The 72,089-nt window shown below is 45.2% G+C and overlaps 1 protein-coding gene across 3 annotated transcripts; it reads left to right on the top strand.

Annotated features, from left to right (window-relative positions):
• The first annotated feature begins 24,064 nt into the window (after positions 1-24,064).
• Positions 24,065-44,377, top strand: LOC123163124 (ubiquitin-like-specific protease 1D). 3 transcript variants are annotated; one of them, XM_044580885.1, is made up of 14 exons: positions 24,065-24,505; positions 26,057-26,108; positions 26,857-26,933; positions 27,098-27,333; positions 28,187-28,235; positions 33,098-33,168; positions 33,317-33,346; positions 33,432-33,527; positions 33,610-33,709; positions 35,248-35,342; positions 36,721-36,843; positions 37,232-37,346; positions 43,225-43,332; positions 43,452-44,377. In XM_044580885.1, the coding sequence occupies exons 1-14, from the start codon at positions 24,080-24,082 to the stop codon at positions 44,094-44,096; spliced, it is 2,223 nt and encodes a 740-aa protein (XP_044436820.1). In that variant the 5' UTR covers positions 24,065-24,079; the 3' UTR covers positions 44,097-44,377. The 3 variants fall into 3 exon arrangements, with proteins under 3 accessions (XP_044436820.1, XP_044436821.1, XP_044436822.1); XM_044580886.1 differs by lacking the exon at positions 26,857-26,933 and having other exon boundaries at positions 27,102-27,333; XM_044580887.1 differs by lacking the exons at positions 43,225-43,332; positions 43,452-44,377 and adding an exon at positions 37,435-37,927.
• The last annotated feature ends 27,712 nt before the right edge of the window (positions 44,378-72,089 follow it).

The raw sequence follows: 72,089 nt of genomic DNA on the forward strand, positions 1-72,089 counted from the left end.
TCAGCGAGACATCTCCTCCTTCTTGATCCAACAAGGGGGAAGGAGAGGTTGATGAAGATCCAGCAGCACGATGGCGTGGTGGTGGATGCAGCAGTGATCTCGGCAGGGCTTCGCCAAGGGTCTGCGAGAGGGAGAGGTGTAGCAAGGGGGAAGGGAGGCACCAAGTGCAAGGGTGCGGCTGCCCTCCCTCCCCCCTCTTTATATAGGGCCCCTAGGGGGGCCGCCGGCCCTAGGAGATGGGATCTCCTAGGGGGGGCAGCGGCCAAGGGGGTGCCTTGCCCCCCAAGGCAAGTGGAGGCGCCCTCCACCCTAGGGTTTCCAACCCTAGGCGCAGGGGGGGCAAGGGGGGCGCACCAGCCCACCAGGGGCTGGTTCCCCTCCCACTTTAGCCCATGGGGCCCTCCGGGATAGGTGGCCCCACCCGGTGGACCCCCGGGACCCTTCCGGTGGTCCCGGTACAATAACGGTAACCCCCGAAACTTTCCCGATGGCCGAAACTTCACTTCCTATATATAATTCTTTACCTCCGGACCATTCCGAAACTCCTCATGACATCCGGGATCTCATCCGGGACTCCGAACAACTTTCGGTTTACTGCATACTCATATCTCTACAACCCTAGCGTCACAGAACCTTAAGTGTGTAGACCCTACGGGTTCGGGAGACATGCAGACATGACCGAGACGCCTCTCCGGTCAATAACCAACAGCGGGATCTGGATACCCATGTTGGCTCCCACATGCTCCTCAATGATATCATCGGATGAACCACGATGTCGAGGATTCAATCAACCCTGTATACAATTCCCTTTGTCAATCGGTACGTTACATGCCCGAGACTCGATCGTCGGTATCCCAATACCTCGTTTAATCTCGTTACCGGCAAGTCACTTTACTCGTACCGTAATGCATGATCCCGTGAACAGACACTTGGTCACATTGAGCTCATTATGATGATGCATTACCGAGTGGGCCCAGAGATACCTCTCCATCATACGGAGTGACAAATCCCAGTCTCGATTCGTGCCAACCCAACACACTTTCAGAGATACCCGTAGTGCACCTTTATAGTCACCCAGTTACGTTGTGATGTTTGGCATACCCAAAGAACTCCTACGGTATCCGGGAGTTGCACAATCTCATGGTCTAAGGAAATGATACTTGACATTTGGAAAATCTCTAGCTAAACAAACTACATGATCTTTGAGCTATGCTTAGGTTTAGGTCTTGTCCATCACATCATTCTCCTAATGATGTGATCCCGTTATCAATGACATCCAATGTCCGTAGTCAGGAAACCATGACTATATGTTGATCAATGAGCTAGTCAACTAGAGGCTCACTAGGGACATGTTGTGGTCTATATATTCACACATGTATTATGATTTCCGAATAATACAATTATAGCACGAATAACAGACAATTATCATGAATAAAGAAATATAATAATAACCATTTTATTATTGCCTCTGGGGCATATTTTCAACAGTCTCCCACTTGCACCAGAGTTCAATAATCTAGTTACTTGTGATGAATCGAACACCCATGGAATTCTGGTGTTGATCATGTTTTGCCCTAGGGAGAGGTTTAGTCAACGGCTCTGCTACATTCAGGTCTGTATGTACTTTACAAATATCTATGTCTCCATCTTCATGGCCGGCCCTGGGGCATGGGCGACGGGGCAACGGCTCAGGGCCCAGGCGAGGGGGGCACATGATGGAGTATATACATATACTATAGCCCAGCAAAAACAAGTAAAAAATTACAAAAGAATTAAAAAAATAGGATGGGCTAGGCGGCCCAGATATAGCTAGCTAGTGATAGCTGATGGATACACGAAGGCGAAGCGGCGCCGTGACTCACGGTCGTTTCTACGTTTTCTTCGTAGATTCGTCGCCCTCGCCCGCCCGTCGGCCTTCTCGCTCGCTCGGCGCCTTGTCCCTTGGCCCTTGCCGCGTCGCCCTCGCCTCGCCGGCTCGCCGTCGCCACCACACAGCAGTCCGACAGACAGGCGGTAGCCCGGCTATCCGGCATCCGACATCCAGCACCGCGGCAATACGGCAATACCTATACAGGTACGCATCCGACTCGAAGTCAAGAAGTACGCATCCATGTTCCTGTCCATCCCCAAACCTTAATTTGACAATCTCAGTAGTTTATTTATTCTTTATTTAGTATGTACGTATTCTAATTCAATCTATAATTTTTTTGTCATTCTATGTAACATGTCTAGGGTTCCAATCATCCGATCTATAAATTCCTTCGCATCAAGAAATGCCCGAAGAAACTTTTTTTGAAGCACTGAAGTATTATTGTTGTCGATGGAGTCAGTCTAATTTCGTTCTTATTTGAGGTAATCATGTCATGTTAGTTTTATTTTGCGATCTTTTTAGTACCATTGTTTTTTATGGAGTCGGTTCGAATTTGGTTATTATTGTTCTCCATGGAGTCATTTGAATTATTATAGTCATATTTTAAACTAAAGATGTGCGATTGAAAGTTACTTTTAATAAGTTATATATATAACACACGCATACATATATATTGTCTTAGGACTTAGGACATAGGGGCCCATGTCGTCGAGTTCGCCTAGGGCCTCCCGAAACACAGGGCCGGCCCTGTCCATCTTGAACATTTTCACGTATGGAGTTGAAGCGACGCTTGATGTGCCTGGTCTTCTTGTGAAACCTGGGCTCCTTGGCAAGTGCAATAGCTCCAGTGTTGTCCCAGAAGAGTTTGATCGGCCCCGACGCATTGGGTATGACTCCTAGGTCGGTGATGAACTCCTTCACCCAGATTGCTTCATGCGCTGCCTCCGAGGCTGCCATGTACTCTGCTTCACATGTAGATCCCGCCATGACGCTTTGCTTGCAACTGCACCAGCTTACTGCCCCACCATTCAAAATATACACATATCCGGTTTGTGACTTAGAGTCATCCAGATTTGTGTCGAAGCTAGCATCGACATAACCCTTTACGACGAGCTCTTCGTCACCTCCATAAACGGGAAACATATCATTAGTCCTTTTCAGGTACTTTATGATGTTCTTGACCGTTGTCCAGTGTTCCTTGCCGGGATTACTTTGGTACCTTCCTACCAAACTTATGACAAGGTTTACATCAGGTCTGGTACACAGCATGGCATACATAATAGACCCTATGGATGAGGCATAGGGGATGACACTCATCTCTTCTTTATCTTCTGTCGTGGTTGGGCATTGAGCCGAGCTCAATCTCACACCTTGCAATACAGGCAAGAACCCTTTCTTGGACTGATCCATATTGAACTTCTTCAATATCTTATCAAGGTATGTGCTTTGTGAAAGACCTATGAGGCGTCTCGATCTATCCCTATAGATCTTGATGCCTAGTATGTAAGCAGCTTATCCAAGGTCCTTCATTGAAAAACACTTATTCAAGTAGGCCTTAATGTTGTCCAAAAGTTCTATATCATTTCCCATCAAAAGTATGTCATCTACATATAATATGAGAAATGCTACAGAGCTCCCACTCACTTTCTTGTAAACGCAGGCTTCTCCATAAGTCTGCATAAACCCAAATGCTTTGATCATCCCATCAAAGCGAATGTTCCAACTTCGAGATGCTTGCACCAGCCCATAAATGGATCGCTGGAGCTTGCATACCTTGTTAGCATTCTCAGGGTCGACAAAACCTTCCGGCTGTATCATTTACAGTTCTTCCTTAAGATAACCGTTAAGGAATGCCGTTTTGACATCCATCTGCCATATCTCATAATCATAGTATGCGGCAATTGCTAACATGATTCAGACGGACTTCAACTTCGCTACGGGAGAGAAAGTCTCATCGTAGTCAACCCCTTGAACTTGCCGATAACCCTTAGCGACAAGTCGAGCTTTATAGATGGTGACATTACCATCCGCGTCCGTCTTCTTCTTAAAGATCCATTTGTTTTCTATCGCTCGCCGATCATCGGGCAAGTCTGTCAAAGTCCATACTTTGTTTTCATACATGGATTCTATCTCGGATTGCATGGCTTCAAGCCATTTGTTGTAATCTGGGCCCGCCATCGCTTCCTCATAGTTCGAAGGTTCACCATTGTCTAACAACATGATTTCCAGGACAGGGTTGCCATACCACTCTGGTGTGGAACGTGTCCTTGTGGACCTACGAAGTTCAGTAGCAACTTGATCCGAAGTACCTTGATCATCATCATTAATTTCCTCTCTAGTCGGTGTAGGCACCACAGGAACATCTTCCTGAGCTGCGCTACTTACCGGTTCAAGAGGTAGTACTTCATTAAGTTCCACTTTCCTCCCACTTACTTCTCTTGAGAGAAACTCTTTCTCCAGAAAGGACCCGTTCTTGGCAACAAAGATCTTGCCTTTGGATCTAAGGTAGAAGGTATACCCAATTGTTTCCTTAGGGTATCCTATGAAGACGCATTTTTCCGACTTGGGTTTGAGCTTTTCAGGTTGAAGTTTCTTGACATAAGCATCGCATCCCCAAACTTTCAGAAACGATAGCTTAGGTTTCTTCCCAAACCATAATTCATACGGTGTCGTCTCAACGGATTTAGACGGTGCGTACCAAATTCGTGACTTAAATATTCACCTCCACGATCTGATCGTAAGAACTTTATTTTTCGGTCAAGTTGATTCTCTACCTCATTCTGAAATTCCTTGAACTTTTCAAAGGTCTCAGACTTGTGTTTCATCAAGTAGACATACCCATATATACTCAAGTCATCAGTGAGAGTGAGAACATAACGATATCCTCTGCGAGCCTCAACGCTCATTGGACCACACACATCAGTATGTATGATTTTCAGTAAGTTGGTTGCTCACTCCATTGTTCCGGAGAACGGAGTCTTGATCATTTTGCCCATGAGGCATGGCTCTGTCACGCCCAATATGCGACCCTATCCAAAAGGAACTCGAAGGTCCCACCAAGGATAGACCCGCATATTGAAATGCTTTTGCAAGGTGGATATCATTACATCAACACTACATAATATATGGGGATACATACATAAGGCATACAATGCCACACGAATACAACATCACAATACATAAGAGCAACATCCGACTACGGATGAAACATAAACAGAAACTCAAACGACATCCACCCTGCTAGCCCAGGCTGCCGACCTGGAACCTATCCCCTGATCGAAGAAGAAGCAGAAGAAGAACTCAATGCAAGCAAGCATCGCTCTCGCATCATGATCATCGCAAAACCTGTACCTGCAACTGTTGTTGTAGTAAGCTGTGAGCCATGAGGACTCAGCAATCCCATTACCATGGGTATCAAGACTGGCAAAGCTTAAAGGGAAAGGAAGGGGTAAAGTGGTGAGGCTGCAGCAGCGACTAAGCATATATGGTGGCTAACATATGCAAATAAGAGCGAGAAGAGAGCAAAAGGAATGATCATGAAGCTAGCAATGATCAAGAAGTGATCCTGAACTCCTACTTACGTCAAACATAACCCAGAAACCGTGTTCACTTCCCGGACTCCGCCGAGAAGAGACCATCACAGCTACACACGCGGTTGATGCGTTTTAATTCGGATCTGGTGTCAAGTTATCTACAACCGGACATTAACAAATTCCCATCTGCCTATAACCGCAGGCACGGCTTTCGAAAGATTATACCCTGCAGGGGTGTCCCAACTTAGCCCATGACAAGCTCTCGCGATCAACGAAGGAATAGACCTTCTCCCAGGAAGACCCGATCAGACTCGGAATCCCGGTTTACAAGACATTTCGACAATGGTAAAACAAGACCAACAAAGCCACCCGATGCGCTGACAATCCTGATAGGAGCTGCACATATCTCGTTCTCAGGGCAACACCGGATAAGTCAAGCTACGAGTAAAACCAGCCCTCGAGTTGCCCCGAGGTGGCCCCGCAGGCTGCTCGGTTCGGACCAACACTTAGACAAGCACTGGCCTGGGGGGGCTAAAATAAAGATGACCCTCGGGTTGGCCGACCCAAGGGAAAGGTATAGGTGGTGGTGAGGCAAATGGTAAAACCAAGGTTGGGCCTTGCTGGAGGAGTTTTATTCAAAGCGAACTGTCAAGGGGGTCCCATAAATCACCCGACCGCGTAAGGAACGCAAAATTCGCGAACATAACACCGGTATGACGGAAACTAGGGCGGCAAGAGTGGAACAAAACACTAGGCATAAGGCCGAGTCTTCCACCCTTTACCAAGTATATAGATGCATTAATAATATAAGAGATATTGTGATATCCCAACCAAAATCCTGTCCACCATGGAGCAATCTTCAACTTCACCTGCAACTAGCAACGCTATAAGAGGGGCTGAGCAAAGCGGTAACATAGCCAAACAATGGTTTGCATAGGAAATGTGTCAAAGGTTAGAGGTTCATGGCAATATGGGAGGCTTGATAAACAGGTGATAGGTAGTGCAGCATAGCGATAGAACGAAACAACTGGCATAGCAATGATAGTAGTGAGATCCAGGGTAGCGGTCATCTTGCCTGAAATCCCGCTAGGAAGAAGAACGAGTCTATGAAGAAGACGAACGGACGTAGTCGAACGAATCCTCACAATTGCAACATTCCCGGAACTAAGAAGCAACACCGGAAAGAAACAAACAACATGGTAAATGCACAAGCATAAACATGGCATGATGCACAAACAAGTATGATGCATGTCCGGTTTAATGAGGCATGGCATGGCAAAGTGAAACAAACAATACTACAAGTTAAATGGAGATCAATATGCAACGAGTTGCATATTGACGAAACACGACATCAATTATTTAGTTCTCTCTCGGTTTTGTACCCAACAATATTAAATGTTATTAAACATGGCAAGGGGTGAAGCATATGAAAAACTACCTATCTAGACAAGTTTAAATGAGGCCGGAAACAACAAACAACAATTCCGGAAAATCCCCATATGCAGATTATGGATTTGGTACTGTTCTGCCCTAATCACAATTTTAATGTTGTTAAACAACAAAACAAAGTGCACCATGTTAAACTAGGCATTTTTCCACCCCATTTACATATAAAGTTTATTAAAAACCGAGTTACGGTTAATTAGTTATGAAATAAATCATTTTAACATGGCATTAAGCAAAATTAATGCAAACAACAATTTAAACATTTTAAACATGGATGAAAATGGCATATTATTAATCTACACAAAATTCTAAGCAATTTACATGTTTAAACATTTTAATCCGATGCACGGTTTGTGAGATATTAAATGCATGAATATTGAGGGGTTTTCTGCAAATCTGTTAATCACTGGATAAATGACAAAAACGCAGCAGCAGGAAAAAAATACTATATGGGCCAAATCTGGCTACACTACTAGGCTAATAGAGAGGAGGGGCCGTGGGGAGCTCACCCATGGGCCTTTGAGGCCGAATCGGTGGAGGAAGAAGCTGGGCCGCAGGGGCTGCAGCTGGGGAGGCCCACGCGGGTGCGGTGCACGCTGGGCCTGGAGGAGGGGCGCGCTGGGCCTGGAGGAGGGGCACGCTGGCCCAGGCACGACGCAGCGTGGCCTTGGCGCGGTCAACGGCGAGGAAGGGAGACTGGATCGGGGCGATGCAGGGCGCAACGGCGGAGGGGCCATCTCCGGCGAGGGCAGGCACGGGAAGGCCGGGACGGGGCCGCAGGTGGTCGGATCCGGTGGTCCTCAACCGAATCAGGTGAAGAGGAGGCCGGGGCGGCGATCTACACGGCGGCGAGGCTCGGCTCCGACGGCGGCGCTTGGCATCCCAGGCGGCGGCGGTGCCCTGCGAGGGAGAGAGAGAAGATGAGAGGACGAGGAGGAAGAAGGACAGGAAGGAGAGGGAAGGAGGAGATGGGGCGCAGGGCGCTCGCCGGCGAGGACGGCGACCATCGGCGACGACGACGCGGGACGCCGGCACGGCGGGGCTCTGGATCGGGAGCTCCTCTCCCGATCTGGAGCTTGGGGTGCAGGGGCGGCACGGTCCGGGCCCCGATGGGCTCGGCGGGCCCCAGATGGGCCTGCCAGGGCCGCGACGGCTGGAGGCGGGCAGGGGGGTACGCTGGGGGCGCGTGGTGCCTCCTGGGAGGCTACAGACGACGACTCGGGTGGCGGCTGGCCTATAGGGCAGTGCCAAGTGGCGGAGGGGGCTTGGGGCGCGCCGGATTCGGAGGAGAAGGTGGAAGGACGCGGCGGCTGATGATTGGGGAGGCACGGAAATCAAGGAGGGAGGTTAGGGTGACAAAAATGGCAAGGGGGGCTGCTATTTATAGAAGGAGGGGGTTAGGGTTGGGGTTAGGAGGGGTTTCCGGACCCTCGGATCGCGATCGTGCGCTCCGGACAGAGAGGAGGACTAGGTGTCTGCAGGTGGGCTGTGTAGAATGCCTCGAGCTGAGAAGAGAGAGAAACAGAGCGACCCGGTGGCAGCTTCCGGATACCGAAAACGTCCGACGCTAGACCGGCTATAGTGCGGCTGTAACTTTAACGGTTGGGGTATCAAACGGACTCCGAATGCGACGAAACTTGACAGGCGGCCTGTCTACACTATAATAAGACCACACGACAAGTTGCAACCCATTCCGAGAACATTTTTATGCCACTTATAAAATAATATTTCGGAGGTGCCGCGGGCGCGTGCGAGTGTGGTCGGGCTTAGAACAGACAACGGAGAGAACTGGCGGAACACGAATGGATGCAAGTTTTTGAAAAACATGCGGATGAAATGCAGATGATGACATGAGACGAGATGCATAAGAAGAACAAAATGCAAGACAACAGACAAAAACCCAACCACGGAGGAAATAATAAATCACATAGCCGGAAATGGCAATAGTCGGAGTTACGAATATGGAAAGTTGTATCCGGGGCGTTACAACACTCCACCACTACGAGAGGATCTCGTCCCGAGATCTAGGATGGCACCGGAGGGAAAAGGAAGAGGAAGATAAGCGGTAAAACTAAGTTGCTTCTTCGACCAATGAGTGAAACCACGAACCTTGAGAGGTTGAGCAATTAGAGATGAACGAGATTGCAAACAATCCGTTAGAAAAGATGAACAAGGAACATTACGATAACTTGAAGGTTGCAAAGACATGAATCAAGAGTTTAATTGACAAGATAGGGTTCAAAACCACTCCTGTTACAACAAGATGAGAGAGGAAGAATTCGGGCAGCACTCCGGTTGAACATGGAAGGAATAGAACATGAACTTGGCAAAATGAAAGCACTTGGATGAGACTCCGGTTAAAAGAAGAATGATAGACACAACACTCCGGTTAAGTGGATAAGCATGGAAAAGAACATGATCTTGACAAAACAAGATGATGAGTGAAGAGAACAACATCACAATGCCTTCGGAAGAAAGAATAGAAGCTAGATTGTTGGGATAAAGAGACGGAGAAGAAAATGACAACTTGTGCCACAAATGAGCTTGGAAAGCACCCTTCCAAGATGGTTACAACGGGGTTGTTGGAAAACCCACAATAAAAAGAATAAGCTTGTAGTGGGCTTATGGAAACATCGCAAGACTATGAGATGACATTCTGCCACTAACGAAAAACAATTGCTTGTTTGAGATCAAAGAAGAGATGTAAACTTCTTTTGCCGTGAGGATAGGAGAAAACTCGGATCAATGATAAGCACCACAAATAGCAACATCCCTTAAGGAAAGGCTTTAGGTGAAATCTGACACAGGATAACTCCAAGGAAGAAAATGATGGGTTTAAAATACCTCATTCTTGACAACATGTGAATCATCAAACACGAACTCGAATTGTCAAGAATGACATAACACCACCTCAAAAGATAAGGTAGAAAGAATTGCACTTCAGAATGCAAGATGAAGAATACTTGAGCTCCTCAAAACAAAACATGTGTTGAGCACCATGTTTATTTTAGAGTAAAGCTTAGCAGATCATAACTTCGAGAGAAAACTTGAAGAACAATTGAAAAATGAATAGAATCCTTGACGAACCACCATGTAGATCTTCCATGAAGAACTCCGGTAATAAAAGGATGATAAAAGAAAGAGAATTTGAAAACACAAGGTGAAGCCTTGCAATGATTTAGATGGAGCTTCGCGATGAGATAATGCGGAAAACTTGGAACTCCGGAAAAGAAAAGATGAAGCATCTCGAACCGAGAAATGTGACATGATGAACAACTCTGGGAAGAAGAAACTAGATCACTCGGATGAAACAATAATAAGAATTACGGTATGCGTATCCTTCACCAATTTAAATTGATGACAAACAACAGATTTGGCATACTACTTATTCTCGTAAAAAGGATCAAGATAGATATGGCGCAAACTTGTGAAGGTCTTCAAGGAACCACCGGTAGGATTTGGAAACAACGAATATTTGATATGATAACGGAGGAAGAGAAATCTTGAACAAACCGCCGTAAGAATTGAAAATGAACGTATCAAAGGCACAATTCACCAGGAAGAATTGGAAAAACGAATGAATATACTTGAGGGGATTTAGATACAAGTGAACGAAGAGATCATGAGCTTATTAGAGAATACTTGAATGATGCACCGGTTAGATTTGGATAACAAGAGCTAAAGGCTGGAATGAATGATTCTGAGATGATGTGCTCCGGGGAATCAAACTGAAAAGACTCTTGAATAGATCCGGATTGGTGAAAAGAATTCTCACAATCGAAAATAATTATGAGAGGATGACATCAAGCTAGAATCACGAATCTTTGAGAGAAACGGATAAGATTTAGAGTAAAACTCTTCTTCGGTCTTCAAAATCCGATAATGACGACAAAGAACACCACCATGAATTGTTGAGATACTCCGGGAGAATTAAAAGAGGAAAGGTTGAGCCAAAGATAAAAAGAATTTGAAAACGACCTTGGAGAAGGCATGTGACTGATGAAAATTCATTCTTACGTCAAACTTTGAAAAGAATTAGGAATGGCTCCGGGAAAATTAGAAGAGTCAGGTAAGATCCTGGGAAAAGACCTGTGGGTTAGGGCCCACTCAAAAGAAACACCATTGAAATAATTTTGAAGAGAGATTGCACCGGTTGAATTAAATGACTTGAATGGAAACACGAATATTCCGAGATATCTTCAGCACTCCGGATATGAACTGGGAGAGGTGAATAAATAAGAGGTGCACCGACATGGAAAATCATTTGAAACGAGGAAAGGGATATGATCAACACCGAAAGCTTGAAATGGATCCACCGGAGAAGAAAAAGAGACGAAGAATAATGAACTTGAAGCTCCGTTAGTATCTTCGTGAGAATCACCGGATAAGAACATTGACGGAAGAAAAATGGAGAGACTTCACATGAATAAATGGATACTTGATTAAGAAATCTGAGTCCTTGAAGAAAAAGGGTGGGAGGGCGGGAAAACAAAGGCAACTTGAGGACGGATGAAACGAACAATGTTGGGAAACTGAGAGATGATCTTGCGAATGTTGAAATGATCGGATCCACTTGAAAAGAAGCACACCAGTTGGAAAGAATTGACATGACAATCTCGATGATCAAAAGGATTAGCACTCCCATAGAAATATGAGAACACCATTTAAGAAAGGTATGGATTCAACATTTGACTCGAAGCAACTCGAATACCACAAATAAAACAAAACAAAGGATTGGCTTGCAAAATAAGCCGGAAACAAACATATGATAGGTCCCATATCGTATCATGTGTCTGTTGGAAAGATAAAACTAGAGCTACTTGAATTCCCACCTATAAAACTCCCGAAACTTTCTAGTTATGCAATCTGGTGTTGGGGATACAGGGGAACCAATATATCTCACCCAAACTAACAATACCTACATCCAGCTGTATCCATCCGTCAACACATAACCAAGAAACCTTCGGAAATCGTGTACCTCAACCTTCGAAAAGCATCTGTTATACGAGTTATGGCAATACTCCCGAACTCCCCAGTATTGGGTGATGTCGAGGTTATCTCACCAACAACTGCATAAAAGAGATTTTCGATGTCGGCAAAACTCAGGTATTCCAGAACTGCAACGATAAAATTGTGACGACAACACCTCGGAGCTCAACTCCCCGGGTCAAAGCCACATAAATAGACAGGAGACACCAAGAACAATGTTCTCGTCACAAAACCATCGAAACGATTCCAAGATACCCGCGTGATCCTAAATTTTTTTAGTGAAATTTGAGAAGAGGACAGTCAAAACATCTACGTTAGGAGACCTCACCAGAGCGACGAAGGGACTGAGGAGTAAAAGGAATCCTACTCGCCGATATATATAATCCTAAGACTCAAAATAGTTTTCTTCTAGACTCAACAATGGCCAACAATCAAGGGGGCTCCTATGGTCGGTCGAGGCTCTGATTACCAACTTGTCATGCCCAATATGCGACCCTATCCAAAAGGAACTCGAAGGTCCCACCAAGGATAGACCCGCATATTGAAACGCTTTTGCAAGGTGGATATCATTACATCAACATTACATAATATATGGGGATACATACATAAGGCATACAATGCCACACGAATACAACATCACAATACATAAGAGCAACATCCGACTACGGATGAAACATAAACAGAAACTCAAACGACATCCACCCTGCTAGCCCAGGATGCCGACCTGGAACCTATCCCCTGATCAAAGAAGAAGCAGAAGAAGAACTCAACGCAAGCAAGCATCGCTCTCGCGTCATGATCATCGCAAAACATGTACCTGCAACTGTTATTGTAGTAATCTGTGAGCCACGAGGACTCAGCAATCCCATTACCATGGGTATCAAGACTAGCAAAGCTTAAAGGGAAAGGAAGGGGTAAAGTGGTGAAGCTGCAGCAGCGACTAAGCATATATGGTGGCTAACATACGCAAATAAGAGCGAGAAGAGAGCAAAAGGAACGGTCGTGAAGCTAGCAATGATCAAGAAGTGATCCTGAACTCCTACTTATGTCAAACATAACCCAGAAACCGTGTTCACTTCCCGGACTCCGGGGAGAAGAGACCATCACGGCTACACATGCGGTTGATGCGTTTTAATTCGGATCTGGTGTCAAGTTATCTACAACCGGACATTAACAAATTACCATCTGCCTATAACCACAGGCACGGCTTTCGAAAGATTATACCCTGCAGGGGTGTCCCAACTTAGCCCATGACAAGCTCTCGCGATCAACGAAGGAATAGACCTTCTCCCAGGAAGACCCGATCAGACTCGGAATCCCGGTTTACAAGACATTTCGACAATGGTAAAACAAGACCAGCAAAGCCGCCCGATGTGCCGACAATCCCGATAGGAGCTGCACATATCTTGTTCTCAGGGCAACACCAGATAAGTCAAGCTACGAGTAAAACCAGCCCTCGAGTTGCCCCGAGGTGGCCCCGCAGGCTGCTCGGTTCAGACCAACACTTAGACAAGCACTGGCCTGGGGGGGCTAAAATAAAGATGACCCTCGGGTTGGCCGACCCAAGGGAAAGGTATAGGTGGTGGTGAGGCAAATGGTAAAACCAAGGTTGGGCCTTGCTGGAGGAGTTTTATTCAAAGCGAACTGTCAAGGGGGTCCCATAAATCACCCGACCGCGTAAGGAACGCAAAATCCGGGTACATAACACCGGTATGACGGAAACTAGGGCGGCAAGAGTGGAACAAAACACTAGGCATAAGGCCGAGTCTTCCACCCTTTACCAAGTATATATATGCATTAATAATACAAGAGATATTGTGATATCCCAACCAAAATCCTGTCCACCATGGAGCAATCTTCAACTTCACCTGCAACTAGCAACGCTATAAGAGGGGTTGAGCAAAGCGGTAACATAGCCAAACAATGGTTTGCATAGGAAATGTGTCAAAGGTTAGAGGTTCATGGCAATATGGGAGGCTTGATAAACAGGTGATAGGTAGCGCAGCATAGCGATAGAACGAAGCAACTGGCATAGCAATGATAGTAGTGAGATCCAGGGTAGCGATCATCTTGCCTGAAATCCTGCTAGGAAGAAGAACGAGTCCATGAAGAAGACGAACGGACGTAGTCGAACGAATCCTCACAATCGCAACATTACCGGAACTAAGAAGCAACACCGAAAAGAAACAAACAACATGGTAAATGCACAAGCATAAACATGGCATGATGCACAAACAAGTATGATGCATGTCCGGTTTAATGAGGCATGGCATGGCAAAGTGCAACAAACAATACTACAAGTTAAGTGGAGATCAATATGCAACGAGTTGCATATTGACGAAACACGACATCAATTATTTAGTTCTCTCTCGCTTTTGTACCCAACAATATTAAATGTTATTAAACATGGCAAGGGGTGAAGCATATGAAAACTACCTATCTAGACAAGTTTAAATGAGGTCGGAAACAACAAACAACAATTCCGGAAAATCCCCATATGCAGATTATGGATTTGGTACTGTTCTGCCCTAATCACAATTTTAATGTTGTTAAACAGCAAAACAAAGTGCACCATGTTAAACTAGGCATTTTTCCACCCCATTTACATATAAAGTTTATTAAAAACCGAGTTACGGTTAATTAGTTATGAAATAAATCATTTTAACATGGCATTAAGCAAAATTAATGCAAACAGCAATTTAAAAATTTTAAACATGGATGAAAATGGCATATTATTAATCTACACAAAATTCTAAGCAATTTACATGTTTAAACCATTTTAATCCGATGCACGGTTTTTGAGATATTAAATGCATGAATATTGAGGGGTTTTCTGCAAATCTGTTAATCACTGGATAAATGACAAAAACGCAGCAGCAGGAAAAAAATACTATATGGGCCAAATCTGGCTACACTACTGGGCTAATAGAGAGGAGGGGCCGTGGGGAGCTCACCCATGGGCCTTTGAGGCCGAATCGGTGGAGGAAGAAGTTGGGTCGCATGGGCTGCAACTGGGGAGGCCCACGCGGGTGCGGTGCGCGCTGGGCCTGGAGGAGGGGCGCGCTGGGCCTGGAGGCCGCTGGCCCAGGCGCGACGCGGCGTGGCCTTGGCGCGGTCAACGGCGAGGAGGGGAGACCGGATCGGGGCGATGCAGGGCGCGGCGGCGGAGGGGCCATCTCCGGCGAGGGCAGGCGCGGGGAGGCCGGGACGGGGCCGCAGGTGGTCGGATCTGGTGGTCCTCGACCGGATCAGGTGAAGAGGAGGCCGGGGCGGCGATCTACACGGCGGCGAGGCTCGGCTCCGGCGGCGGCGCTTGGCATCCCGGGCGGCGGCGGTGCCCTGCGAGGGAGAGATAGAAGATGAGAGGGCGAGGAGGAAAAAGGACAGGAAGGAGAGGGAAGGAGGAGATGGGGCGCGGGGCGCTCGCCGGCGAGGACGGCGACCATCGGCGATGACGACGCGGGACGCCGGCACGGCGGGGCTCTGGATCGGGAGCTCCTCTCCCGATCTGGAGCTTGGGGCGCAGGGGTGGCGCGGTCCGGGCCCCAATGGGCTCGGCGAGCCCCAGATGGGCCTGCCAGGGCTGCGACGACTGGAGGCGGGCAGGGGGGTGCGCTGGGGGCGCGTGGCGCCTCCTGGGAGGCTGCAGACGGCGGCTCGGGTGGCGGCTGGCCTATAGGGCAGTGCCAAGTGGCGGAGGGGGCTTGGGGCGCGCCGGATTCGGAGGAGAAGGTGGAAGGACGCGGCGGCTGATGATTGGGGAGGCACGGAAATCGAGGAGGGAGGTTAGGGTGACAAAAATGGCAAGGGGGGCTGCTATTTATAGAAGGAGGGGGTTAGGAGGGGTTTCCGGACCCTCGGATCACGATCGTGCGCTCCGGACAGAGAAGGGGACTAGGTGGCTGCAGGTGGGTTGTGTAGAATGCCTCGAGCTGAGAAGAGAGAGAAACGGAGCGACCCGATGGCAGCTTCCGGATATTGAAAACGTCCGACGCTAGACCGGCTATAGTGCGGCTGTAACTTTAACGGTTGGGCTATCAAACGGACTCCGAATGCGACGAAACTTGACAGGCGGCCTGTCTACACTATAATAAGGTGCCGCGGGCGCGTGCGAGTGTGGTCGGGCTCAGAACAGACAACGGAGAGAACCGGCGGAACACGAACGGATGCAAGTTTTTGAAAAACATGCGGATGAAATGCAGATGATGACATGAGACGAGATGCATAACAAGAACAAAATGCAAGACAACAGACAAAAACCCAACCACGGAGGAAATAATAAATCACATAGCCGGAAATGGCAAGAGTCGGAGTTACGAATATGGAAAGTTGTATCCAGGGCGTTACAGGCTCGCATGTGTCAAATGATTCATAATCGAGAGACTCGAAAAGTCCATCAGCATGGAGCTTCTTCATGTGCTTGACACTAATGTGACCAAGGCGACAGTGCCACAAGTATGTGGGACTATCGTTATCAACTTTACATCTTTTGGTATTCATACTATGAATATGTGTAACATCACGTTCGAGATTCATTAAGAATAAACCATTGACCATCGGGGCATGACCATAGAAGAACCATTATTCTCGGATTTAAATGAGTAGCCATCTCGTATTAAACGAGATCCAGATACAATGTTCATGCTCAAAGCTGGCACTAAATAACAATTATTGAGGTTTAAAACTAATCCCTAGGTAAATGTAGAGGTAGCGTGCCAACGGCGATCACATCGACTCTGGAACCATTCCCGACGCGCATCGTCACCTCGTCCTTCGCCAGTCTCCGCTTATTCCGCAGCTCCTACTTTGAGTTACAAATATGAGCAACGACACCGGTATCAAATACCCAGGAGCTACTACGAGCACTGGTAAGGTACACATCAATTACATGTATATCACATATACCTTTAGTGTTGCCGGCCTTCTTGTCCGCTAAGTATTTGGGGCAGTTCCGCTTCCAGTGACCCTTCCCTTTGCAATAAAAACACTTAGTCTCAGGCTTGGGTCCATTCTTTGACTTCTTCCCGGCAGCTGGCTTATCGGGCACGGCAACTTCCTTGCCGTCCTTCTTGAAGTTCTTCTTACCCTTGCCTTTCTTGAACTTAGTGGTTTTATTCACCATCAACACTTGATGTTCCTTTTTGATCTCTGCCTCTGCTGATTTCAGCATTGAATATACTTCAGGAATGGTCTTTTCCATCCCCTGCATATTGAAGTTCATCACAAAGCTCTTGTAGCTCAGTGGAAGAGACTGAAGGATTCTGTCAATAACCGCGTCATCCGGGAGATTAACTCCCAGCTGAGTCAAGCGGTTGTGCAACCTAGACATTTTGAGTATGTGCTCACAGACAGAACTATTTTCCTCCATCTTACAGCTGAAGAACTTGTCGGAGACTTCATATCTCTCGACCCGGGCATGAGCTTGGAAAACCATTTTCAGCTCTTCGAACATCTCATATGCCCCGTGTTGCTCAAAACGATTTTGGAGCCCCGGTTCTAAGCTGTAAAGCATGCCGCACTGAACGAGGGAGTAATCATCAGCACGAGACTGCCAAGCGTTCATGACATCTTGGTTCTCTGGGATGGGAGCTTCACCTAGCGGTGCTTCTAAGACATAATCTTTCTTTGCAGCTATGAGGATGATCCTCAGGTTCCGAACCCAGTCCGTATAGTTGCTGCCATCATCTTTCAGCTTGGTTTTCTCTAGGAACGCGTTGAAGTTGAGGTGGACATGAACGTTGGCCATTTGATCTACAAGACATATTTGCAAAGGTTTTCAGACTAAGTTCATGATAATTAAGTTCATCTAATCAAATTATTTAATGAACTCCCACTCAGATTAGACATCCCTCTGGTCATCTAAGTGATACATGATCCGAGTCAACTAGGCCGTGTCCGATCATCACGTGAGACGGACTAGTCATCATCGGTGAACATCTCCATGTTGATCGTATCTTCCATACGACTCATGTTCGACCTTTCGGTCTCTTGTGTTCCGAGGCCATGTCTGTACATGCTAGGCTCGTCAAGTTAACCTAAGTGTTTTGCATGTGTAAATCTGTCTTACACCCGTTGTATGTGAACGTTAGAATCTATCACACCCGATCATAGCGTGGTGCTTCGAAACGACGAACTTTCGCAACGGTGCACAATTAGGGGGAACACTTTCTTGAAATTATTATGAGGGATCATCTTATTTACTACCGTCGTTCTAAGTAAACAAGATGCATAAACATAATAAACATCACATGCAATTAAATAGTGACATGATATGGCCAATATCATATAGCTCCTTTGATCTCCATCTTCGGGGCTCCATGATCATCTTTGTCACCGGCATGACACCATGATCTCCATCATCATGATCTCCATCATCGTGTCTCCATGAAGTTGCTCGCCAACTATTACTTCTACTACTATGGGTAACGGTTTAGCAATAAAGTAAAGTAATTACATGGCGTTAAATCATTGACACGCAGGTCATACAATAATTAAGACAACTCCTATGGCTCCTGCCGGTTGTCATACTCATCGACATGCAAGTCGTGATTCCTATTACAAGAACATGATCTCATACATCACAATATATCATTCATCATTCATCACAACTTTTGGCCATATCACGTCACAAATCATATGCTGCAAAAACAAGTTAGACGTCCTCTAATTGTTGTTGCATGTTTTACGTGGCTGCAATAGGTTTCTAGCAAGAACGTTTTCTTACCTATGTAAAAGCCAGAACGTGATTTGTCAACTTCTATTTATCCTTCATAAGGACCCTTTTCGTCGAATCCGCTCCAACTAAAGTGGGAGAGACAGACACCCGCTAGCCACCTTATGCAACTAGTGCATGTCAGTCGGTGGAACCTGTCTCACGTAAGTGTACGTGTAAGGTCGGTCCGGGCCGCTTGATCCCACAATACCGCTGAAGCAAAATAAGACTAGTAGTGGCAAGAAAGTTGAAAACATCTACGCCCACAACAAAATTGTGTTCTACTCGTGCAAAGAGAACTACGCATAGACCTAGCTCATGATGCCACTGTTGGGGAACGTTGTAGAAAATAAAAATTTTCCTACGGTTTCACCAAGATCAATCTATGAGTTCATCTAGCAACGAGAGAGAGGAGTGCATCTACATACCCTTGTAGATCGAGCGGAAGCGTTCAAGAGAACGGGGTTGAGGGAGTCGTACTCGTTGTGATCCAAATCACCAGAGATCCTAGCGCCGAACGGACGGCACCTCCGCGTTCAACACACGTACGGTCAGTGAGACGTCTCCTCCTTCTTGATACAGCAAGGGGGAAGGAGAGGTTGATGAAGATCCAGTAGCATGAAGGCGTGGTGGTGGATCCAAAACTTCACTTCCTATATATAATTCTTTACCTCCGAACCATTCCGGAACTCCTCGTGACGTCCTGGATCTCATTCGGGACTCCGAACAACTTTCGGTTTACTGCATACTCATATCTCTACAACCCTAGCGTCACCGAACCTTAAGTGTGTAGACCCTACGGGTTCGGGAGACATGCAGACATGACCGAGACGCCTCTCCAGTCAATAACCAACAGTGGGATCTGGATACCCATGTTGGCTCCCACATGCTCCTCGACGATCTCATCGGATGAACCACGATGTCGAGGATTCAATCAACCCTGTATACAATTCCCTTTGTCATTCGGTATGTTACATGCCCGAGAGTCGATCGTCGGTATCCCAATACCTCGTTTAATCTCGTTACCAGCAAGTCATTTTACTCGTACCGTAATGCATGATCCCGTGACCAGACACTTGGTCACATTGAGCTCATTATGATGATGCATTACCGAGTGGGCCCGGAGATACCTCTCCGTCATACGAAGTGACAAATCCCAGTCTCGATTCGTGCCAACCCAACAGACACTTTCGGAGATACCCGTAGTGCACCTTTATAGTCACCCAGTTACGTTGTGACGTTTGGCACACCCAAAGCACTCCTACGGTATCCGGGAGTTGCACAATCTCATGGTCTAAGGAAATGATACTTGACATTTGGAAAAGCTCTAGCTAAACGAACTACACGATCTTTGAGCTATGCTTAGGTTTGGGTCTTGTCCATCACATCATTCTCCTAATGATGTGATCCCGTTATCAATGACATCCAATGTCCATAGTCAGGAAACCATGACTATCTATTGATCAACGAGCTAGTCAACTAGAGGCTCACTAGGGACATGTTGTGGTCTATGTATTCACACGTGTATTATGATTTCCAAATAATACAATTATAGCATGAATAACAGACAATTATCATGAACGAAGAAATATAATAATAACCATTTTATTATTGCCTCTAGGGCATATTTCCAACACTTAGACCCTTCTTATCCCACTATGTTGAGGTCTATTTCGATGACATCTTGATCTACAACAAGGATGAGGATGAACACTTTGATCACATTCAGAAGGTGCTAGAAGTACTAAGGGAAAATGAGCTCTATGTCAACTTGAAGAAATGTGTTTTCCTGCAAACACAACTTCTTTTCCCAAGATTCGTCATAACATCTGACGACATTCATGTTGATGATTCTAAGGTTGAAGCAATCCGAGAATGGCCAACTCCTAAGACCATTTCTGAGGTAAGAAGCTTTCATGGCCTTGCAACTTTCTATAGGCGATTTGTTAAGAATTTCAGCACTATCATGGCACCAATTACCGAGTGTTTGAAGAAAGGAAAGTTCCAATGGGCAGAAGCAGCTAAAGCTAGCTTCAATGAGATTAAACAAAAGCTATCACAAGCTCCTGTCTTGGTACTACTTGATTTCAACAAGACTTTTGAGTTGGAGTGTGATGCAAGTGGGGTAGGCATTGGAGCTGTCCTATCTCAAGAAAGGAAGCCCATTGCTTTCTTTAGTGAGAAGTTAAGTGAAGCTAGACAGAAATGGAGTACCTATCAGCAAGAACTATACGCCGTTTTTAGAGCGTTCAAAACTTGGGAAGTCTATTTGCTGCCTAAAGAGTTCATTGTTTATAGCGACCATCAATCCTTGAAGCATTTTAGAAATCAAAATCATGTTGACCGCATGCTAGCAAGATGGGCAACATATCTGGAGAGGTTCAACTATCTCATCGTGCATAAATCTGGAATAACTAACAGAGTGGTCGATGCTTTGAGTCGTCGTGCATGCCTCTTGACTTCTTTTGAAGCTGAACTTCCAGGCATGGATCAAATAAAGGAGTTGTATGAGGGTGACGAAGACTTTGGCCATGTTTGGTAAAGCATGCAAGCGGACAACCATTAGGTGATGACTATTTCATGCAAGATGGACATCTCTTTGAAAATGATCATTTGTGCAAAGTTCTCTACGTGACATGCTGGTTAGAGAGCTCCATTCAAGTGATCTTAGTGGCCATGTTGGATGGGACAAGACTATCGCTAACCTAGAAGCTCGCTACTTTTGGCCACAACTAAAGAGAGATGCTGGAAAGTTCGTTCAATGGTGCCCCGTATGTCAGACCTGCAAAGGCCAAGTCCAGAACACAGGGTTATACATGCCTTTGCCTGTTCCTGTTGCTCCATGGGAGGACATTTCTATGGACTTTGTCTTGGGCTTGCCAAGAACAAGACGAGGAAGTGATGTTGTATTTGTGGTCGTGGATAGATTCTCTATGATGGCTCATTTCATCCCATGCCACAAGACAAGGGATGCTCATTATGTGGCAAACCTATTCTTTCGAGAAGTGGTCAGACTTCATGGAGTTCCAAGGTCCATTGTCTCAGACCCTGATAGCAAGTTCCTTGCTGCAATTTGGCTCACTTTGTGAAAGCAATTCAACACTGAATTGAAATTTTCTAGCACTGCTCATCCACAAACAGATAGACAAACGGAAGTGGTGAACAAGTTTTTGGGTAATCTGATCAGTTGCATTTGTGGAGAAAGAAAGGGGCAATGGGATTTGGCTTTATCTCTCGCAGAGTTCTCCTACAATAACTCCAAGCATTGATCCACAGGAAGGAGCCCTTTTTCCATTGTCTACACTAAAGTTCCAACACATGTGGTGGACCTGGTGAAGCTGCCATCAAGGGGAAGCTCAAAATCAGCATTGTCCTTTCCTGATAATTACACCGAGTTATTTGAAGAGATTCGCGGCGCTTTGGAAGCACAAAATCAGAAATATAAACAACTTGTTGATTGCAAAAAGAGGCCAAAATCATTCCAAGTCGGTGATAAGGTGATGGTTTACCTCCGAAAAGAGAGGCTTCCTTTAGGTGTTAAAGGGAAACTTAGGCAACGAAGGTATGTGCCCTTCTCTATCGCGAGGAAGATAAATGATAATGCTTATGTGATATATCTTCCAAGCGATATGGGTATCTCCAACACTTTCAATGTTGCGAACTTGACTCTCTACCATCTAGAAGAAGCACTCTATGAAGATAACTCGAGGGCGAGTTCCAAACAACCAGTGGAGAATGATGAGGAACAAAAGATGGGGAACATGAAAATATAATCATATGTCAAATCTGTTTGGCTACTTCTAGATACTTCTGTTGTGGTCTAGTATTTCTTTTCTTTTCTTTATCCTACCTACTGTTTTCTAGAGTCTTCTAGTTGTGAGTAGCTATGAGTAGAAGGGTGAACCTTAAATAATGTTTCTAGAGTATTCCAGCTATAAGTAGAAGTATGTGAAGGCTTCCTAAAGCCCTATAAATAGAGGTCTCGCCTCTACTTTGGACCCAGACTATGTACCCCTACCTATAATAGAACTTGTTGTTCTTATCTAAGATCTTGGAGTAGATCTTGTGCCCTAGGAGTTCTGGATTGAACTCTTGCTGCCCTATCAGTCTACATTCGCCTCTAGAGCGATATCTAGCGCAACATGTTGAAGCTGTTCCTTCAACACTTGTGCTGTACACATTGTAGCAGCAAGGTGGAGTTGCTCCTCCACGACCCTTGTGCTGCTTTAGTTCCTACCAATGTCCAACCCAAAAATAAAAGGCATAATGTCCACACCCCACTCAAACACAAGCACAAATTGTTTTGGCCCATAGCATAAGAATACAAAAAGCACATGGCCATACATGTATATATCCGACCCTAGAACAGAAGAAGAGTGAAAATAAGGAGGAGAAGGGTTGAACCACTGATCCATGAATGGAGACGCAAAAGGGAAGGAGGCACCAGTGACAATGGACGAATCTGCAAGAAAAGAAAGACAAAAAATCAGAGGTGAGCAACAGACAGTGGCAAGCCCCAGGGCAGTAGACGTTCTCGTCGGCAGTGACAGCGGCAGCCACTGAGGCGGACGCGAGGGAGGGCGCTCATCCTCCTGCTCGGCCTCACGAGCTTCCTGTGCTCCTCCTACCGAGTGCCAAGGGGGCGGGAAGGAGATGATGGCGGCGTGAGGTCGAGGATGGGGGCCGGGGCGAGCACCAGCGACAGCGGCGACACGCTGACGCTCATCCTCCTGCCCAATCCCGATGGGGAGGAGGAGGGAGGTGACCCACGAGCTGGGCGACGCGAGCTCCTGGTAGTCGGGCTGTCCAGCGTCCACCACGGCCCCTCCTGCCGGCGACGGAGGCGGTGCGCCACCCAGAGCAGCGGGAGGAAGACCGCCAGGAACCACACGCCACCAATCTCGGGCCGAGCTCCGGGAGGCGAAGGAGATGACGCGGCGGGGCAGGGAGGCCGGCGTGGGTTAGGGTTTGGAGGGAGAGAGGCACGGGGGAGGCGCGAGTGTGGGAGGGAGGAGGCGGCTAGGTCATCCCACGGCAGCAACACTCTTTTTATACCCTAGTACGCGAAACGACCAAAATGCCCTCGGCGGGGTAGCGAAATTACAGGCGGTGGCACGACCGAGGTGAAACTGTTCACTGCTGAGGGGGCTCAGTTTTGATCCGGTGGCCCAGATCGTCCGGGAGCTCGATCCGACAGCCAAGAACGCATCACGAAAATGATCGGACGGCCAGAAGTTGCTAAACTCTGTGAGTGCTCGACGGGTGCTTCGTTTCTTCTTTCTCGATTTGTTCACTTATTTGAGTTCATATATGTAGTCCATATTAAAATATTTAAAATACCTTATAATGTTTCTATTCGGCGTTTTTACATTCCAGCGCATCAAAAAGCCATTATTGGGATATACTCCCTCCGTTCCTAAATATTTATCTTTCTAGAGATTTCAACAAATATTTAGGAACGGAGGGCATATATGCTATATGCTCCGATACCCTCCTCCGTTTATTTTTGCGAGAAGACCCTCCTCTGATATGCCAGAGGCCCCAGCTGTCACCATCGTCGACTTCTCCTCCGCCGCCTCCTCTTTCTCTTCCCCAACCCCAACTTCCCCTCGACCCCGTCCCCTCGGCGAGCCGCGCCGCGCCGCGGTGAATGCGATGGCCACGGCTTCGTCGGAGCCGCTCCCCAGCGGCGAGGAGGGGGACGAGGATGCGGGGGTGAGGATCGGTGACGAGCTTCGCGGCATGTCGGACCAGGCGCTGAAGGAGAGGTTCAAACGCCTACAGGACGGCCTCAACAAATTCCCCGGCATCCTCCCGGACGGTGGGAAGAAGTACTGCCGCTCGCTCCGCGCCGTCCGCGGCGAGCTCGACCGCCGCACTCGCTTGGCCTCGGACTCGGCCTCTCTCCGGCCACGGCCGCGGCCACCGCGTCCGCAAGGCCGCCTAGGCGAGCCGGTAAAACTATCTTCCAGTTCTGTATTTATTATCTTGGTGTGCGGCAGCGTGGATTAATTTTTTGATCTTTGCCTTGGTTCCTCCGAATTTGGGATTTGGGATGGGTCTGCCTTGGGGTAGATTGGAGAGGCAGGTAAAGCCTTAGGGTTCTCAAACTTCCGTTCCATAAAATGCCTGCAAGCCATATGCATTTGTGCTTTTTTCTATGGAACGGTAGGGGCACTGCCAAATTCTGTAAGCAGGAGAAAAAGCACAGCCAAAACCTACTAGCCATGGTCACCAAAGGGCCACCCTGCCATGGCAAAGCACCAGGTCGTAGTATCTTCCTACTTGGCATAGGAAACAACTTGCATCGAGCCATAAGCAGAGTTAAAAACTTCGAGCATTCCTTTCCTTCCAAATGTTTCAAAGGGTGAAAGTTTGATTCCATCTAAAGCTATTTGCTCCTTCTCAGTAACATATGCATGGGCCTTGTCCCACCAATCCTGAATGTGGTGGTTCCGCGGCTCTGGCGCGAGCAAGTCTGATCTCTAGCGGAAAGTCCAATAGAGAGGGCACCTAATGGCCAAAGCATATCACCATGACTCATTGAGAGCCGCATAAGGTGACCAACCTTAAGTAAACAGCTGATCAGAGGTGAAGATTTGCTTCTGGAAGGGAAGCCAAGTGATAAATCTGCACTTATGTTTTGACTTTTGCGTCAGCCCTCCAAACCGCATCGTGGTTGATGGGAGTTGAAGGACCCTTCGAACTTCACCCTATATGCTGAGCGAGAGGAGTAAACCCCATCAGCCGTCCACCTCCCAAGTGATTTTGCGCGGGAAAACGGAGCGGGCAACGACATGGAAAAGATTGGAGATACACGAATTTGTGCACCTGCTCCGCATGCTGAAGCGGCGGTATGCTGCTGTGTTCACCAGTGGTAGAATTCCATGTTATCATCTTGCTTGTGTATGGCGGTAGTTATTGAAAACAGAAAGGTTTTTTTCATCTCTGTGGACAATGATATTCCTGTATTTTCTACCTGAAATCGAAATTAAAACCTCTCCTACCATCCGTTTTCTCTTGCTTTTTACCACAGACAGCGTTAATCTTTTAATCTGTTACTTTGGTGACAAAATAGCAGCAGCTTTCCATCTTTCTTTCGATATGTTTAAACTTTCCTTTGAGTCAATCAGCGAATCATGGCCTGTGTCTGATTAAGGAGAATCTGTAAAAAATTAACAAGAATTGCCTCATGTGATATGTAAAGTGGGCTAACCATAGGGCGGTGTATTTGTGTTCTTTTCTATTTAATCCATATTTTTAATTTTAATGCATTTGAAAGTTGGTTTTTGTGATATGCCAACCAAATAAAATCTCCACAAGTATAGAAGTGATATTCTTCTTCGGCTATGGTGGTTGCTGGCTTGCCAGTGACCACTGGAGTCGTTGGATGGACCTTTGCGTGGTCGATTGGCCGTCGCCACCTTGCTATGGTTGTGAATATGTACAGTAAGCGTTCTGAGCTGTATAGCACTCTAAGCCTAATCATGGAATGCTCCCTTGCAGGATGGCAATAGAGGCGAACGGATGATCCAGTCAAGTTATGCAGAACCGTCTGGTATGTGATTGATTTACTGTTTTGACAATGTATCATATTTGAAACTTTCTGCACACTACCATCTCATGGAAAATCCATTTTTGGAATACTTGTTTTCATCACATCAATTTTTGTAGTTGGGTAATAATTCTGAATAACTAGATATTGTGGACCTAAAATCCCTGCCTGCTTATCTTTTTTAGATGCTCCATCTAATATTATTGCTTACTGCAGTGCTGCAATGTTATTTTACCATGTTGGTATAACGTCTTTTGGGTCTTTCTCTTTTGTCCTTTTAAGAAAATTGCCAGTTCCGTGCTGTACTTAATAAACCATCTAGTACAACCTAAACCATTTGCCATATTGATCAAATGCACATGAATAATGATCTACGTTAGTCACTTCAGTGCCATGCAATTTTGTATTTGCTATTGAAATTGATGAAATCAATAAATACTTTGGGTAAAGAAAATGTACCCAAAGCTGGAGCTACTATTGTCAAATTGTGTTGTGCCCGCAGCTATATCAAAAACCGAAATGAATGCCTTTTGAATTTACTCAGACTTTATATTGGTTTCACTATGTATAATTAGGCAAGCCACTGTCCGACTCGATTAAAAGATTGAACACCAGAAGGTCTGACTAGTCGTCGTATCACATTTCCTAATAAACTCATAACATGTTGACCATTTTTCCAACATAAATTTCTGTTATACTCGTTATTAATTAATTTGCTATTCAAAATTTTAATTTTCTTTACGACTTGTAGGTTTGTCTAGTAAATGCAATGAAAATCATGGAGTAACCAAATCTGATTTCCTTTCCGCATTTGAGGTGGATGATGAGGTAATTAATGTGTTGCATGGTAATTAATGAGTTCCATGGGTTAGGCTTGCCTCGTATAATCCTTCCCCACACCTCACCTGGTGTGGGAGCTCCTAGCACGGGGCCTGTCCTATGGCACTTAAATCTGTGTATTTTGTGCAAGTGTTGAATTTTCTGTACGTTAGGCAGGCATCGATGTGGAGATAACAAGTGTATGCCCTGGCAAGACTAAAACGCCAGTAAAAAATAAAGGGAAGTCGTATGAAGTGAGTGAATCTTGCAAAACCAATGCACAACCAACGCCTCCCAAAGTATTATGTATCGACAACTCAATCGACGTGGAAAATATGTCTTCTGACGATGACTGCAAGGATAATGGCGATATTAGGATACGTGAAAATGCTTCCACACCTCGGAAAAGGTTAGTATGTATACGCTCTTCTGTTTCATTGTGTTAACCTGCAGTCCATTTGTTTTAATTGGTAATGATATGTTGTTAACTAACTTTAAATAGACATGGCTTGCTGCACATGGTGCATAAACCTATCAAAATTCTTATTCTTCATACGGTACAGTGATAGCTTCCATGGTAGATGTAAAAGGTTCTGTTAGGTAACTTACTACTTTTAGTAAATACCAAACACACCGACTTGAAGATACCTCTACCAGGAAATACAAAATTTATGATTTGAACTACAAGGGCTCTCGGTGTAGTTTTTAGGAGTACAGAGGAGTCAAACTTATTTAATGTTTGACTTACAATACACCTGCCCATGGAAAGCTAGGTAGTGTGTGCTTAAGTGGTCATGCTATTGGTTCAAGGAAGGCAGATTATTGCTCTCTTGTGCTCAACTTTGTTATTGTTTTCTAATCAATCAATTCATTGTTTGAATGTTGTTTTGTCCATCATTATCAAATTCAAATACAATACATATATTACTCAAAAGTACAAGGTCAAACTGACATGTAATGAAAAGGGACACACAGCAAATTAACAAGAGAACATGCGATTCTTCAAATAATCTGATTTAACTTCTGCAAGGATATTTCCAGTATTCATCAGTCACGTCCCTATGCATTCCCCAGTTACTTAACCTGTTGTGTAACATATCTGACTGTGATCATACCCCTGTCCTTGTCCAATTGTACCTTGCTGATCAATTGGTAGAATGCTGTATATATACCACATCTCATGCATGCATGGTTGTGCTAATTTTTATTATCTATTATGTGAAATTTTCATTGTACTGAATCATGCAACCTACCTCTTCCAGGAAAGGAGATGACTCAGTAAACTTCTCAATGCGATTGAGACCAAGAAAGGTTTGTAAATACTTTTGGCCTGGCGCAGTGGTGAAGTCCTCCCCACTTGTGCCAAGAGGTCCTGGGTTCGAACCAGCCTCTCTGCATTGCACTTTGCAGGGGTAAGACTAGGTTCCTATAATCCCTCCCCAGACCCCACCTTGTGTGGGAGCTTCTATGCACTGGGTCTGTCCTTTTTTATGACTTCTACCATCATGGCCGCCAGTGTGCTCTTTTATGATGATTATTATTGAAGTATTATTATGATTGACAGAGCCCCAGCTGTTCATGATTTTGGCAGTAGATACTAGAAAAGGGGTTTTGTTTTAAAATGACTCTCATACTGGTTAATAATACGGAAATATTACTAGAACTTAATTTTGAAGAAAATCATTGAGTGTAATGATAGCGTCACCTTTTTTCTCATGGGCCAACATTGGACCTTCAACCTGTGGCCCTCTACAGACATTTATAAGTAGCATAACATCAACATGTGACCTTTCTATTGTTGTGATGGGGTTGAGTCTCGTTGTATTAAGCACTTTAAACCGACAACCATGTTGTTGAGGTTCAGCTGCATATTATCCTCTAGTCCAATGCAAATATGCAATGTCAGTTCCAAGAGCATGCTGGTCAAACTGTCGGCATGACCATTAGTTTATATACTTCCCCCATTCCCAAATACATTGTCATGGTCTTCGCGATACAGCTTTGGCTGTCCAATCATAGTACTCAAGTGTATGGAAGTATCTTTCTGTGACGATTCTATACTATTTCTGGACAATGTATGTACTTTTGGCAATGGTTTCTAAAGCAATATTTATTTGTGAATGGAGGTAGTAGTTTGACCAGTAAAAAATTACGTAGTCATACTTGCGCACAAAATTACGTAAACATAGGACAAAATTGACTGCTGTGTGCTACCTATGTAAACACCGCATAGTGCTAATTTCCTTCCATGTCGTTATCAAAAATATGTTCACCGGTTTGAATCTTAGTGTTGCATAGTGGTGTCAAATGGCTGCCTTCATCAGTTCTGCCACATTTTTCTTCTGTACCATGTGGCTCAGTATAGGCGTTGTGTTGTCATATTATCCAGTTTTTCGTTGCAACTTGCTTAGTCTCCGTTCCTGGGTGACGTTCAGGTGCGTAAGTGCCGATGGAGATTTTTTTTTCAAAGTTTATGCTACTTAATCCAAATGAGTGACACCTCCATTAACGCGGTGCACACTTAAAAATTTTTGGTAGAGAATTCAACTGTAGTTGTAGGGTGGCAAATGTATCGGGTCATAATTACAAGCTTTGTGGTTTGTCTGGATCTGGGCCACAGTTTCTCTGGTCGTGATGCACCACTTCATAAAAATAAAATTTGTTTGAGGCTATACATCTTCAGTTATTGAAACCGTAATGGGGTTTGCGAAATTATTACTTCTGATTCTCTAGAGATCATATGTAGTGGAAAGGACAGACACAATACAGGTTAAAGCACGATAATGCAAACACATGCTCAAGTAGCCACTCAGGATCTTAATTCTTAAGATGAACAAAAAAGTATAAAGACAAAAAAGAGAAGATGTCCATGGCCACTTTGTGACATTTAATTCGGGAGCAAATATAGGATAGGAGTGGGAAGACCTGACATCTGAATGTATTTTACCAGATTGCGCCTGTACATAGTTAGCTTGTAAGATTAAAATAAGATAATTACTTGGTGCACTGTACTACATCTATAATCTTTTCGAAAGAAGTTCAATTTTCCAAGGACAAAGCGAATTGGTGAGAGAGTTGCAGTATGCAGTTCTAAGAGCAATTCCAACGCGCCGACCCAAACGGACGCGCGTTTTATCCCCGCTTTTTGTCCGCTTGGGTCGGCTGCTCGCTTGTCGTCCGCCCCTTCTGCGTTTGGGTCGGCCGTGCGCCCAACACGTGGATGCATTTTCGTCCTCGTGCTGCCGTGTTTTTTTGCAAACATATGGAAATTTGACCCTAGTTTACATAATTCAAATAAAATATGAATATCTCAACCAAATAAAAAATTAACCGTCTCAAATACATTAAAAAAAAGATAGTGGATACATCTATTGGTTGCCAACGTGAGCCCAGATATGGTCAACCAAATCATCTTGCAGCTGAATGTGAGTTTCCCAATCACGCATTTGATGATGAAATTCGGTGAACCGTGCAAACGTTGCCGCTCCTCCATGCTCAGGCACAACATTGTCATCCTGAAATTGAAACCCTTGGTCATAGATACGTTCCGGGCGCTCATCCTCTACGATCATATTGTGCATGATCACACAAGTAGTCATCACCTCCCACAACTTTTTGGTGCTCCATGTTCTAGCAGGCTACCAAATGATGCCGCATTGAGATTGCAGAACACCAAAGGCACGCTCGACATCATTCCTAGCACTCTCTTCCTCTTCTCTCCTATAGGGTTGGGGATTGTCTTCACAAGAGTAGTCCACTGAGGATATATACCGCTCAGGCGTCAGCTAGGTAGTATCCTTTATTGTAGTTGTGGCCATTGATCTGAGCATTGACCTCCGGGCTGTTGCCTTCTGCAAGCCTTGCAAACACCAGAGAGCGTTGAAGCATGTTGATATCGTTGTGAGATCCGGCCATGCCGAAGAAAGAGTGCCAAATCCAGAGATCTTGTGAAGCCACGGCCTCGAATATGATGGTGCAAGCTTTAACATGGCCCCTATACTGCCCCTGCCAAGCAGAAGAGCAGTTCTTCCACTCCAAGTGCATACAATCTATGCTACCAAGCATCCCCGGAAATCCCCGCTTCAGGCAGGGCCGGGCGTGGGGCAAGGTGGCATTGTTTTTAAGGCGGTAAGGCGAGGCGAGGCGCTGGGGGGGCGCCTCACTGCCTACGCGCTAAGGCATAAGGCGAGGCGACGCCTTAGAGAGTTCTATGCAACAGAATTAAGTAGAATTTGGTAGGCATTAGGCAACTAGGCATACAGCCATACACAGCTTGCTGCTGCCTGCTGTCTTGGAGAGGTGCTGCTTGCTTGCTGTCCTGGAGGAGGGAGAACTGCAGGAGAGGAGGGGGAGGAGGAACTGCAGGAGAGGAGGGGGATGGGGATCTGCCGGAGAGGAGGGGGGAAGCTGCTGTAGAGGAGGGGAGAAGCTCAGATCCAGCCTGAGGTGGGGGTGGGGGGAAACTGAAACTGGTTACAGCTCTCTCTCTCTCCCTGCTAGTAACTGTTGGCTCCCGCCCTTTTCTTCCCTCCCAGATCTCTGTTTCCCGCCTGAACCTCCCAGCCCTGTCTAAGGCATCCTCATTTGCCTAAGGCAGGCAGAGTGGCGCCTAGGCGGACGCCTTGGACGCCTTATGGACTATGGCGGACGCCTTAGACACACAGGTAAGGCAAGGCCGACGCCTTGAAAACAATGCGAGGTGGTGCTGGCAGCGACGTCGGGGATGCTGCGGCGGCGGTGGGGCGAGGCGGTTGCGGCGGCGGTGGGGCGAGGCGGTTGCGGCGGCGGTGGGGCGAGGCAGTTGCGGCGGCGACGTTGGAAGGTGGCGTGCTGCGGGGCAGGTATGTGGGTGCGGACAGCTGGCCTGGGCACTGGAACTGGGCGGCGGCAGCGACGGGTGGGGCGGCCGGGTGTGCTGGCTGTTGATGGGAGGAAGATGTAATGTTCAATTTGTCACCATTGGCGGGCCGGGAAAGGAGTAGGCGGGCGTCGCGCCCATCCGTTTCATGCCCGTGCCGATGCAAATGAGGTCGCGTGGCGGACAAAAAGCGGACGCGCGTCCGTTTGGGTCGGCGCGTTGGGCCGACTTTTGTGTCCGTTTCGACCCAAACGGACACGCGCGGACGAAATGGGTCGCCGCGTTGGAGTTGCTCTAAGCGTAAGCTGGATTTTGTTGCACGATTGCAGATGGTGTACTACACTCATCTCGTACATTCATGAATTTTTCCGAAGGTTCTAGAGGCAGTACAGTGTGCAATGTCTACATGTAAATGTTGGGACAACAGGCATGGACCATGGCACAAGATTAAGCCGAGGGGATTAGATGAAGAAAACCGTCACCAGACGGCGGCCATCTCCATTTGATGCCGCCAGTAGAAAAAAAAATACTGATCTACAGGCACAGATCACCTTTATCAAAGAAAATAAATAAAAATATGGAGAGAAATCATCTCTGAAAATTAACCTGGTAGCTTTCTTGCGGCCCTCTGAAAGAAAAATGAAAAAAGGGAGCTGCAAGAAGAAACTAGATGAATTAGATACCGATCCTAGCATGTGAGCTATTGTCTCCTACTATTGCTGACAAGACGCAGGGAAAGCTGTGTGTCATAGGGCCATGCCTAATAAAAAAAAAACTTCTGGAGTGATGGTAGTATCTGGTATGCGTAGTAACTAGGAGGAACTAGGAAGTCATAATTTTGAACCATGATGTGTGTGGCAGTTGTTAATGAGAGGATCATAATTTTTTGGGGGAGTGCCAGAAAAAAGAAAGAAAGACTGACTGTTTTCAGTACTAGCAAAGGATTAGGATAGGTCTTCAGTTAGATGTTAGGTCTGCTATCCTGCAATTACAACAACTTTCTTTTTGGCAGTAGTGATCACAACAACCTAATACTCCCTCCGTTCCAAATTACTCGTCGTGGTTTTAGTTCAAATTGAACTAAAACCACGACAAGTAATTTGGAACGGAGGGAGTACAATTTAAGTGCTTTTACTTCTCTTTTTGGGGTTATTGATTATTTTCTTAGTGAATCATACTGTAACCAGCTAACCATTAGTAAATATCTGTCCGTGTCAGCTTCTAGAAAGAGTAAGCTAAGCAAGTTATGATTTGCTTGCAACCATGATGAGGTAACTCTTCTGACTAGTTTGGTCTGATTTTTGCACCGGTTCAGGCTCAAGAGGTGGTTCTACTCGATGCAGATGCACACCATTCGGAATCTGCAGAGAAGCCAACCACTAAATGGTAACAATTTGTCAATTTCCCATGTGTGCTCCGATATTGGGGACAGCACAATTTGTGTGGTCAACCTGTGACTCGCATATGAAATATAATAATATTATGTATGTTTAAAGTTTTTGAGATTATTAACTTAATTCTGATACTTCATTAGGGATGCAATGAAGATATATTATCCTTCAAGGTTAGCATTTGAATTTTTTTAAACCCACCGAGCTTAATGTTTTTGTGCATAGTTGATGATTATTTTCTTTTTGCCTTGCCGGCAGCGAACACTCAAATTCTATTGAGCTTTCTCATGATGATACAAAATGCCTTGAGCCTGAATCGTTACTTTCCTCAACTATAATGAACTTCTACATTATGTAAGTATCGTTCTTTAGTTTCTAGATTCCTCATTCATTTCCTTTCTCGTAACAGTTGAAGTCATAACTATACATCTTGTAGGTACCTGCAAGGGCCAATGTCATCGATTAGCACACAAAGAGGCAAGTATCACATTTTTAATACATACTTCTTCAAGAAACTTGAAGCCCTGAAATCAAAGGTAACTCTGCAGTAAATTTCTAAATTGTATTGTCTTTACTGGCTCAGTATTCTATACTTTGATTGCTACAGTTGCTGTGTTCTATTCTAGTACATAACTGTCACGACCTAGGTTACGATGGGGTAGGCCATGGCTAGCGTGACAATAACCCATACTGGGTTTCCAAGCTGAGTACCTAGAAGGCTAGATATGCTTGATGCTTCTCTTGGACAAGTGTGATTATGTTGTAGAATAAGAACTAATTTTCTTATGGAAATGGCAGACTGCTGTGCATTCGATCAAGGAAATAATGCTTCTCATCCGTACAGTGCCACACAAAAGATCCATTTTTTTCCCATTCTTATTCACTGCCCATTTAGGCACAGGAAAGGCTGTGATGTTAAGAATATGAAAAATCTGTCTTATTTTAAGGCTTATTGAGTATTAGGTTCTTTTTTGCCCCTTGTCCGAGTGCAGCATGTCATGAACAGAGCTTTTTGGACTGTACTGCCTGTGCAAATATATATACAACTGTACAAGAATGAAAGCACATACATAAACCTCAGACCAAGAAGTGTAGAGTGAGGGAGGGGGGTGGGGGGGGGGGGTGAGCAGCAGCAGCAGCAGCTATCATGTGCACACATCAGCAGTACCACAAATCAGAACACATCGCTCTCCTAACGGCACAGCAGCAAGGAAACAGTCTCGGGCATCCTCTTCTCAACCAAACAGCAAACCAGCGACATGCAAATAGTCAACATCATGGCCTCATGGGTAGTCCCAAGGAAACAGGAGCGCATCCAGAAAGCGGCCCAGACCAGCATGCGAACAGCATCGACCAAAGATGTGGCTCGTTGGCAGGGCTGATGAAAAAAGGAACTGGCGGCAGCAATAAGCATATCTAATTAAACAGCCAATTGGTCTTATTATCTAAACCAATAAACTGCAAGCTGAAAGTGTTTTTTTTTTTGTGTGGGTGAAGCTGAAAGTTAACAATGCCATTTTATCTGACTGAACACCATCGACCAGAGACGTGGCTCGTTTGCAGTGGCTGATGGAAACAGGAACTGGTGGTGCTAAGAAACATATCTAATTAAACAACCAGTTGGTCTTATTATCTAAATTAGTAAACTGCAAGCTGAAAGTTAACAGTGCCATTTTATCTGACTGGATGGTTGCTTAGGCTTTTGCATAGCATATGGCCATAAGCCGCATGTCGTACCAGCATGAGTAGCAACTTGGTAGATTTAGGAAAACTAGTGTGACCTGGTTGGTGCTTAAATTTACAAGGCATGTATCCACACAACGGAAGGTACATAAATTTTTTACAAGGCATGTACCTACACAGCGGAAGGTACATGAAATGTAAAAAGGGTAAAAAAATTACATTTGCATTTAGGTTTTACTATTAATCTTTTATCTGTTGGGTAAATACACTGAGGATGTGCGTTCGTGTAAGTGCCTTTTTCATAGTAAATTGAAGATTTCTTGTTTATGTCAGCTATAAACATGTGGTCATGTCTTATATATTCAACCCCTTTTGCTTTCTTATTGTGAAGGTAGACAAGCCTTCTTATTTCTTAAACCTGAGAAGATGGTGGAAAGGCATAGATATATTTCAAAAGCCATATATATTATTTCCTGTGCATGCAGAGTAAGCAATTTTGTCGTCTCTTTTCCTAAGATACATTACTTTATATTGATATTGCTATTTACTTGTAGGGTTATACATGTTTTATAGAACTTCACCTCATGTGTATTTTTGATAAAATGCAATTGGGTTTGAAGGTGGAAATTTACATGTCTATAGAACATTGTATGTATTGTATCTTTTGAGATTCTTATAACTTTCTACCATGGTTTCCATGGATTTTTTTTACCGTAAGGATGATTTCTACGGATATTTCGTTGTATCACAGCAACCGTCACTACCAGTTAGCATTTTGAAAATACGTTCCTGGCTGGTGATTCTATGTCCATGGCAAACCATGATATTATTTCCCAGAGATTCTGATTTGCCATGCCTAGGACAGTCATTCCGAGGCAGAGCTATAAAAGCTGATAAAATCTGGTTCCTGTATAACAAACCAAATGCTGGATATGGTGTATTGGCAGATTTGACAATGGGTTAATGTCAGTTTTAGCTTATACCATAATTAGCTACTCCTTCTGATTCGAATTAATTGTCGCAGCTTTAGTACAACTTTGTACTAAAGTTGTACTAAAGCTGTGACAGTTAATATGGATCGGAGGGAGTATTACATATTGTGCTCTGAGATTGAGCAATTCTGCAAGATTACTGGTGATATTTACCAAGTCATATCTTTATGAGGAAATCGGGGAGCTGGCTTGTTTCAGTTTCTAGCAAAATTGTGGGGACTACTTGAACCCTGGTCATAATGACATAGATGCTATTGTGTTTGTTTTCTAGTATAAAAACGAGGTCAACAGGGGGAGGAGCCCCTGCGCCTTTTTAATTAAGAAAAGGGTGCGAAACATACATTCGAACTCAATGGGTTCGAACCCGCGCCGGCGTGGAGACCGCTGCGCTCCAACCACTGGGCCAAGAGCTCATCCATGCTTTTTAGTTTCAGTTGATACTTGCAGACTTAAGAGTGGATGTTTATAGAGAATAAGGTGCGCATGTATTTCAAAATTAAACTTTGACCATAAACTAGACCAACCAAACGTGAGTGTATACAAAAATTATCTCGTTGAATTCGTATTCGAAAGAAGTTTTCAGTGATATAATTTTTATGTCACAACAGAATATATTATTAGTCTGCTTTATGGTCAAAGTTGGATTGCGTGCCTTATTCATCGGAATAGAGGGGATATATATATTTGTTGTAAATGCTAGGAGGGAGCTGTCTGTAAAAGGTAACTCCTATGTTGCCTGACTGGATTCAAAACTTCACTGCAACATGACCTGATCATTGATGCATATTTTTACCACATATGCTAGACTTATGCATTACTTCAATATTCTGTTAGAAGGCTCAGGATGTTTTGTTTTTGTTCCAAATGTTCAGTACTCATTGGAGCCTGGTGATTATATGCATGCCAGCAAAGGAAGATCAATCAGGCCCCATTATACTTCATTTGGATTCACTGAAGTTCCATAACAGCAGATTGATTTTCAGTGTTGTTGAGAGGTAAACAATCTTGAAAGTCAAAAAAGTTGATGAGTTGTACTGCTTTGTTTTGGCGTTCGTCTTTTATTTGTGCAACATAATAACACAAATGGGATACAGGCTGCTACTTTGTTCCCTCTATTCTTTTTCATACAAATAGACCTAAAGTGGTCGGACCCTTCCCCGGACCCTGCGTAAGCGGGAGCTACATGCACCGGACTGCCCTTTCTATTAAAGTCTCATTTATTTCATACATTTTTGCATTTGTAAGTACATCTCCTGGAACGTAGACACTATTATTTTGTTATGCCATTATTTTTCTTGTCTAGGTGTCAAAATTTCATTATATTCTCAGTGTTCTGCTGTATTATTTTCATTCTATTTTAAAATGATGTATGTTCATTTGTAGATTCTTAAAACAAGAATGGAATTACCTGAAGGATAATGGTTCTTTAGCAGAATGTCCTATACGAGAAACCGTGTGGAAGAACCTTCCTCGTAAAATTGAGAAGAAACCAATTGCGGTAACTTAAGATCTTCTTTTTATGAAATGCATGTACTGAGATGTGTGCTTTGAGGTTAGCTTTAGCTGATAGAATGTACCTATTGCAGCATCCAACAGTTTGTGCACCACTGTGTCCATTTGAATCTGAATAACAAAGCCGTTACTAGATTCAGTCACTCAGGAGAATAGCATCGGACCCACCTGTGATTTTCATTTGCGTATTGACAACCTCTTGGAATTCTCGTTACAGTTCATACTAGTGAGTAATTTTTTAATAGCATGTATTGTGGTCGAGAAGGTATTATTTTGGCATTCCTTTCTTAAGCCTCCACGTCATCTAGAGACTAGAGATGGCAATAAAAGTATGCTATAGAATTTATCTCTTAGTATTATCTCTAGCAATTAATGTTTGCATGCCTCTATAATTATGGGGTGATTAATATTCAAGTAAGAGAACATGTTAGATGACATCTGGATACTGTTAGAACAGGGTTGTGCTGTGTGTGTAGTTATCATATTGTATAGGGGCTTCTTTGCTTATTTCCCTTCATGTATATGTGCTGGCCTGTTGGCCCGATGGAATATAGGCTCACTTCATAACATGGTATAAGAGCTAGGTTTAGGTTCCCCAGCCGCCTCTGGTCGCCGCCGCGGCCGCCGCCGGCCGCCGCTCCTCTCTTCATCGAGCCTCTCCCCTCTTCTTGCTGGTAGCTGTTGCCGCCTGCTGGTCCAGGCCGCCACCGTTCCAGGCCGCTGCTGCCGCCGTCCTTCCCGGCCGGCGCCGCCGCCTCAACGTGCTGCTGCTGCTCTTCAACGAGCTGCTGCTGCTGCTGCTCCTCTTCTCTGCTGCTGCTGCTGCTCTTCTTCAACGAGCTGCTGCTGCTGCTCTTCTTCAACGAGCTGCTGCTGCTGCTCTTCAAAGTGCTGCTGCTGCTGCTCTTCTCCTCCTGGTCTGCTGCTGCCATCAAGCTGTGCCTCCTGCTGCTGCTGGTCTTCAACGAGCTGCTGTTGCTGCTCTGCTGCAATGGCGCCCTCCACCACCACCGGTGCTGTCCCAGTCCCACGATGTCCTGTTATCTTCAACGGACAGAACTACAGGGACTGGGTGCAGCACATGAAGCTGCACATGAGGGGCCAGCTGGTCTGGGAGCACCTCTCTGGTGCTCTGCCTTGTCCCCTGCTGCTCACTCCTCCAGCTGAGTTGGCCTTCCCTGTTGATGCCGATGAAACCAAGCAACGTGAGATGCTAGATGCTTTTGAAGAGGCCACTGAAGAGTTATCAGAATCAACTCCACTTATACAAGCAATGGACAAATGATGATGCTCGAGCCTCTTCTATCTTGGTGAACAGCATGGATGTTGATCTCACCATGGATGTGGTGGCCCTTACCACTGCATATCAGATGTGGGAGCACCTTCGCCATCGCTATGAGTCTACAGGGGATGCCATGTATCTCTCTGTTGTTCGTCAAGAGCAACAACTACAATAGGGAGATGCTACTGTGGATGATTTCTACAAGGAGATGTCGGCGGTGTGGCGCCAATTGGACTCTCTGGGAGCTGATGTTTGTCGCAGATGTTAGTGTTGTGTGCGGCAACAAGCTAAGCTGGAGGTCCGTCGCCTCTACGACTTCCTCACTCGCCTCCGGCCGGAGTTCGAGCAGAGTCGTGCTCAGCTATTGGCACGCCATCCTCGGCTCTCTACTCTGGAGGCCCTTGCTGAGGTGCGATCTGAGGAGGTGCGCCTACGGAGCACGGGCTTATTGCCATCCTCTTCAGCAGTCCTGGCTGCCCGCGTTCCACCACCGCTGCCTGGTGTGCCCTCTTCTACACAGGTGGCAGCAACCTCCACTAGTGCTTTCTGCAACTACTGCAAGCAGGATGGTCACATGATCATAGAGTGCATCAAGAGGAGGAAACAGGGTCGCCGTGGTGGCCGTCCTCAAAAGGACTCGGGAGGCTCCTCTAATACTCGTGAGGGCTCCCTTGAGAAGGTTCACCAGGAGATGCTCACCTTGCTGCGCCGCCTTACTGCTTCTGCACCATCCTCAGGTTCTGCTGGTTCTGCTGGTCAGACGTCTGGTCCACCACCGCACTCTTCGTCAGGTACATCTTTGCCCTGGATTCTTGATTCTGGGGCCTCCTTCCACATGACACCACACAGAGATCATCTTTGTGCTGTCAATTCCGTGCCTTCTCCTCTTACAGTTCAGACTGCAGATGGCACTTCTCTTTCTGTTGCCGCAAGAGGGACTCTTTCCACGTCTTCTTTTCATGTCCCTGCCGTTTCTCATGTTCCTAAACTGACTATGCAACTTCTATCTGCTGGTCAACTTACTGACTTGGGTTGTCATGTTATTCTGGATTCTGACTCTTGTTGTGTTCAGGATCATCGTACGGGGACTCTGGTTGGGATCGGTCCTCGGCGCCATGACTCTCAGCGCCTTTGGGAGCTCGATTGGCTGCGCCTTCCTTCCGATGCGTCCTCTAGCCAGTCGGACATCACCACCCCTTTTGCTTCAGCTGCCACCTCCACCACATCCTTCGCTCAGTGGCATCATCGATTGGGTCACATTTGTGGCTCTCGCTTGTCTTCTTTGGTTAGGAGTGGTGTTCTAGGGTCTGTATCTGGTGATAGTTCACTAACTTGTATGGGTTGTAAGCTTGGCAAGCAGATACAACTTCCATATCCCTCTAGTAATTCTGTTTCTCAACGACCTTTTGAACTTGTTCACTCTGATGTATGGGGTCCTGTCCCCTTTGTTTCGAAAGGGGGTCACAAATATTATATAATTTTCATTGATGATTTTTCTCGCCACACTTGGATCTACTTTATGTCATCTCGTAGTCAAGTGCTTCAAATTTACAAGTCGTTTGCTACCATGGTTCGCACTCAGTATGATTCCTCTGTTCGAGTTTTTCGTGCTGATTCGGCTGGCGAGTACTTATCTCGTGCGCTTCGTGGTTTCCTTGCTGAACAGGGTACCCTTCCTCAGTATTCCTGTCCTGGTGCACACGCTCAAAATGGGGTGGCTGAACGCAAACATCGTCACGTCCTTGAGACTGCTCGGGCTCTTCTTTTATCTTCTGCTGTTCCCCCGCACTTTTGGGCTGAGGCTGTCTCTACCGCTGTTTATCTCATTAATATTCAGCCTTCTGTTGCTCTTCAGGGAGGGATACCAGTTGATCATCTAGGTGATGGTCCAGCTGATTATAGTGGTCTACGCCTGTTTGGTTGTGCCTGTTTTGTTCTTCTCCACCCTCATGAACGCACCAAATTGACTGCTCAATCTGTTGAATGTGTTTTCCTTGGCTACAGTTTGGAGCACAAAGGTTACCGTTGCTGGGACCCTATTGCTCGAAGACTGAGAATCTCCAAAGATGTCACTTTTGATGAGTCTCGCTCCTTCTACCCTCGTCATTCTTCTACTGCCACAACCGAGTTGTTAGTCGAGCCTCTCTCTTTTTTGACTCTACCTGATTCTTCACCTTTATCGTCACTTGGTAGGTCCACTCCTAGCCTTTCACATGTGTCTGCTCATGAGCTTCAGCTTACACAGGATGAGGTTTCTATTCCTGACTCTCCTACTCGGGTTGAGCCATCCACTCTCTCTCCTTTTCCTTTTACCTACTCCCGTCGTGCTCAACACCCTTCTCCCTCTGATGCGCCACCTTCCACTTCCCCTCTCTCTCCGCTTCCTTTCGTCTACTCCCGTCGTGCTCGGCACCCTTCTCCCTCGGATGCGCCCACTTCCACTTCCACTCCTTCCCTGTTGGGTCCCATTCCTTCAGAACCACCTACCCCTCCTGCTCCTCAGTATAATCTGCGTGATCGCCACTCTCCAGCCTCCTGCGTACTATGTTGCTGCTGCTACCACTCTTGTTGAGCCGTCTACGTATCGTGAGGCTGCTGCTCATTCTGAATGGCAGCATGCTATGGCAGAGGAAATTCATGCTCTTGAGCGCACAGGCACTTGGGACCTTGTACCCCTGCCTACAGGCGTTAGACCCATCACTTGCAAATGGGTCTACAAGGTTAAGACACATTCAGATGGTTCTCTCGTGCGCTACAAAGCTCGTCTTGTTGCGCGTGGCTTCCAGCAGGAGTATGGTCGTGACTATGATGAGACTTTTGCTCCTGTTGCTCACATGACCACTGTTCGCACTCTTTTGGCTGTTGCTGCTGTTCGGCAGTGGTCCATCTCTCAATTAGATGTCAAGAATGCCTTCTTGAATGGTGAGCTGCGGGAAGTGGTCTATATGCAGCCGCCTCCTGGCTATACTGTCTCTGATGGCACTGTCTGTCGCCTTCGGCGCGCTCTTTACGGGCTGAAACAAGCTCCTCGTACCTGGTTTGAGCGTTTCTCCGCCGTCATCACAAGGATCGGGTTCTCTGCTAGTGTTCATGATCCTGCTCTGTTTATTCACACTTCTCCTCGTGGTCGCACCCTTTTACTACTCTATGTTGATGACATGATTATCACAGGGGCTGACCACCAATTCATTGATTTTGTGAAGAAACGTCTACATGAGCAATTCTTGATGACTGATTTGGGTTCTCTTCGCTACTTTCTTGGACTTGAGATCATTTCTTCCCCTAAGGGTATTTATCTCTCTCAAGAGAAGTACATCCAAGATCTTCTCACTCGTGCCTGCCTCACTGATCAGCGCACGGTTGACACTCCTATGGAGTTTGGTCTCCATCTTCGTCCTGGTGAGGGTGAACCCCTTGCAGATCCCACACGCTACCGCCATCTTGTTGGGAGCCTTGTCTATCTAGGCATCACTCGTCCTGACATTTCTTATGCTGTGCACATTCTAAGTCACTTTGTCTCTGCTCCCACTCAACTTCACTACAGTCACCTTCTTCGTGTTCTTCGTTACCTTCGTGGTACCGTGATTCGTCGCTTATTCTTCCCTCGCTCCAGCTCTCTTCAGCTTCAGGCCTACTGTGATGCTACCTGGGCCAGCGATCCCACTGATCGCCGCTCTCTCTCTGCCTATTGTGTTTTTCTTGGCTCCTCCCTGATTGCCTGGAAGACCAAGAAGCAGAATGCTGTATCTCGCTCCAGTGCTGAGGCTGAGCTGCGAGCTATGGCGTCCGTGGCTGCAGAAATTACTTGGCTACGATGGCTTCTTCAGGATTTTGGTGTTTCCACTGCTACACCGACCCCTCTGCTCTCCGACAGCACTGGGGCACTCAGCATTGCCCGTGATCCTGTTAAGCATGAGCTCACCAAGCACATCGGTGTTGATGCCTCCTACACTCGTTCTCAGGTGCAAGACAGAATTGTGGCCCCTCAGTATGTGCCCTCGGAGCTTCAGCTTGCTGATTTTCTGACGAAAGCTCAGACACGGTCCCAACACAGCTTTTTCCTGTCCAAACTCGGTGTCCAAGATCCCCCTTGAGTTTGAGGGGGGGTGTTAGAACAGGGTTGTGCTGTGTGTGTAGTTATCATATTGTATAGGGGCTTCTTTGCTTATTTCCCTTCATGTATATGTGCTGGCCTGTTGGCCCGATGGAATATAGGCTCACTTCATAACAGATACAATGGAGAAAAGCATCATAGGCATGAAAATATCATCTCTTAGAGAAGAGTAGACACACTCTTTCTTTCATTTTTCTCTCTTCCACCTCAGCATGCTGACATCGTCCCATTGTGCGTCGCCTAAGATATTGTCAAATACAGGCTGTTAATTGCTAAGTTCATGCAGTGGCGGAGCTACACAAGATTAGTTTGTGTGGGTGGGGGGGGGGGGGGGATGTCCATTTGTAGGGGAGAAACGAATTTATGGGTGGGCATTACATACGCTGTTATAACATCTGCACTATAGATGCTGTATTTGTCTCTCCATGCTGTGATCCTGTAGCGCTTACACTCTTAATTTTTTTCCAGGTTCCGCAGCAGGAAAATGAATTTGATTGTGGCCTCTTTGTTCTGTACTATATGCAGCGGTTCATCGAGGAGGCACCTGAAAGGCTTCACAAGAAAGACCTTTCTATGGTGAGCCACTATCTGTTAGTGTGTTGACCATTCTATGTTCGGTGTGTTTGACTGCTTTCAGAACACTGAACTGCACGCGGATATTCCTTGCTCATTTTTTCTCTAATTTTTTCTGTTAGTTTGGCAAAACATGGTTTCAACCTGAAGAGGCTTCTGCATTGCGAAAGAAAATGCAGATTCTGCTTCATCAGTTGTTTGAGGAAGCGAATCCCAGTAACTATAGTACACCGGAGCAGACAGCGGGTCAGTCGATTTTGGAAGCCAAACCTGCAAACAATGTAACGGAGCCGACAATGTTGGAACACCCTTTGGAAGTCAGTTCAGCTGAGGTGACACCAACGTTGGAACACCCGCTGGAAGTCGGTTCTGCTGAGATGACACCAATGTCTGAACAACCTTTGGAAGTCAGTTCGGCTGAGATGACAGCAACGCAAGAACCTCCTTTGGTGGGCAGTTCCGGTGAGATGGCACCAGCGCAAGAACATCCTTTGGTGGGCAGTTTGGCTGAGATGGAACCAACGCAAGAACACTCTTTGGTGGGCAGTTCGGCTGAGATGGAACCAAAGCAAGAACACCCTTTTGTGGGCAGTTCAGCTGAGATGGAACTAACGCAAGAACATCCGTTGGTGGGCAGTTCGGCCGAGATGGAACCAACACAAGAACATCCTATGGTGGGCAGTTCGGTCGAGATTACGTCGCAGAAACCTTTGGAGGGCACTTCTACCCGACCACCTAGTTTTGAGCACCCTTTGGAATGCAGCTGATTGATGTTACCACCTCTGGAGTGACTTACGTTACCCGTAGAAACCGAAACCGGCTCGGAACTGTATTATAGATGGGGAAGTGTTGTAGCCTGCATCTGTAGGCAACTTTGAGGGAGGGGTGGTGTTGCATGACTGAACGTTGCAGTTAATGTATCCACGGGAACTTCCGTGTATATAAAATATCAGTAGGAGAACTGGTGGGTGTATGAGTCGCTCAGGGTGGACTTCATCTGTTCTTTAGTTTTTTTTTTACCAGCAAGCCTGGGGCTCTTTATTCCTCATCAAATATCGTTGCATCGTTTATAAGCGCCTGCATAAGAAATGTAGGGGGTTCATCGACCCACGCACAAAAATCTGAATAAAAACAAAAATGATCTAGCTATCTCATGTGCTGCTACATTTGCTTCCCTAGGGCATAACTCATACAAAACATCGTCAAAGGCACTTGCATGCAGTCATGGAAAATTGCTGAATTTGCAGTCGTAGAAAACCCTTCTGAGATAAGCGCCTGCATTTTCCAACACTTTTTTCATGAATGCAAATGACACTAACATATAGGTGATGATTTTTTAAACATTTTGGTATCTTATTTGCATTTTTCTGATTTAGTATGAATTAGTTATGAAGTTTTCAAACTGACGGTCAAATGGTCAAAGGGCAAAATCATAAGAGGAGCAAAGTGACTTGGACAGGACCGGTGACTTTTGGGAATTAGGGGTAAAACAGATGAGTGGGACACAACTAGGGGCATAAATCTAACTATCCCTATAATTAAGCGATAAAGCACTGATTGACATCACAGATCAGCTGGACCTCCTCTCCATGTGTTGCTTGCCTTCTCTCCCATGAAATATACCAAGCGGTATTTAAAACTAGCTCTCGCATGCAAACTTCTTGGCACAAGGGTGTTGGATGGTCATTTTTTAAAAGCTCCTCCAACACAATAGCACCAGATTTGTCGGCACACACAACCACATCTACCTCTTCTTTTACTCCTAATTCCTTCCAAATTTGCCTTGCTCTAGTACAAGTAAAAAACATACGCTTCAAATCTTCATATCCTAGTGGACACAAAGACTATTGACCCGGATCAACGATCATGTCTACGTGTTAATATACCCACACACAGGATCAATTCTTTTAGTGTTATCCAGCCAAAAACTTTCACTTTTGGTGCCACAGTAGATGTCCATAAATTTCTCCAAACCTCCTTATCTCCTGCCCGTCCTATGTCATCATCATTGGCATACATTTCATCTGTTCTTTAGTTTTTTATAGGCTTAGCTAGAAGAGGTCAATAAATTCTCAGGCTCTGATTAGACGATGTTGCATAAGCCGGTTGGCGAGTTGCTGTGTTCTTTAGTTTTTCTGTCTGCAAACGCTTGCTGATTTGACGTGTTGTGCCAAAGGACGCAATCACACAAGGAAGTTGTGAAGATGAGCAAGTTTGTAGATTATAAGTACTAGACTAGATCTCGTCCTGAAACCTTAAGAGTTGATCTACACGGTTGCTCCTGGGCCCATGGCTGCAGGTAGGACTAGTTTCACAGCAACACGCTCGGCTGCTCAGGCCTTGCGCCTCCTCGTCTCCTTCCTCAACCAGTTCAATCGGACACGACCAAGAACACACCGACGATTCACTTCTGATGACCCACAAGTATAGGGGATCAATCGTAGTCCTTCTGATAAGTAAGAATGTCGAACCCAATGAGGAGCAGAAGGAAATGACAAGCGGTTTTTAGCAAGGCATTTTCTGCAAGCACTGAAATTGTCGGTAACAGATAGCTCAATAGCAAGATAATTTGTAACAAGCAAATAATAGTAACGGTAACAAAAGTGCAGCAAGGAAGCCCAATCTTTTTTGTAGCAAAGGACAGGCCGGAATGGTCTCTTATAATAAGCAAAGTGTTCTCGAGGACACACGGGAATTTCATCTAGTCACTTTCATCATGCTTGTTTGATTCACGTTCGCTACTTTGATAATATGATATGTGGGTGGACTGGTGCTTGGGTGCTGTTCTTACTTGAACAAACCTCCCACTTATGATTAACCCCTCTCGCAAGAATCTGCAACTACGAAAAAAGAATTAAGATAACATCTAACCATAGCATTAAACATATGGATCCAAATTAGCCCCTTTCGGAATAGCGCATAAACTAGGGTTTAAACTTCTATCACTTTAGCAACCCATCATCTAATAACTACTCCACAATGCATTCCTTTATGCCCAAGGATGGTGAAGTGTCATGTAGTCGACGTTCACATAACACCGCTGAGGGAATCACAACATACATATCATCCAAATATCGGACGAATATCAACTTCACATGATTACTTATGACAAGACTTCTCCCATGTCCTTAAGAACAAAAATAACTACTCACAAAACATATTCATGCTCAAGATCATAGGGATATTAAATTGTGTAATGGATCTGAACATATAATCTTCCACCAAATAAACCATCTAGCATCAACTACGAGATGTAAACAACACTACTAGTCACCCATAGGTACCAATCTAAGGTTTTGATACAAAGATTGAACACAAGAGATGAACTAGGGTTTTGAGATGAGATGGTGTTGTTGAAGATGTTATGAAGATTGGCCTTCCCATGATGAGAAGGTCGTTGGTGATGACGATGGCTTCGATTTCCCCCTCTCGGAGGGAAGTATCCCCGGCAGAATCGCTCCGCCGGAGAGCAAAAGTGCTCCTGCCCAATTTTCGCCTCGAGACGGCGTCACTCCGTCTCGAAAGTCCTCTCCTTATTTTTTCTAGGGCAAATGACCTTATATACCAGAAGATGGGAACCATAGGATGGTCAGGGGCCCACTATCCACCAGGGCGCGCAGGAGGGGGGGGGGGGGGGGGTAGGCGCGCCCTGGTGCCCAGTGGGCACTTGGTTGACCCCCTATGGTATTTATTTTGTCCAATATTTTTTATATATTCCAAAATAAATCTCCGTAAAATCAGCTTATTTGGAGATGTGCAAAATAGGTATCTCTGACATAGCTTTTTCAGGTCCAAAATTCCAGCTGCCGGTATCCTCCCTCTTTGTGTAAACCTTGCATATTATGAGAGAAAAGGCATTATAATTACTCCACAAAGTGTTATATTTAATGAAAACACTATCAATAATAGTGGGAAAACATGATGCAAAATGGACGTATCAACCCCCCCCCCCAAGCTTAGACGTCACTTGTCCTCAAGAAAAGCTAATATCGAGAATCATGTCAACATGTTTAGAGAGAGAGGTGTTGATAAAAACAAAATACATACATAGTAGCATCATGATCATTATTATAACATCAATAGACTTTATCATAAAACTTTTCATGAGCAAGTAACATTTCATCACAACATTTAAGTATAAAGCATAAACTTTCTTGAAAACTAACAAACCATGTTTTCAATCAACAATGCAATTGCAATTCATCATATTTTCAGGAAGGGTATCATGTCAGATCTTTTTAGCAAGTCCACATACTCAACCATCATTTAGTCTTATATGATTGCTAACACTCACAACATATATATGGAGCAGAAAGTTTCAGCCGGACACGTAGAAAGATATGGGCTTATAGTTTTGCCACCCAACTTATTCGCCTCAAGGGTGATGTCAACTATAATAACTCATGATCACTCATATCCAACTGGATAAATATGCCTAGATCTTTCCCCACCACATGATGCTTGCAAAAGAGAAAAATAAAAGGAATATAAGGGAGAATACTATTGACACTTACATAAAAGTAAAAGATAGGCCCTTCGTAGAGGGAACCAGAGGTTGTCATGCACTTTTTGATTTTAGATGCACAATCTCTTAATGCAAAGGAATGTCACATTATATTGCCCCTTATGATAGCAACCTTTATTATGCAGTCCATCGCTTTTATTACTTTGCCATCACTAGTTTGTACAACGCATATTTTCCTTTACAATAAAAGATCAAACATATTTAGAAGCAATTTTGATGCACCGATGACAACTTACTTGAAGGATCTTATTCAATTCATAGGTAGGTATAGTGGACTCTCATAACATGAAAGTGGGTTTAAGGTTTTTGGATGCACAAGTAGTATCTCTACTTGGTGCGGATTTTTGGCTAGCAAAGATATTGGGCAAGCACCACATGTTGAAGGATCTATGACAATATAACTTCTATGTGAATATGAACAAACATAAATCATTATGTTGTCTTCCTTGTCTGACGTCAAAATTTTGACATAAAATACTTAATGGGGGCTCGCGATCATAAAATATGTCCAAGATGGTATATTTGCATGTGAATCGTCTCTTCCCTTATTAATTATTTCACGAATTGCATCACTGACCAATGCTATGTTTGTCAACTTTCAATAAATTTTACCACTTATACTTTTCCTTATGTAATGCCATTACTTTCCGTAAGATTAGCATATGATCTTTTTCCTTATTTTCTTTATTTTGATTGAAACATAAAAGTAAAGAAACAAAAACTCAAACTAATCTTTATTATATAACTCTCAACTCGAATACATAGATAGATAGATCACGAAACTAGCACTCGAAAATAGATCATACTGAACTTTTATTCAACTAAATCACTAAATAACTAAGGATCGAACTAAGATAGGTAAATATAATAAAAGTGATGGTGATACGATACCGGGGCATCTCCCCAAGCTTGTTGAAAGCCAAGGGGAGTGCCCATACCCGTTTACTCAAGTTTTCTTCTTTGGAGATGATGGTGGTGAAGAGGTGGCCTTCTTCTCTAGCTTACTTTTGAGAATAAAATTTTCCTCCCTCAAGTCATAATTCTCCTACTCAAGCTTCAATATCTTTTTGCATAATGCCTATTTTCTTTCCTGCAGAAAATGAGACGGGATAAACTAGATTTTATATTTATTTGCTCCATTTGGGAGACTTGACTTCTTGAATTCCACGTGCATATCCCCAGGTTGAGGTAGTGGAACTTCATCCTTATCTGAGCTGGCATTCCTCGTTTCCTTCAAGTCATCATCTTCTTCTTCCTCCATGGTCCAACCATAATGATCCATGTCTCCATAAACCCCTGGGTTTGCGATATAGTGGGCGACATAACTCTCTCCATCTGAATCTTGAGATGACATACTTTCAGATCTGCAAGAAAATAGCACGAAACAAGAATAAAGGATATTTCTGCGATGCGGTGTTCAAATCATCCGGGAGTATATATAAAGATTTTTTATCTTGGGAAACAAGTATACCATAGGAAAACGGAGTCAGGAAGGTCCCTGAGGGGCCCACTACCCACCAGGGCGCGCCAGGTGGGGCAAGCGCACCCTGGTGCCTAGTGGGCACCTAGGTTGCCTTCCGAGGTGTTTTTTATAGTATTTCAAAACTGACAGAAAATATTTTTGCGGAATTTTTGGAGTCGGTTTACTTACCGTATCACGTACCTCTTCCTTTTCAGGATTCTAGAGTGTTCTGGAAGGTCTCTTTTATGTATTCCTCAGGTGTCATGGTTTGAACAATGTTAGTTTCAACATTAATAGGTGTACCTAAGATATAGTTGATGGAAATATGCCCTAGAGGCAATAATAAAATGGTTATTATTATATTTCCTTAATCATGATAAAAGTTTATTATTCATGCTAGAATTGTATTGATCGGAAACTTAAATACATGTGTGAATACATAAACAAATACCGTGTCCCTAGTAAGCCTCTACTAGACTAGCTCGTTGATCAAAGATGGTTAAGGTTTCCTAACCATTGACATGTGTTGTCATTTGATAACGGGATCACATCATTAGGAGAATGATGTGATGGACAAGACCCATCTATTAGATTAGCATATGATCGTTCAAGTTTATTGCTACAACTTTCTTGAATGTCAAATACATGTTCCTTCGACCATGAGATCATGCAACTCCCGGATATCGGAGGAATACCTTGTGTGCTATCAAACGTCACAACGTAACTGGGTGATCATAAATATGCTCTACAGGTATCTCCAAAGGTGAGTTGGCATGGATCGAGATTGGGATTTGTCACTCTGAGTATCGGAGAGGTATCTCTGGGCCCTCTCGGCAGTACACATCTTAATAAGCTTGCAAGCAAAGTGACTAAGGAGTTAGTGGCAAGATGATGTATAACGGAACGAGTAAAGAGACTTGCCGGTGACGGGATGGAACTAGGTATGAAGATACCGACGATCGAATCTCGGGCAAGTAACATACCGGCAGACAAAGGGAATTTCGTACGTTGTCATTACGGTTCGACCGATAAAGATCTTCGTAGAATATGTAGGAGCCAATATGGGCATCCAGGTTCCACTATTGGTTATTGACTGGAGAGGTGTCTCGGTCATGTCTACATAGTTCTTGAACTCTGTTGCAGGAAACCACAACCACATATGGGGCTATGAGCCCCTTTTGGTTCGGCGGGGGGATGGGCATGTTGCACAAAGAGTGGAGAAGTGTCGTGCAGCGCGCCAGAGATCACATAGGCAATTTTACCCAAGTTCGGGCCGCCGTGAGGCGTAAAACCCTACTCCCGCTTTGGTGGATTGATAGTGGAAAAGGTGGTGGTGGACGCAACGCACTTTGCCCGGCAGGGTTGCCTCAGGCGAAGTGGCTACGTGCGTACGGGTACGTGAGGGCCTTAGCTTGGCAAACTCATGGACCGAACCCTTTTTACATTTGCCATGGTCCTCCTTTTATAGATCAAGGGGTTACCACAGTGGCAAATCAATGTTTGCATACTGATTAGATAGAAAACAGTGCTATCATACCTAACTCTGCAGGCTGACAGGACACATTAAATGCATCATCTAGTGTCACATCTGTTAGGGAACGTAGTAATTTCAAAAAAATTCCTACGCACACGCAATATCATGGTGATGCATAGCAACGAGAGGGGAGAGTGTTGTCCACGTACCCTCGTAGACCGAAAGCGGAAGCATTAGCATAACGCGGTTGATGTAGTTGTATGTCTTCACGATCTGATCGATCCAAGTACCGAACGCACGACACCTCCGAGTTCAGCACACATTCAGCTCGATGACGTCCCTCGAACTCAGATCCAGCCGAGCTTCGAGGGAGAGTTCCTTCAACACGACGGCGTGGTGATGATGATGATGTTCTACTGACGCAGGGCTTTGCCTAAGCACCGCAACGATATTATCGAGGTGGAATATGGTGGAGGGGGGCACCGCACACGGCTAATAGATCTCAAGGATCAATTGTTGTGTCTAGAGGTGCCCCCTGCCCCCGTATATAAAGGAGCAAGGGGGAGGGGGCGGCCGGCCAGGAGGAGGCATGCCAGGGAGGAGTCCTACTCCCACCGGGAGTAGGACTCCCTCCTTTCCTTGTCCAAGTAGGAGAGGGGGAAGGAAAGGGAGAGAGGAGAGGAAGGAAAGGGGGGCGCCGCCCCCTCCTTGTCCTATTCGGACTAGAGGGGGAGGGGGCGCGCGGCCTGCCCTGGCCGCCCCTCCTCTGCTCCACTTTGGGCCCATGAGGCCCATTAACCCCCCGGGGGGTTCCGGTAACCCCCCGGTACTCCGGTATACATCCGATAACCCCCGAAACCATTCTGGTGTCCGAATATAGCTGTCCAATATATCAATCTTCATGTCTCGACCATTTTGAGACTCCTCGTCATGTCCGTGATCACATCCAGGACTCCGAACTATCTTCGGTACATCAAAACATATAAATTCATAATATAACCGTCATCGAACTTTAAGCGTGCGGACCCTACGAGTTCGAGAACTATGTAGACATGACCGAGACACGTCTCTGGTTAATAACCAATAGCGGAACCTGGATGCTCATATTGGCTCCCACATATTCTACAAACATCTTTATCGGTCAAACCACATAACAACATACGTTGTTCCCTTTGTCATCGGTATGTTACTTGCCTGAGATTTGATCGTCGGTATCTTAATAACTAGTTCAATCTCATTACCGGCAAGTCTCTTTACTCGTTACGTAATGCATCACCCCATAACTAACTCATTAGCTACATTGCTTGCAAGGCTTATAGTGATGTCCATTACCGATAGGGCCCAGAGATACCTCTCCAACAATCGGAGTGACAAATCCTAATCTCGAAATACGCCAACTCAACATGTACCTTCGGAGACACCTGTAGAGCCTCTTTATAATCACCCAGTTACGTTGTGACGTTTGGTAGCACACAAAGTGTTCCTCCGGTAAACGGGAGTTGCATAATCTCATAGTTGTAGGAACATGTATAAGTCATGAAGAAAGCAATTGCAACATACTAAACGATCAAGTGCTAAGCTAACGGAATGGGTCAAGTCAATCACATCATTCTCCTAATGATGTGATCCCGTTAATCAAATGACAACTCATGTCTATGGTTAGGAAACACAACCATCTTTGATCAACGAGCTAGTCAAGTAGAGGCATACTAGTGACACTATGTTTGTCTATGTATTCACACATGTATTATGTTTCCGGTTAATACAATTCTAGCATGAATAATAAACATTTATCATGATATAAGGAAATAAATAATAACTTTATTATTGCCTCTAGGGCATATTTCCTTCAGTCTCCCACTTGCACTAGAGTCAATAATCTAGATTACACAGTAATGATTCTAACACCCATGGAGCCTTGGTGCTGATCATGTTTTGCTCGTGGAAGAGGCTTAGTCAATGGGTCTGCAACATTCAGATCCGTATGTATCTTGCAAATCTCTATGTCTCCCACCTGGACTTGGTCCCGGATGGAATTGAAGCGTCTCTTGATGTGCTTGGTCCTCTTGTGAAATCTGGATTCCTTTGCCAAGGCAATTGCACCAGTATTGTCACAGAAGATTTTCATTGGTCCCGATGCACTAGGTATGACACCTAGATCGGATATGAACTCCTTCATCCAGACTCCTTCATTTGCTGCTTCTGAAGCAGCTATGTACTCCGCTTCACATGTAGATCCCGCCACGACGCTTTGTTTAGAACTGCACCAACTGACAGCTCCACCGTTCAATATAAACACGTATCCGGTTTGCGATTTAGAATCGTCCGGATCAGTGTCAAAGCTTGCATCGACGTAACCATTTACGACTAGCTCTTTGTCACCTCCATAAACGAGAAACATATCCTTAGTCCTTTTCAGGTATTTCAGGATATTCTTGACCGCTGTCCAGTGATCCACTCCTGGATTACTTTGGTACCTCCCTGCTAAACTTATTGCTAAGCATACATCAGGTCTGGTACACAGCATTGCATACATGATAGAGCCTATGGCTGAAGCATAGGGAACATCTTTCATTTTCTCTCTATCTTCTGCTGTGGTCGGGCATTGAGTCTGACTCAACTTCACACCTTGTAATACAGGCAAGAACCCTTTCTTTGCTTGATCCATTTTGAACTTTTTCAAAACTTTATCAAGGTATGTGCTTTGTGAAAGTCCAATTAAGCGTCTTGATCTATCTCTATAGATCTTGATGCCTAATATATAAGCAGCTTCACCGAGGTCTTTCATTGAAAAACTTTTATTCAAGTATCCTTTTATGCTATCCAGAAATTCTATATCATTTCCAATCAACAATATGTCGTCTACATATAATATCAGAAATGCTACAGAGCTCACACTCACTTTCTTGTAAATACAGGCTTCTCCAAAAGTCTATATAAAACAATATGCTTTGATCACACTATCAAAGCTTTTATTCCAACTCCGAGAGGCTTGCACCAGTCCATAAATGGATCGCTGGAGCTTGCACACTTTGTTAGCACCTTTTGGATCGACAAAACCTTCTGGTTGCATCATATACAACTCTTCTTCTAGAAATCCATTCAGGAATGCAGTTTTGACATCCATTTGCCATATTTCATAATCATAAAATGCGGCAATTGCTAACATGATTCGGACAGACTTAAGCATCGCTACGGGTGAGAAAGTCTCATCATAGTCAACCCCTTGAACTTGTCGAAAACCTTTCGCAACAAGTCGAGCTTTGTAGACAGTAACATTACCATCAGCGTCAGTCTTCTTCTTGAAGATCCATTTATTCTCGATGGCTTGCCGATCATCGGGCAAGTCAACCAAAGTCCATACTTTGTTCTCATACATGGATCCCATCTCAGATTTCATGGCCTCAAGCCATTTTTCGGAATCTGGGCTCATCATCGCTTCCTCATAGTTCGTAGGTTCGCCATGGTCAAGTAACATGACCTCCAGAATAGGATTACCGTACCACTCTGGTGCGGATCTTACTCTGGTTGACCTACGAGGTTCGGTAGTAACTTGATCTGAAGTTTCATGATCAATATCATTAGCTTCCTCACTAATCGGTGTAGTCGTCACAGGAACCGGTTTCTGTGATGAACTACTTTCCAATAAGGGAGCAGGTATAGTTACCTCATCAAGTTCTACTTTCCTCCCACTCACTTCTTTCAAGAGAAACTCCTTCTCTAGAAAGGATCCGAATTTAGCAACAGAAGTCTTGCCTTCAGATCTGTGATAGAAGGTGTACCCAATAGTCTCCTTTGGGTATCCTATGAAGACACATTTCTCCGATTTGGGTCTGAGCTTATCTGGTTGAAGTTTCTTCACATAAGCATCGCAGCCCCAAACTTTAAGAAATACCAACTTTGGTTTCTTGCCAAACCACAGTTCATAAGGCGTTGTCTCAATGTATTTTGATGGTGCCCTATTTAACGTGAATGCGGCCGTCCTCTAAAGCATAACCCCAAAACGATAGCGGTAAATCAGCAAGAGACATCATAGATCGCACCATGTCTAGTAAAGTATGATTACGACGTTCGGACACACCATTACGTTGTGGTGTTCCGGGTGGCATGAGTTGCGAAACTATTACGCATTGTTTAAAATGTAAACCAAACTCGTAACTCAAATATTCTCCTCCACGATCAGATCGTAGAAACTTTATTTTCTTGTTATGATGATTTTCCACTTCACTCTAAAATTCTTTGAACTTTTCAAATGTTTCAGACTTATGTTTCATTAAGTAGATATACCCATATCTGCTTAAATCATCTGTGAAGGTGAGAAAGTAACAATACCCGCCATGAGCCTCAATATTCATTGGTCCACATACATCAGTATGTATGATTTCCAACAAATCTGTTGCTCGCTCCATAGTTTCGGAGAACGGTGTTTTAGTCATCTTGCCCATGAGGCATGGTTCGCAAGTACCAAGTGATTCATAATCAAGTGATTCCAGAAGTCCATCAGTATGGAGTTTCTTCATGCGCTTTACACCAATATGACCCAAACGGCAGTGCCACAAATAAGTTGCACTATCATTATCAACTCTGCATCTTTTGGCTTCAACCTTATGAATATGTGTATCACTACTATCGAGATTCAATAAAAATAGACCACTCTTCAAGGGTGCATGACCATAAAAGATATTACTCATATAAATAGAACAACCATTATTCTCTGATTTAAATGAATAACCGTCTCGCATCAAACAAGATCCAGATATAATGTTCATGCTTAACGCTGGCACCAAATAACAATTATTCAGGTCTAAAACTAATCCCGAAGGTAGATGTAGAGGTAGCGTGCCGACCGCGATCACATCGACTTTGGAACCATTTCCCACGCGCATCGTCACCTCGTCCTTAGCCAATCTTCGCTTAATCCATAGTCCCTGTTTCGAGTTGCAAATATTAGCAACAGAACCAGTATCAAATACCCAGGTGCTACTGCGAGCATTAGTAAGGTACACATCAATAACATGTATATCACATATACCTTTGTTCACCTTGCCATCCTTCTTATCCGCCAAATACTTGGTGCAGTTCCGCTTCCAGTGACCAGTCTGCTTGCAGTAGAAGCACTCAGTCTCAGGCTTAGGTCCAGACTTGGGTTTCTTCTCTTAAGCAGCAACTTGTTTGCCGTTCTTTTTGAAGTTCCCCTTCTTCTTCCCTTTACCCTTTTTCTTGACACTGGTGGTCTTGTTGACCATCAACACTTGATGCTCCTTTTTGATTTCTACCTCCGCAGCTTTTAGCATTGCGAAGAGCTCAGGAATAGTCTTGTTCATCCCTTGCATATTATAGTTCATCACAAAGCTCTTGTAGCTTGGTGGCAGTGATTGAAGAATTCTGTCAATGACACTATCATAGGAAGATTAACTCCCAGTTGAATCAAGTGATTATTATACCCACACATTTTGAGTATATGTTCACTACAGAACTATTCTCTTCCATCTTGCAGCTATAGAACTTATTGGAGACTTCATATCTCTCAATCCGGGCATTTGCTTGAAATATTAACTTCAACTCCTGGAACATCTCATATGCTCCATGACGTTCAAAACGTCGTTGAAGTCCCGGTTCTAAGCCGTAAAGCATGGCACACTGAACTATCGAGTAGTCATCAGCTTTGCTCTGCCAGACGTTCTTAACATCGTCAGTTGCACCCAGCGGTGCTTCCAGGATGTAATTCTTCTGTGCAGCAATGAGGATAATCCTCAAGTTTTGGACCCAGTCCGTGTAATTGCTACCATCATCTTTCAACTTAGCTTTCTGAAGGAACACATTAAAATTCAACGGAACAACAACATGAGCCATCTATCTACAACAAACATAGACAAGCAAAACACTATCAGGTACTAAGTTCATGATAAATTTAAGTTCAATTAATCATATTACCAAGAACTCCCACTTAGATAGACATCCCTCTAATCATCTAAGTGACCACGTGATTCAAATCATCTAAACCGTGTTCGATCATCACGTGAGATGGAGTAGTTTTCAATGGTGAACATCACTATGTTGATCATATCTACTATATGATTCACGCTCGACCTTTCGGTGTCAGTGTTCCGAGGCCATATCTGTATATGCTAGGCTCGTCAAGTTTAACCCGAGTATTCCGCGTGTGCAACCATTTTGCACCCATTGTATTTGAACGTAGAGCCTATCACACCCGATCATCACATGGTGTCTCAGCACGAAGAACTTTCGCAACGGTGCATACTCAGGGAGAACACTTATACCTTGAAATTTAGTGAGAGATCATCTTATAATGCTACCGTCAATCAAAGCAAAATAAGATGCATAAAAGGATAAACATCACATGCAATCAGTATAAGTGATATGATATGGCCATCATCATCTTGTGCTTTGTGATCTCCATCTCCGAAGCACCGTCATGATCACCATCGTCACCGGTGCGACACCTTGATCTCCATCGTAGCATCATTGTCGTTTTGCCACCTATTGCTTCTACGACTATCACTACCGCTTAGTGATAAAGTAAAGCAATTACAGGGCAATTGCATTGCATACAATAAAGCGACAACCATATGGCTCCTACCAGTTGCCGATAACTCGGTTACAAAACATGATCATCTCATACAATAAAATATAGCATCACGTCTTGACCATGTCACATCACAACATGCCCTGCAAAAACAAGTTAGGCGTCCTCTACTTTGTTGTTGCAAGTTTTATGTGGCTGCTACGGGCTGAGCAAGAACCGTTCTTACCTACGCATCAAAACTACAATGATAGTTCGTCAAGTTAGTGTTGTTTTAACCTTCTCAAGGACCGTGCGTAGACACACTCGGTTCAACTAAAGTTGGAGAAACTGACACCCGCCAGCCACCTATGTGCAAAGCACGTCGGTAGAACCAGTCTCGCGTAAGCGTACGCGTAATGTCAGTCCGAGCCACTTCATCCAACAATACCGCCGAACCAAAGTATGACATGGTGGTAAGCAGTATGACTTGTATCGCCCACAACTCACTTGTGTTCTACTCGTGCATATAACATCTACGCATAAAACCTGGCTCGGATGCCACTGTTAGGGAATGCAGTAATTTCAAAAAATTTCCTACGCACACGCAAGATCATGGTCATGCATAGCAACGAGAGGGGAGAGTGTTGTCCACGTACCCTTGTAGACCGAAAGTGGAAGCGTTAGCACAACGCGGTTGATGTAGTCGTACGTCTTCACGATTCGACCGATCCAAGTACCGAACGCACGACACCTCCGAGTTCAGCACACGTTCAGCTCGATGACGTCCCTCGAACTCTGATCCAGCCGAGCTTCAAGGGAGAGTTCCGTCAGCACGACGACGTGGTGACAATGATGATGTTCTACCGACGCAGGGCTTTGCCTAAGCACCGCAATGATATTATCGAGGTGGAATATGGTGGAGGGGGGCACCACACACGGCTAATAGATCTCAAGGATCAATTGTTGTGTCTAGAGGTGCCCCCTGCCCCCTTATATAAAGGAGCAAGGGGAGGGGCGGCCAGCCAGGAGGAGGCGCGCCAGGGAGGAGTCCTACTCCCACCGGGAGTAGGACTCCCTCCTTTCCTTGTCCAAGTAGGAGAGGGGGAAGGAAAGGGAGAGAGGAGAGGAAGGAAAGGGGGGCGCCGCCCCCTCCTTGTCCTATTCGGACTAGAGGGGGAGGGGGCGCGTGGCCTGTCCTGGTCGCCCCTCCTCTGCTCCACTTTGGGCCCATGAGGCCCATTAACCCCCCGGGGGGTTCCGGTAACCCCCCGGTACTCCAGTATACATCTGATAACCCCCGGAACCATTCCGGTGTCCGAATATTGTCGTCCAATATATCAATATTCATGTCTCGACCATTTCGAGACTCCTCGTCATGTCCGTGATCACATCCGGGACTCCGAACTATCTTAGGTACATCAAAACATATAAACTCATAATATAACCGTCATCAAACTTTAAGCATGCAGACCCTACGGGTTCGAGAACTATGTAGACATGACCGAGACACGTCTCCGGTTAATAACCAATAGTGGAACCTAGATGCTCATATTGGCCCCCACATATTCTACGAAGATCTTTATCGGTCAAACCGCATAACAACATACGTTGTTCCCTTTGTCATCGGTATGTTACTTGCCCGAGATTCGATCGTCGGTATCTTAATACCTAGTTCAATCTCGTTACCGGCAAGTCTCTTTACTCGTTACGTAATGCTTCATCCCGTAACTAACTCATTAGCTACATTGCTTGCAAGGATTATAGTGATGTGCATTACTGAGAGGGCCCAGAGATACCTCTCCGACAATCGGAGTGACAAATCCTAATATCGAAATACGCCAACTCAACATGTACCTTTGGAGACACCTGTAGAGCCTCTTTATAATCACCCAGTTACGTTGTGACATTTGGTAGCACAAAAAGTGTTCCTCCGGTAAATGGGAGTTGCATAATCTCATAGTTGTAGGAACATGTATAAGTCATGAATAAAGCAATAGCAACATACTAAACGATCAAGTGCTAAGCTAACAGAATGGGTCAAGTCAATCACATCATTCTCTTAATGATGTGATCCCGTTAATCAAATGACAACCCATGTCTATGGTTAGGAAACACAACCATCTTTGATCAATGAGCTAGTCAAGTAGAGGCATACTAGTGACACTATGTTTGTCTATGTATTCACACATGTACTATGTTTCTGGTTAATACAATTCTAGCATGAATAATAAACATTTATCATGATATAAGGAAATAAATAATAACTTTATTATTGACTCTAGGGAATATTTCCTTCAACATCACAGCGTGCCCGGCAGCCCTTACCGGGCTATTTTTCCAGCTTCGCGCTTTCTTGCTTGACACGTCCCAGGACAGGTGTCACATGCAGGTGTTGTTGTAGAAAGTGGCTGCCATGTGGAGAAAAGCAGCCACTTAGTCATCTTGGGGCCTGAAACCGCACTGACCTGTGACTTGTGTTGCTCATGAGGTGGAGCGGTAGCGTAGTTTGCCTCCGCAAGTCCCGGCAGGGCCTGCCGGGACGGTTTGGAAGTATGCTTCCAGGGCAAAACCCAACCCCGCCAGGCTCGCCTTCCTGGCAAGGCTGGTTCTTTCCTTGGCATTATCTTGCTTCTCTGGCTCGTCTTGGCCTTCTTGATATGCACTTGAGTCTCCCAAAGGAGTTGATCCTCCTTACTTGGTCCGACCTTGGTGCTGTAATCTTGCCTTTGAGCCTGTGCACAGTCCGGGCAACAGACCCAGGGTTTGTTGTACCGACAGGAGCCCCCGGGCCTAGCACGAACGCACCGATGGGCGTCGTCGGGGTAGGTCCTAATAAGTGCACAGGTACGAGCACAAAGGGCAGCTCCACTCCTTGGGACCTTCTTTGCTTTCCTCTTAACTTGAATTCCAATCAGTTCCCAGTTTCCCCGCACGTCGCGTAATGCCAACCTTGGTGGGGCCAACCTTGTAATGGACCGTGAATGACTTTAACGCACAGGCGGGTAACTGCCAATTCACTCTTCCCACCATGCCCTTATCCCTCAGCCACGTATGCCACATGCATTGAGTGGAGTAGGTAATGGAGGCGCGTGGTGCGGAAGAGCATCAAGGTAGAGGCCTGGTCTTCTGGGATTGGTGGAGGGGGGCTGTAACATCCCAATTTTCAATTTGGATGTTATACATAGATCATCATATGCACATCATTTTTATTCTTGCATTTTCTTGTGATCCTAGAAATCTTAAGCAACTCAAGGACCCAAGGAGAGAGTTGGAGGTTTCACAAAATTCATATTTGAATTTATTTCAATTTGAAAACAGGATCAATTTGATTTTATTATTTTTCTCTCCAATTATTTCCAATATTAAAAAAATGAGGGAAGATAATATGACTTCTTCAACCTAAGAGAAATATTGGAGAAAGAATTTTATAACCAAATTATTTATTTATTTGTATTTTATTTGCTATTTTATTTGAATTAGAAGATATTGCATTTTTGAAAGTTGCATCTTAGTCCAGAAAAATGTTCATCTTGTCCTAAATATTAGGTTTGGACGGTGAAAATTGTTTGTGGAATTTTTAGATTTTTTAATATTTATTTAGGAATTTTTCCTTCACGGCGAAATTGTTTTAAAAAAAGGTTCGGACCGACTGGGCTGAAGCCCAGCCGGCCTAGTGTCACGCCATCTCGCCTTGCATCGCCTTCCTCGTCGTGGCCGACCGGGACTCCACCGAAGTCCGGTGCCGACATGGCCCCGGCCGGCCCCTCCTCCAAGTCGGAGCCGACCCCAACCCCTTCCTTAAATACCCGCTGCCACCGCCCCTCTCCCCTCGTCCAGCCCCGCCACAGCAACCACCGCCGCCACAACCGCCGCCGCGCCGCCGGCCGCAAGCACAGCGCCGTCGCTACCGAAGCTCGCCGCCGCCCCGCGCCGCCTCCCCGCAGACCCGCGCCGCCTCCCCGCAGCCCCGCGCCGCCACCCATCGCCCGCGCCGCCGCTCGATGCCCGCGCCGTCGCCCGCCGCCACCGAGCCACCGCCATTGACCATCGCCCACGAATCGGTATGTACCGTTTTATTTTCTTCGGTTTTTCTTCAGTTCAGTTTAGTTAGATCTTTTTTTGTAGTTTTTCTTATTTAACGAACGTTCGTTCGTTCATTCGTTCGTTTTAACGGACGATTTTCGTTGGATTAGATCTGTTAGCGAACGTTCGCGCTCTAGTTTTTTCTTTTTAGTTTATTTTCGACCAGGGACCTATCCACGATTAGTTTTCTCGCGATTTAGCCCTGATCTTAAAACTAGCATAACTTTTTACTCGTTTATCCAAATTAGATGAAACCAGCGCCTAAATCTTCGTATCGTTGTTGTTTCCAGTTAACCAACTCGAACATGGTTTTGGTACTGTAAAATTTGAGTTTAGTCCACATTAGTAAACGATCTTGTTCCGTTCATATTTTGAGTTTCGTTTCTCCGTTTGAGTTGAATCTTTTTGCAAATCATAGCTAATCAGTTATACCTACTGCTAAGATGTAATTCACATGATAATATTGCTATTAGGTTTGACTTATGTTAGTTTAAGCCATTTGTTTGTTTCGGGTTTAATTTGGATCTTTTCTCGGTTTTCTTGTTGTTTCATTTGAGTGATTGCTTATGTATGCTATTGTTTGTCTATGTTGGATTACCCGGAGTGCGAAGCTTGTTACTACGAATCTCTAGAGTTTGCAGATCATTAGCAAGGCAATTTACGCTTTGATCATACTCTTCTATACCCAGTTTTTACTATGCATTAGTATTGCGCCTCAAATATTTGCATGAGTAGGATTGGGAACATGTGGTTTGGTTATAGTACTTGAGGTAGGAACCTAATACCTTTTGATCACCCCGAGAATATACGTTATGCTTATTTATTTCTTAGCCACACTCGTAGATGGGGATTGGATCGTGATTCACACATGGAAGTTTGAGAGTTATTTAATCATGGATAACATTAAGGTGGGAACTTTAATATACATCTGGGTGGATTGGTTGAGGCACCTGGGGAACCCAGTGTTGCCTGTTTGAGGAAATCCCGGAGTACCCGTGTGATTTTTCCTTTGGTTCATCAGCTAGGCTGAAAGGGATCATAAGATTATTCGTGCTAGAAACTTCCGTGTGCAGCCACAAGCCATTATGGGCTCTGGCATAGTTGAGTAAGTTGCATGAGCTCTTGAAGAGGTGGACTAGCAGATGTAGGGGAAAGTAGGTGTACCGGTCCGCCCGGAGTAGGGAGTTAATGCTTCAGAAAGACTATGTCGCGATCATCCGATCATGGATGCAGTCGAGTCTTGTGGGGAAAAGTGCGAACCTCTGTAGAGTGTATAAACTAATCATGGTTAGCCGTGTCCCTAGTTATGGACATCTTGAGTATCTGGTATTTGAATTATTGATGTGGTCTCATCACTCTTAATTTAATTGAATTGGGTTTAATGATGATATTTTTAATTGGGATTTGAGTTGGGGTTACCTTCTCAAATATTGGGCAACTTGGGAGTAGTTATATAAATTTATTCCTTTGTTGTAGGAAAAAACTAGCTTTATGCAAAATCATAAACTTACAACCTCCACCAGCCAAATATTGCATGTAGATATAGTTCTTGCATCTCATTGCTTTAAAGTGTAACTCTGCCAGCATATTCAATGTGCTGACCTACACGGCTGCAATGTCTCATGTTGCAGACTACTCAGACGACGAATAAGCTGCGATAGGTTGTTGTTTTGCACTCAACTATGCCGTTGGAGTTGATGGACTCATTTACCTTCGAAGCTTCCGCAGTTATTTAGTTTAGATGGCCTTCAGCCATGATATTTTTGTGTAATCATACTCTTTATGAGGACTCGATGTAATAAGTGTGTGATTGAGTGTCAGCATTATCGATCCAGGGATGACACTGATGCATAGAGGCTTGACCGTTTGAGGTCGGGTCGCTACAAGATGGTACCAGAGCACGCACTGACTGTAGGACGCGACCACTAGAATAAGCCACATGATTTCTCTCCTCTAGTCATTTCTAATTCTCCTCTATTTCTACTCTATATATGGCGGATCCCAGGAACAAGTTCACTCAACCGGATGATGACACCCCTTTCAGACGCCACTTGAAGGAAGTCACTAAGTACTTGAACATCGGACTACCAACCTTCACGGGGACTTTCTCTACATCCGTACTGGAAGAGGAGCGCTGGAAGATCAAAGTCTGGGTACTTGGGAGGACATTTGCACCAACAATGGAGCCTATTGATTTCTACCTGGATGCACCAAGCTGGAGTATCGGAAAGAGCGTGGCAGCCCATATCACCTTTGGATGTGTATGTGAGGTGTACCACAAGGAGCTGGAGAATACTATTTATCAAATATGTGGCTGCCGAGATGAAAAATGGGAGATGATTCATACCAGGAGGGATGGATCAATTGCAGCCTACATTCAAGAGATGGGAGATCATATTCATCAACAAGAGAATCAACAAATTATCCACATAAAGAAGATCAAGAAACTGGTGAAGAGAAACAACGAGCTAGAAGAGGAACTCAAGTTTACACGCAATGGATATGAGGAAGAGATTGCCGTACTACTAGAGAAGCATGTAGACCTGAAGAGGAAGGTAGGACTACCAGTGGAGAATCACAAGCGAGAACCAGCCAAGGAGATCTGTTCGGAGGACTACATCATCCTAGATGACACCGGTACGGATAGTGATGCAAATGATGACAACGATGACGACTACATTGACGAAGCTGGAGCAGATATTATGGAGTCTTCCTCTGATGAAAGTTTCTAGATGACCACCATTGTAACTAGTAGTATTCCCACCAAGTAGTTATCAACGATCGGGTTTGTAATCATAGGTTAGACCGATTGTGTGATTTTTGTGTGCTCTTGAATGAGGTGAATTGATTGTGTTTGTCTCATGAGCATATGGGTAGTGAATCTCTCTTAGACCTCAATTCTATTCTATTTTCTCACCCCTTCTAACCCATCAGATGCCTCCGAGACATGACAATGGATTTGCATTCCCGTCGGAGCTCATTCAGTTGATCCAGCAGCAAAATGCCTTGATGCAGATACTAGTTCAAAACCAGAACCAAGGCAACAACAACAACAAAAACCCACCACCACCACCCCCTGTTGACCACCTAGCCCGTTTCCTAAGGTTGAATCTGCCAGTGTTCTCTAGTAGCACCGAGCCGATTGTTGCAGATGATTGGCTCCGCAAGATTGGAAGAGAGCTAACCACTGCAGGATCCACAGATGCGGAGAGAGTGTGTTTTGCCGCACACCGGCTTGATGGACCCGCAACATCTTGGTGGGAGAATTTCACTGCCACTTACCCCATTGACACTGTTACATGGGATCACTTTCAGCAGGCTTTCCGCACTACCCATGTTTCAGCAGGAGCTATGAGCATGAAGAAGCGTGAGTTTTGCAACTTGCGCCAAGGAGGACGTAGAGTGGGCCAGTGTTTGGATGAGTTTAGCAAGTTAGCACGATATGCCCCTGATGACGTAGCCACAGATGCCGCTAAGCAGGAGAAGTTTCTTGAGGGACTCAACAATGAGCTGAGCATGCATTTGATGGTGGCAACTTTCAACAACTACCAGGAGTTGGTAGACATGGCTCTCATGATTGAAGGCAAGCAGCAACAGATTGATAATCGCAAGAGGACGTATGGACAAGGGAGGTATACTTCAGGAGCTCAGCAGAAGCCCCGCTATTCCCCGTACTCGGGAGGACATACCCACAACCATGGAGGACATACGCACAATGGAGCAAGTTCACACAACCACAGTGGTATCAAGAATGACAATGGGAATGGAGGAAGCAGCAGCCAGAACCGTTCCAACCCTGCAATGCCATCCAAGAGGGATCTGAGCCACATTACCTGTCTCAAGTGCCAGAAGACCGGACACTATGCCACTGAATGTCCCAAAGCAAAGAATGGAAATGGCAATGGAGGTTCCGCAAAGAAGCCCAACCCCTTCACCAAAGGACAGGTGAACCACGTCAGCATGGAGGAGATTGGGGATCAACCCGACGTAGTTGTCTGTAAGTTTTTGATTAAAGCATTTACCGCACTTGTTCTTTTCGATACTGGTGCATCGCATTCATACATATCAAGGGAATTTGTGGATAAGTATAACGTGCCAACCGTAGCCCTTAAGTCACCTATGTTAGTAAGTTCCCCAGGAGCGGAGTATATGGTTAGTAGGGGATGCTATCAGTTGCCACTAACCATAGGTAGACATGTTTTCCCCACCGACCTAATTGTTCTGGAGTCACAAGGATTGGATGTGATACTAGGAATGGATTGGATATCCAAGTTTGAAGGAAACATCGATTGCGCCAGTAAATCAATTCTTCTCACCACCCCAAAAGGAAAGAGGATCAAGTATGTATCCTGGCATGCGCCAAGGAGGAATCAAGTGAATTCCTTATCAGGAGTTCTACAGGAGGAAGTACCAGTGGTGAAGGATTACCCCGACGTATTTCCGGAGGAGTTACCAGGCATGCCACCGGATCGAGACATTGAGTTTTTGATTGAGCTATTGCTAGGCACTGGACCAATATCAAAGTGACCGTATCGGATGCCCGCAAAAGATCTAGAGGAAATTAAGACGCAGATAAAGGAGTTACTGGAGAAAGGTTACATTCGACCAAGTTCATCACCTTGGAGAGCCCCAGTGCTTCTAGTGGAGAAGAAGGATGGATCTTTAAGGATGGTTATTGATTATCGTGCACTGAATGAGGTGACGATCAAGAACAAATACCCTCTGCCGATGATCAATGATTTGTTTGATCAGTTGCAAGGAGCTAAAGTTTTCTCTAAGATCGATTTTCGATCAGGTTATCACCAGTTGAAGATCCGAGAGCAGGATATACCTAAGATAACTTTTACCACAAGGTACGGGCTATATGAGTATACCGTTATGTCATTTCGTTTGACTAACATGCCTGCCTATTTCATGAATATGACGAACAAAGTATTTATGGAGTTTTTGGATAAATTTGTCATGGTGTTCATTGATGATATATTGGTCTACTCGAAGAATGAAGAAGAGCATAAGGAGCATTTGCGTTTGGTTCTTGAGAAGCTCAGGGAACATCAGTTGTATGCCAAGTTCAGCAAATGTGAGTTTTGGTTAAAGGAAGTTGGATTTCTCGGACATGTTATATCCGGAGAAGGAATAGCAGTAGACCCTACCAAGGTTGCTTCTGTCACTAAATGGCCCCACATCAGTTGGAGAGATCAGAAGTTTTCTTGGACTAGCAGGTTATTACCGGAGGTTTATTGAGAATTTCTCCAAGATTGCAAAGCCCATGATGGAGTTATTGAAGAAGGATACCAAGTTTAAATGGACTGAGGATTGTGAGGACAATTTTCAGTAGTTGAAGAAATGTTTGGTTACACCCCCAGTACTGATTCTCCCAGACCAACGTAAGGATTTCCAAGTATATTGTGACGCTTCACGTCGAGGACTTGGAGGTGTGCTTATGCAGGAAGGAAGAGTTGTTTCATATGCCTCACGACAACTTCGACCTCATGAGTTGAATTATGCTATGCATGATTTGGAGTTAGCAGCCGTAGTGCATGCGCTGAAGACATGGAGACATTTTCTCATCGGAAACCATTGTGATGTATACGCGGATCATAAGAGTTTGAAATATATCTTCACGCAGAAGGAGTTGAACCTCAGGCAAAGGAGATGGTTGGAGCTCATAAAGGATTATGATATGAAATTGCACTATCAGCCCTGAAAGGCCAATGTCGTAGCAGATGCTTTGAGCCGCAAGAGCTACATTAACACACTCATTACCGGAGGATTACCTAAGGAGTTAGCAGATGATCTTTGAGAGCTATGCTTGGAGATAGTTCCGAGAGGTTATGTTGCAGCATTGGAAATTCAGTCCACTTTGTTGGGAAAGATAAGAGAAGCCCAGAAGACTGACAAGGAGATTGTTGATATAAAGGAAAGGATGAGTAAAGCAAAGGCTAAGGATTTCGTGAGGATGAGCACGACACTTTATGGTTTGAGGATCGCATATATGTGCCTAATGACCCTGAGATCAGGAAGTTGATTCTGCAGGAGGCCTATGATTCACCTTACTCGATTCACCCAGGCAACACTAAGATGTATCTGGATTTGAAGGAAAGTTTTTGGTGGATAGGAATGAAGAAGGATATTGCTGAGTATGTAGTAGTATGTGATGTATGTCAGAAATTCAAGGCAGAGCATCAGAAGCCAGCATGATTGCTATAGCCGTTGGCGATACCCGAATGGAAGTGGGATAAACTTGGCATGGATTTTATCACCGGATTACCCAGGACTCATTCAGGCTATGACTCTATCTGGGTTGTAGTCGATCATTTTACGAAAGTAGCCCATTTCATCCCGGTGAAGACAACCCATACGAGTGCTAAGTTGGCAAAGATATACATGACCAGGATCGTATGTTTGCATGGAGTTCCGAGGATCATTATATCAGATAAAGAAACCCAGTTTACTTTAAAGTTTTGGAATCGGTTGCATGAAACTTTGAGTACCAGGCTAGAGTTTAGTACAACCTTTCATCCACAGACAGATGGACAGACCGAGAGAGTCAATCAGATTCTGGAGGACATGTTGAGAGCTTGTGCACTAGATTATGGATCTAGTTGGGATGACAATTTGCCATATGCAGAGTTCTCTTATAACAACAGTTATCAAGCCAGTTTGAAGATGGCCCCTTTCGAAGCTTTGTATGGAAGGAGGTGCAGGACACCATTATCGTGGGATGAAGTTGGAGATCAACAGTTGTTCGGACCATACTTAAACAAAGACTCCGAGGAGAAGGTTAAGTTGATCCGCGACAGACTCAAGGTGGCCCAGTCCAGGAAAAAGAGTTATGCAGATACTAAACGCAAGGAGATAGTTTACAAAGTCAAAGACATAGCCTATCTTCATGTGTCCCCACTTTGAGGAATTAAACATTTTGGAGTCAAGGGAAAACTAGCACCACATTTTGTGGGGCCATACAGAGTTTTGGAATGCATGGGAGAAGTTGCATACAAGCTGGAATTGCCAGAAGGATTGTCAGGAGTTCATGATGTGTTTCACGTTTCCCAGTTGAAGAAATGCCATGCCGAGATGGCCGATATTCTTGTGAGAGATATAGTGCCACTGGAAGCAATTCAGTTAAATAGTGATTTGACCTATGAAGAGAAGCCAATCAAGATTCTCGAGTTTTCTAGTCAAGTTACTCGCAACAAGGTTATCAAGTTTTGCAAAGTTTAGTGGAGCCACCGTACCGAGGAGGAAGCCACCTGGGAGCGAGAGGAAGACCTTCGCAAAGACCAACCAAGCCTTTTTGCCGACCAACCCGAATCTCGAGGGCGAGATTCATCTTAAGGGGGGTAGGTTTGTAACATCCCAATTTTCAATTGGGATGTTATACATAGATCATCATATGCATATCATTTTTATTCTTGCATTTTGTTGTGATCCTAGAAATCTTAAGAAACTCAAGGACCCAAGGAGAGAGTTGGAGGTTTCATAAAATTCATATTTGAATTTATTTCAATTTGAAAAGAGGATCAATTTGATTTTATTATTTTTCTCTCCAATTATTTCCAATATTAAAAATAAATGAGAGAAGATAATATGACTTCTTCAACCTAAGAGAAATATTGGAGAAAGAATTTTAAAATCAAATTATTTATTTATTGTTATTTTATTTGCTATTTTATTTGAATTAGAAAAATATTGCATTTTTGAAAATTGCATCTTAGTCCAGAAAAATGTTTATCTTGTCCTAGATATTAGGTTTGGACGGAGAAAATTGTTTCTGGAAATTTTAGATTTTTTTATATTTATTTAGGATTTATTCCTTCGAGGCAAAATTGTTTTTTTCAAAAGGTTTAGACCGACTGGGCCGAAGCCCAGCCAGCCCAGCGTCGCGCCAGCCTGCCTCACGCCGCCTTCCCCGTCGTGGCCGACCGAGACTCCACCGGAGTTCGGCACCGACACGGCCCCGGCCAGCCCCTTCTCCAAGTCGGAGCCAACCCCGACCCCCTCCTTAAACACCCGCCGCCACCGCCCCTCTTCCCTCGTCCAGCCCGACCGCAGCAACCACCGCTGCCGCAACCGCAGCGCCGCCGTCACCGAAGCTCGCCGCCGCCCCGCGCTGCTGCCGCCGTCGCCCCGTGCTGCCTCCCCGCAGCCCCGCACCGCCACCCGTTGCTCGCGCCATCGCCCGCCGCCGTTGAGCTGCCACCGTTGACTGTCACCAACGAACCGGTATGAACCGGTTTATTTTCTCCGGTTTTTCTTTGGTTCGGTTTAGTCAGATTGTTTTTTTGTAGGTTTTCTTATTTAACGAACGTTCGTTCATTCGTTCGTTTTAACGGACGATTTTCGTCGGATTAGATTTGTTAGCGAACATTCACGCCATAGTTTTTTCTTTTTAGTTTATTTTCAGCCAGGGACCTATCCACGATTAGTTTTCTCGCGATTTAGCCCCTGATCTTAAAACTAGCATAACTTTTTACTCGTTTATCCAAATTAGATAAAACCAGCGCCTAAATCTTCGTAGCATTCTGTTCTTTCCAGTTAACCAACTTGTACATGGTTTTGGTACTGTAAAATTTGAGTTACGCCCCTGGCCGTCAGGTCAGGTTTGGAAGCCTAAACTTCACGGCCGATATCCGCGGGGACTTGATCTTCGATGGATCTGAGCCACAGCCGAGCGTGCCGCGCTGTCACGATGGGCACGACCTAACTCTGCCGCCGGACAGCACCTTGGAGGCCGCACACGAATCCGCTCCGATCCATAGTCCGGAGCCGATCGCTCAGATCGAGGACAGATGGCTGGACACCGCCTCGGGAGCTGCAACTTCTACAGCGATGGAGCCAAACACTTATCTTGTCCCGCATAAAGCCCATGACTCCGAGGTGCCGGACCCCCTGCCGGACTCCGAACCTCCTGCGCCCCTGCTAGTCGAATCCGATTGGGCGCCGATCATGGAATTCACCGCTGCGGACACCTTTCAGCACTCACCCTTCGGCGATATCTTAAATTCGCTGAAGCATATCTCACTATTCGGAGAGCCCTGGCCGAACTACGGCCGGGATGGTCGGGACGCGGACAATGAAGAAATTCAGAGCCCACCCACCACCCACTTCGTAGCCACCATCGACGATCTAACCGACGTGCTAAACTACGACCCTGAAGACATCAACGGTATGGACGACGATGCCGGAGACGATAAAGAACCAGCGCCTACAGGGCACTGGAAGGCCACCTCGTCACATGACATACATATGGTGGACACCCCGAAGGGAAGCGATACCGAGGAACAACGGGACGCGGCAGAGGATAATCCCGCCGATAAACAACCAAAACGGCGACGTAGACGCCGCCCTAAGTCCCGCCTCGATCAAAGCAGCATTCCTAACGACCCAGCGATAGAGCAGTGCAAACCAGCGGACGACGAACATACAACCAAGCAACCATCCGAACAGGACGAACCGGATAATCAACCCCTTCACGGAGCAATCAACAGTCCGGACACAACACCGGAGCATAAGAACCTTCACAAAAGACTCGTCGCCACTGCAAGTAGTTTGAAGAAGGAAAAACGGAAGCTGAAAACAGCGGAAGACATACTCAGAATGAAGTGGAGCAAAGTACTCAAGACCGCATAGAAATATGGCAATGGCCATCAAACAAAGAGCTTCCCGAAGCGCAAGTTGCTGCTAGAATTTGACGAGGAAGCCATAGAGCCCTCACAGTCAAAAAATAAAGAGGCCGCCTGGCCGGATAGACGGCCAGATGACAGGCCAAAAGCGACAAGCGGCACCGCACACAAGCCGACTTATGATCCTGGGAAAACGGACGGCCCAACTAGGTCCATCTACGGGCCAAAAAGGAGGGCCCCAGGAAGTAACACAACACGACAAGTGTTCGAAGACAGCGGCACACCCAAATACAGGGGCGCCGCACACCCGCTATGTTTTACTGATGAGGTGCTGGATCATGAATTTCCAGCAGGGTTCAAACCCATAAACATAGAGGCATACGACGGCACAACAGACCCAGGAGTCTGGATAGAAGATTACATACTACACATACACATGGCTAGAGGAGATGATCTCCACGCCACAAAATACCTACCCCTCAAGCTCAAAGGGCCAGCTCGGCATTGGCTCAAAAGCCTCCCAGAAAACACTGTTGGAAGTTGGGAAGAGCTTGAGGACGCGTTTAGAGCAAATTTTCAAGGGACTTACGTCCGACCTCCGGATGCAGACGATTTGAGTCATATAACCCAACAGCCCGGAGAGTCAGCGCGCAAATTCTGGAACAGGTTCCTTACCAAAAAGAACCAAATAGTCGACTGTCCGGACGCGGAAGCCTTAGCAGCTTTTAAACACAACGTCCGAGACGAATGGCTCACCAGACACCTCGGCCAAGAGAAGCCAAGAACAATGGCCGCGCTAACAAGCCTCATGACGCGCTTTTGCGCAGGAGAAGACAGCTGGCTAGCAAGATGCAGCACCAGCGACCCGAGTACATCCGAGATTAGAGATAGAAACGGCAAATCACGACGCAGGAAAGATCAGCGCCGGAATAAAGAAAAAAGCCCAAAGGGCACAGCGGTCAACGCCGGATTCAAAAGCTCGCGGCCAAACAATAAAACACTGCCTCTTAAGGACAATAGCGACAAGCTGTCAAATTTAAACAAAATTTTAGATTGGATATGTT

The sequence above is a fragment of the Triticum aestivum genome, chromosome 7B (assembly GCF_018294505.1).
Source record: "Triticum aestivum cultivar Chinese Spring chromosome 7B, IWGSC CS RefSeq v2.1, whole genome shotgun sequence".
Taxonomy (NCBI): Eukaryota; Viridiplantae; Streptophyta; class Magnoliopsida; order Poales; family Poaceae; genus Triticum; species Triticum aestivum.

Excerpts from the sequence above, each read along its gene's own strand:
- LOC123163124 (XM_044580885.1), top strand. The coding sequence starts at position 24,080 with ATGCCAGAGGCCCCAGCTGTCACCATCGTCGACTTCTCCTCCGCCGCC. Across the intron at positions 24,506-26,056 it reads AAGGCCGCCTAGGCGAGCCG|GATGGCAATAGAGGCGAACG; the intron begins GTAAAACTATCT and ends GCTCCCTTGCAG. Across the intron at positions 35,343-36,720 it reads TTATTTCCTGTGCATGCAGA|TACTCATTGGAGCCTGGTGA; the intron begins GTAAGCAATTTT and ends CCAAATGTTCAG.